The sequence below is a fragment of the Gopherus evgoodei genome, chromosome 11 (genome assembly GCF_007399415.2).
Source record: "Gopherus evgoodei ecotype Sinaloan lineage chromosome 11, rGopEvg1_v1.p, whole genome shotgun sequence".
Taxonomy (NCBI): domain Eukaryota; kingdom Metazoa; phylum Chordata; order Testudines; family Testudinidae; genus Gopherus; species Gopherus evgoodei.
In genome coordinates this window covers 10,364,041-10,435,277 of record NC_044332.1, presented here as the reverse complement: position 1 = coordinate 10,435,277, position 71,237 = coordinate 10,364,041, and the positions used below count along the sequence as shown (strand labels likewise).

At 51.0% G+C, this 71,237-nt stretch overlaps 1 protein-coding gene, 1 long non-coding RNA gene and 1 pseudogene across 6 annotated transcripts in view; all 3 read right to left on the bottom strand.

The window, feature by feature from the left end:
- LOC115659458 (zinc finger protein 300-like) overlaps positions 1-8,540 on the bottom strand; it is a 24,924-nt gene extending 16,384 nt beyond the window's left edge. For 3 of the 5 annotated variants that reach the window (XM_030579626.1, XM_030579624.1, XM_030579625.1), the window contains exons 1-2: positions 8,493-8,540; positions 6,056-6,149 (exon numbers count right to left, since the gene is read on the bottom strand). In XM_030579626.1, coding sequence (XP_030435486.1) covers positions 6,056-6,079 — 24 coding nt within the window. In that variant the 5' untranslated portion in view covers positions 6,080-6,149; positions 8,493-8,540. Of the gene's footprint in view, positions 1-2,008; positions 2,259-6,055; positions 6,150-6,260; positions 6,317-8,492 lie in introns of those variants that run through there. The other 2 variants (XM_030579622.1, XM_030579623.1) reach the window with 2 other exon arrangements.
- Positions 8,541-26,485: 17,945 nt separating this feature from the next.
- On the bottom strand, positions 26,486-35,842 carry LOC115659469. Its single transcript, XR_004002557.1, has 3 exons — positions 35,286-35,842; positions 34,396-34,602; positions 26,486-26,928 (listed from the first exon to the last, which is right to left on the bottom strand). It is a non-coding gene; the product is annotated as an uncharacterized LOC115659469 (long non-coding RNA).
- Positions 35,843-46,821: 10,979 nt separating this feature from the next.
- LOC115659465 lies at positions 46,822-52,514 on the bottom strand (annotated as a pseudogene).
- Between the last annotated feature and the right edge of the window lie 18,723 nt (positions 52,515-71,237).

Below are 71,237 nucleotides of genomic sequence, written 5' to 3'. Positions count from 1 at the left end.
TTAATCTGTCCTCCCCAAGGTATAAATTCCCAGGGTTGTTAAGGAAAACACTAAAGGACACAATATAACCTGCACATAAAGGAACTGACGGGCAGTATTCTTTCCTAAACAACAAACGTCCTCTTATTAAAGTAACAATCCCTCTTACAACTAATCTAGAGACAGGAATCAAACAAATCCCCTACTGCAAATTACAAAGCATTGAAACTGCCACAGCGTACAGTTTACACGATTCTAAGGGAAGCACTTTGCTACAGATGACCAGTTTGGAACAAATTGCTGACAGCATTTCTTGCTTTCAAATTTACATAGTTAGCTTGCAATGGGTAACACAATCGTATGCATTCTTATAAACTCACACACACACTAATCCTATATACTATCCTACAATGTGCCTATTCTCTGCTATAATTAAAAGAATAGCAGGCTTACTTTATAAATCTGTTGGTATCCCTTTAAATCACTGTTATAAATACTTCGGTATTTTTCTTTAATCGCTATTGCTTTTCAGTTCCTGGTCAGTCAGTTCTGCTCCGCTCCGGTTTTTTCTCTCTCTCTGCAGCACCTTTTCTAATATGTTTCCAGTAGCTCTTCTCTGGCTTCCCTGGCTGGCTTCTAATTTGTCCCACTTTCCTGATAGACTCTCTCTTTCTTTCTAATGCAAACCCTCCTGCATGCTGGCTCTCTTCTAGTATACCTTTCTAGTCTTGGAAGCAATTACTTCATTTGCAGATGCTCAGTATTCACCACTACTTCAGAGCTGTGACTGAAGGCTCTGATTTTAGGACAAGCTGTAAAACTGATATAAGTTGGCTGTAGCCAGTCAGCTGACCAGCTAACAGCTCTCTTCCTCACCCCATACTAGACATGCTCAGTAGCTATCGATCTGCACATGCGCGCTGCAACACTTTATCAGTCAGAGGTGTGATTCTTTCTCTTCGTACACACGCACACTCATATCTGTCTCTTTGCCGGGACCCCATCTTAAATATCCTGGACTTTCTGCCAATTAGCTGAACATTTCACCCTTCCTCAGTACTGAGCATGCTTAAAATCGGCAGCATAGAGTGGAGCCGCTCGTCTGCTCTGACTAGGGGTGAGGCAGACAAAATGGAGGCTGGAGAATTTCTCTAGTACCAGACTGAGGAGAATGTTGGGACACAGGAGGTATAGGTTGAGAGGCTGTGACAGGGTCCCGGGGTACAAGCAGGGCTGTGGGACCGCTAAGTCCTCTGTTCCACCAACCTGGGCTGCCTCTCACGCTGTGATGCTGATGTCTGGCTACAAGCCTCTGCCAGGCACTGCATTTACACAGCCACCCACAGGCAGGGACACACCCAGCTGTGTTGCATGAATGATCTCCCAGCCACTCACGAACCATCAACAGACTCCAGCCAATTCCCCCCCAACTCCACAGTCCTGCACCCCCGAACTGAACCAGCAGCCTGCAAACTCATCACCTAGTTTGCCCCTTCTCCACAGGAAAGTAGAAATGCAGCAGCCTTTGGAATCTGAGATTTCCCAAGCACTTTAGACAAACTCACTGTTAAGGACAGAACATTAAAGTAAGTTTGTTAACTACTGAGAGATTGTAAGTGATTATAAGTGGCAGGCGTAAATGTCAGAGAGAGTTACCTTAAGGAAATCAAAAGTAAATATACACTCTAAATCCTAAACTTTACGACTACGTCTACACTACACAGCTTTTACCAACATGGCTGAGTCGCCACAGCCGTGCCACTAAAAGTCGTGCAGTGCAGCCGCTGTTTGTCGGCTCTCCTGTCGACAAAGAACTTCCACTCTTAACGAGCTGTGTTTGCATTGTTGGCAGGAGAGTGCTCCTGCCAACAACGTGCCATTCACACAGACACTTGTCACGGCAAACCTTGTCTTTCGGGGTGAGGGGTGGGGGGTTAACACTGCTGAAAGACAAAAGTTTTGTCATTCAGTTGCCAGTATAGACATAGCCTTAGTCTAAGCAAGAGTTGAATCAAACAGATTTTCTCACCCTGACAGCTGGTCAAAGTAAGTTACAGCTCCCCAATACACAGCCTGGGACCATCTTCCAGCCTGGGGCCTTTGTCTTTCAGATGTGCTTCCAGATGTTGAGATGGGGGGAAGGGGTCAAGTGATAATGTCTTTTATACTTTCTTCCAGCTTGCTGGAAAGATATTTGCTGTAATGTGGATTAGTCTGCTCCTATAGTGTATGTGCCTCATCTGGGCTACTGACCCAGGCGTTGATGAGTCATTAATGTTCTTGGGGTATTGATGGCTACTCCTTTGTTGTAACCGAAAAGCTGGCTGTGGGTGTTCCCAACTTCACAACATATGTCAGTGACGCATACAGCAATACTTCATAACTTCATATGTAACAGTAGCACAACCAATCCAACAGGATATTAATGTTCAACAGATTAAGGCTTTTAAAATGAAGGCAGACTTTGTACAAAAGAGTGATCCTACTCTTATCACAGGGATGAATATGGAGGTTCCAGGGTGTTACCTTGAGGTACAGAATGCCACAGAGGCACGCTGGGGAGAGGACAGGCAGCAGACTGAGGAGGGTGCTGGAAATGTGAGGGAGTGATGACAAGCACAGTGGGGAAGGGACAGGCGGCAACCTGAGGAGGGTGCTGGGGATGCGTGTGCGGGGGTGGATGACAAGCACAGTGGGGAAGGGACAGGCAGCAGGCTGAGGAGGGTGCTGGCGATGTGGGGGGGTGGATGACAGGCACAGTGGGGAGGGGACAGTCGGAAGACAGGAGGGTGCTGGTGATGTGGGGGGGTGGATGACAGGCACAGTGGGGAGGGAACAGGCGGCAGACTGAGGAGAGTGCTGGTGATGTGGGGGGGTGGATGACAAGCATAGTGGGGAGGGGACAGGCGGCAGACTGAGGAGGGTGCTGGCGATGTGAGGGGGTGATGACAAGCACAGTGGGGAAAGGACAGGCGGCAGACTGAGGAAGGTGCTGGGGATGTGTGTGCGGGGGTGGATGACAAGCACAGTGGGGAGGGGACAGGCAGCAGACTGAGGAGGGTGCTGGGAATGTGTGTGCAGGGGTGATAACAGGCGGAGTGGGAAGGGGACAGGCGGCAGACTGAGGAGGGTGCTCAGGATGTGGGGGGGTGGATGACAGGTACAGTGGGGAGGGTACAGGCGGCAGACTGAGGAGGGTGCTGGGGATGTGTGTGCAGGGGTGATGACAGCCACAGTGGGGAGGGGACAGTCGGCAGACTGAAGAGGGTGCTGGCGATGTGGGGGGCTGGATGACAGGTACAGTGGGGAGGGGACAGACAGCAGACTGAGGAGGGTGCTGGCAATGTGAGGGGGTGATGACAAGCACAGTGGGGAGGGGACAGGTGGCAGACTGAGGAGGGTACTGGCAATGTGAGGGGGTGATGACAGGCACAGTGGGAAGGGGACAGGCGGCAGACTGAGGATGGTGCTCGGGATGTCGGGGGGTGGATGACAGGCACAGTGAGGAGGGGAGAGATGTCAGTCTGAGGAGGGTGCTGGGGATGTGTGTGCAGGGGTGATGACAGGCGGAGTGGGAAGGGGACAGGTGGCAGACTGAGGAGGGTGCTCGGGATGTGGGGGGGTGGATGACAGGTACAGTGGGGAGGGGACAGGCGGCAGACTGAGGAGGGTGCTGGGGATGTGTGGGGGGGGATATGACAGGCACAGTGGGGATGGGACAGGCGGCAGACTGAGGAGGGTGCTGGGGATGTGTGTGCAGGGGTGGATGACAGGCACAGTGGGGAGGGGACAGTCGGCAGACTAAGGAGGGTGCTGGCGATGTGGGGGAGTGGATGACAAGCACAGTAGGGAGGGTACAGGCGGCAGACTGAGGAGGGTGCTGGGGATGTGTGTGCAGGGGTGATGACAGGCAGAGTGGGAAGGGGACAGGTGGCAGACTGAGGAGGGTGCTCGGGATGTGGGGGGGTGGATGACAGGTACAGTGGGGAGGGGACAGTCGGCAGACTGAGGAGGGTGCTGGCGATGTGTGTGCAGGGGTGATGACAGGCGGAGTGGGAAGGGGACAGGCGGCAGACTGAGGAGGGTGCTCGGGATGTGGGAGGGTGGATGACAGGCACAGTGGGGAGGGGACAGGCGGCAGACTGAGGAGGGTGCTCAGGATGTGGGGGGGTGGATGACAGGTACAGTGGGGAAGGGACAGGCGAAAGATTGAGGAGGGTGCTGGGGATGTGTGTGCAGGGGTGATGACAGGCACAGTGGGGAGGGGACAGTCGGCAGACTGAGGAGGGTGCTGGCGATGTGGGGGGGTGATGACAGGCACGTTGGGGAGGGGACAGGCGGCAGACTGAGGAGGGTGCTGGCGATGTGAGGGGGTGATGACGAGCACAGTGGGGAGGGGACAGGTGGCAGACTGAGGAGGGTGCTGGAAATGTGAGGGGGTGATGACAAGCACAGTGGGAAGGGAACAGGCGGCAGACTGAGGAGGGTGCTCGGGATGTGTGTGGGGTGGATGACAGGCACAGTGGGGAGGGGACAGGCGGCAGACTGAGGAGGGTGCTGGGGATGTGTGTGCAGGGGTGATGACAAGCGGAGTGGGAAGGGGACAGGCAGCAGACTGAGGAGGGTGCTCGGGATGTGGGGGGGTGGATGACAGGCACAGTGGGGATGGGACAAGCGGCAGACTGAGGAGGGTGCTGGCGTTGTGGAGGGGGTGGATGACAGACGGCAGACTGAGGAGGGTGCTGGCGATGTGGGGGGGTGATGACAGGCACGTTGGGGAGGGGACAGGCGGCAGACTGAGGAGGGTGCTGGCGATGTGAGGGGGTGATGACGAGCACAGTGGGGAGGGGACAGGTGGCAGACTGAGGAGGGTGCTGGAAATGTGAGGGGGTGATGACAGGCGGAGTAGGAAGGGAACAGGCGGCAGACTGAGGAGGGTGCTCGGGATGTGTGTGGGGTGGATGACAGGCACAGTGGGGAGGGGACAGGCGGCAGACTGAGGAGGGTGCTGGGGATGTGTGTGCAGGGGTGATGACAAGCGGAGTGGGAAGGGGACAGGCAGCAGACTGAAGAGGGTGCTCGGGATGTGGGGGGGTGGATGACAGGCACAGTGGGGAGGGGACAGGCGGCAGACTGAGGAGAATGCTGGGGATGTCTGTGCAGGGGTGATGACAGGCGGAGTGGGAAGGGGACAGGCGGCAGACTGAGGAGGGTGCTCGGGATGTTGGGGGGTGGATGACAGGTGCAGTGGGGAGGGGACAGGCGGCAGACTGAGGAGGGTGCTGGGGATGTGTGTGCAGGGGTGATGACAGGAGGAGTGGGAAGGGGACAGACGGCAGACTGAGGAGGGTGCTGGCGATGTGTGTGCAGGAGTGATGACAGGCGGAGTAAGAAGGGGACAGGCTGCAGACTGAGGAGGGTGCTGGCGATGTGGGGGAGTGGATGACAAGCACAGTGGGGAGGGGACAGGCGGCAGACTGAGGAGGGTGCTGGCGATGTGGGGGATTGGATGACAAGCACAGTGGGGAGGGAACAGGCAGCAGACTGAGGAAGGTGCTGGGGATGTGTGTGCAGGGGTGATGACAGGCGGAGTGGGAAGGGGACAGGCTGCAGACTGAGGAGGGTGCTCGGGATGTTGGGGGGTGGATGACAGGCACAGTGAGGAGGGGACAGATGGCAGACTGAGGAGGGTGCTGGCGATGTGGGGTGTGGATGACAGGCACAGTGAGGAGGGGACAGATGGCAGACTGAGGAGGCTGCTGGCGATGTGGGGGGGTGGATGACAGGCACAGTGTGGAGGGGACAGATGGCAGACTGAGGAGGGTGCTCGGGATGTTGGGGGGTGGATGACAGGCACAGTGAGGAGGGGACAGATGGCAGACTGAGGAGGGTGCTCGGGATGTTGGGGGGTGGATGACAGGCACAGTGAGGAGGGGACAGATGGCAGACTGAGGAGCTGCTGGTGATGTGCGGGGATGGACGACAGGCAGCAGACTGAGGAAAGTGCTGGGGATGTAGGGCAGGGGAGTGAGAGGCACAAAGGCTCCGCCTCTACCACCCTTTGACAATCCCCTACCTGAGCTGGCTTCAGGGAATCCATTTCCCTTCCCCTGGGACAAGGTGACAATCTGGAGTGAATCTGGAGCGAAACCTGATTGTTACTCTGCAGCCTGTCAAGGTGAGAAGGGCATTGATGAGGTTTCAGACGGGGCTTCAGTTCAACCCCTGATTCTCTCGCCCAGGCCCTGCACACTTGGGGCTTGTCTACACTGGCAAGTTACTGCGCTGAAAAACCACCCCCGTGAGCGCAGCGAGTCTCAGCGCAGTAACTTGCCAGTGTAGACAGGATCCGAGCGCTGGGAGCTACGCCTCTCGCGGAAGTGGTTTTCCTACAGCACCGCGACCACACTGTCATGTTAAAACACTGCCGCTGTCAGTGCAGACGGAGCCAGACACTTTGGACTCTCCAGGCTGGGAAAATCCTCACTCATTTCAATTGCACTCTTGATCGGGATCATCCTGGGAACTTGCTCCGACCACCATTTTCCAGGCATCCTCTCCTGTCTGTCCCCAGGAGAACGGGCAGATGGCGTCTGCGGCACAAATGCAGCTCTGTGCACACGAAAACCTCCCAGGGGGTTACCACATTTCGGGAGGCCACGTGTGTCTATTCTGCCTCTGATTTTCTGATGGTGTCTGTTTTCTATGTGAAGTCTCTGCCCCGTGCAGGGGCAGGCAGTGGGGTGGGGTCTGGGGGTGAGAGAGGGGGTGGGGCAGAGTTGGGGGCTGGGCAGGGTCAGTGTGAGGGAGTCACTGATCGTGGGAGGGGCAGGGAGTGGGGTCTGGGGGGGCTGGGCAGGGTCAGTGTGAGGGGGTCACTGATCGTGGGAGGGGCAGGGAGTGGGGTCTGGGGGGGTGGGGCAGGGTCTGTGGTGGCGGAGGGTCCTTGTGAAGGCATCTCTCCCAATGGGGGGCAGAGGACGGGGTGTGTGGGGGAGAGGGGGTGGGGCAGAGTTGGGGGCTGGGCGGGGTCTGAGTGAGGAAGTCTCTCCCCACGGGAGGGGCAGGGGCGGGGTCTGAGTGAGGGAGTCTCGCCCCGCGGGAGGGGCAGGGGCGGGGTCTGTGGGGACAGGGGCGGGGCGGGGTCTGAGTGAGGGAGTCTCGCCCCGCGGGAGGGGCGGGGCGGGGTCTGTGTGAGGGAGTCTCGCCCCGCGGGAGGGGCGGGGCGGGGTCTGAGTGAGGGAGTCTCGCCCCGCGGGAGGGGAGGGGCGGGGCGGGGTCTGAGTGAGGGAGTCTCGCCCCGCGGGAGGGGCAGGGGCGGGGCGGGGTCTGAGTGAGGGAGTCTCGCCCCGCGGGAGGGGTAGGGGGGGGGTCTGTGGGGAGAGGGGCGGGGCGGGGTCTGAGTGAGGGAGTCTCGCCCCGCGGGAGGGGCGGGGCGGGGTCTGAGTGAGGGAGTCTCGCCCCGCGGGAGGGGTGGGGCGGGGTCTGAGTGAGGGAGTCTCGCCCCGCGGGAGGGGCAGGGGCGGGGTCTGTGGGGGAGAGGGGCGGGGCGGGGTCTGAGTGAGGGAGTCTCGCCCCGCGGGAGGGGCAGGGGCGGGGCGGGGTCTGAGTGAGGGAGTCTCGCCCCGCGGGAGGGGCAGGGGCGGGGTCTGTGGGGAGAGGGGCGGGGCGGGGTCTGAGTGAGGGAGTCTCGCCCCGCGGGAGGGGCGGGGCGGGGTCTGAGTGAGGGAGTCTCGCCCCGCGGGAGGGGCAGGGGCGGGGCGGGGTCTGAGTGAGGGAGTCCCCCCCCGCGGGAGGGGCAGGGGCGGGGTCTGTGGGGAGAGGGGCGGGGCGGGGTCTGAGTGAGGGAGTCTCGCCCCGCGGGAGGGGCAGGGGCGGGGTCTGTGGGGAGAGGGGCGGGGCGGGGTCTGAGTGAGGGAGTCTCGCCCCGCGGGAGGGGCGGGGCGGGGTCTGAGTGAGGGAGTCTCGCCCCGCGGGAGGGGTAGGGGGGGGGGTCTGTGGGGAGAGGGGCGGGGCGGGGTCTGAGTGAGGGAGTCTCGCCCCGCGGGAGGGGCGGGGCGGGGTCTGAGTGAGGGAGTCTCGCCCCGCGGGAGGGGTGGGGCGGGGTCTGAGTGAGGGAGTCTCGCCCCGCGGGAGGGGCAGGGGCGGGGTCTGAGTGAGGGAGTCTCGCCCCGCGGGAGGGGCAGGGGCGGGGCGGGGTCTGAGTGAGGGAGTCTCGCCCCGCGGGAGGGGCAGGGGCGGGGTCTGTGGGGAGAGGGGCGGGGCGGGGTCTGAGTGAGGGAGTCTCGCCCCGCGGGAGGGGCAGGGGCGGGGTCTGTGGGGAGAGGGGCGGGGCGGGGTCTGAGTGAGGGAGTCTCGCCCCGCGGGAGGGGCGGGGCGGGGTCTGAGTGAGGGAGTCTCGCCCCGCGGGAGGGGCAGGGGCGGGGTCCGTGAGGAGTCTCCTCGGACGAGGGGCGGGGCAGGGTCTCTGAGCCAGGCTCTCCAGGTAGGGGAGGGGGAAGGGCCGCACTCACCGCTCCGGAACGACTCCGCGCCGCGCCCCGCGAGGCCGCGCCCCGCCCTCCGGCCTGGCCCAGGCCTGACAAGCGGAGCGCCGAGCTGCTCGGCCCACCGGCCGACGTCTCTGGCTGCTGCTTGCAGCCCTGAGCGCTCTGGCTCAGCCGGCGCCGCGCCCCCTCGTGGCGAAGGCGGCCGCTGCAGGAGCGGACACGGAGCCCCGGGTGCCCCCGCGCTCAGCTCGCTCCTGCCTCGGGGGGGCTCGTGGTCCAGGTGGAGGAAATGCAGCCAGAGGGCCTGGAGGGGCAGGATCGGGCCCCGGGGGGGGGAATAAGGAAACGAGGGGTGCAGCTAGTGGGCAAGGCCGGGGCGCCCCTCGAGATGGGGGAGCAACTTTACCCCCCCCCCCGTGCACCATGTCGCTGTGCAAAACAAGGGGAATTTTTATAGCAGAGGCGCGTACCCCCCCCCAGGTCAGCCCTGCTCCGCACTCCTGGGGCGCCAGGCCGCCCTCCCGGAATCAAGGGCGGGGCCGTGCGATGGAGCCCCAGGGATTCATCCAGCCCGAGCAGGGGCAGAGCTGGCGGAGGGGCGGCGGGCAGAGGTGTAGGGACTCATTGCCGGCGGCGCCTGTCCCAGGGTGGACTTTGAAAGGGGCTGGGGTCACGGGTCGGGTCCAGTTTTCAGGGGAACACCTGGTCAGAAAGGGACCCTGAGAGCTCCGGCCTGTAGTCTGGTCGGTGGCACAGCGGGGCGAAGGCAGGTTGGGGTGACCAGAGGGGATGAAGGAAATATCAGGACACATGGGGCTGGGGAGTCCCGCTGGCAGAGGGAAGGGAAAAAAACAAAACCGGAGTCCTGGAGTCCTGCCAGCAGAGGGTGGGGGGAAGCGGAGTCCTGCCATCACAGGAAAAAACAAAAAAAGCGCGGCATTCCGGAGTCCCACTGGCAGAGAGAGGAGAAAAAAATGGAGTCCCACCAGCAGAATAAAACAAAACAAAAAAACAGGAATGTGAAATATCTGGACAAATTGCGTCCTGACCAACATTGATCGAGATGCAGGACAAATGCCTAAAAATCGGGACACTCCCACTTTTACTGGGACATCTGGTCACCGTAGGCAGGATCCCTGCCTGCCTTGGCTCCGTGTGGCTCCAGGGAGCTGTGACATGTTACCCTCCAGCTCCTACGTGCAGGGACAGCCAGGGGGCTCAGCATGCTGCCCCCGTCCCAAGTGCCAGCTCTGTAGCTCCCATTGGCTGAGAACAGTGGCCAATGGGAGCTACAGGAGTGATGCCTGTTCACTGGGCACCATGCAGAGCCACCTGTCTGCCCATCCGCCTTGGCCCTGGAGAGGTGACATGCGGCTGCTTCTGAAAGCTGCTTGAGGTAAGCCCTGCTGGGAGCCTGCACCCCTGACCCCCCACCCCCTCCAACTCTCCATCCCCCTGCCCTGGCCCTGTTCACCCTCCCACCCTCTGAACCCCTCAGTCCCAGCCCAGAGCACCCTGCTGCACCCCAAACCTCTCATCCCTAGCCTCACCCCAGAACCTGCACCCCCAGCTGGAGCCCTCATCCTCCACACCCCAACCCCTCATCCCCAGCTCAGAGCCCCCTCCTGTACCCCAAATCCCTCATCCCCAGCCCCACACCACAGTCCTCACTCCCAGACTTAGCCCTCCCGTCCTCCGACAACAACCCCCTCGCCCTGCCCAGCACAGTGAAAATGAGCGAGTGAGTGAGGGTGGGGAGAGTGAGTGACAGAGGGAAGGGGGATGGAGTGAGTGGGGGTTGGGGCCTTGGAGAAGAGGCGGGGCATGGGTGTTTGGTTTTGTGCTAAATGAAAGTTAGCAACCCTAAAAGGTGCACGTGCGCACAGCCCCCATCCCTCCTCCCCCAAACTGGAATCTAAGAGAATGGAAACACCTTTCCATAAATAAAAGTAAAACCAGCTGCCTAACAAAGTAGAAGATTTGAATGTCTTCTGCTTCGTGGCCTTGGGATCTTCGCCTCATGCTTTGCAGGGCAGTGACTGCAGGAGCTGGAAGCAGCCAATGGAGGACCTGGTTACGCTTGACTTCCATAGCGGGACCTTGGATAATACTAGGCTGGTCAGATTGGCAGAGCCAAAGACCACCTAGGAGGCCTGCCGAGGGAAATCAGAGGGGTATGTAGCTGATGTAGCTGGTGGACCAGAAAAGCACACAGGCCTCCTGCCTTGCCACACAGATCTAGGCAGTGACTCACTCCACTTTATGACATCGTGTTCATAGCCTTGGGGCCAATCAGGTCCAAACACCCCTACACACAGTCACCATGGTCCAATCCTCATCCAGGTGGGCACCTGAGGTCACTCTGGAAAGTCCTGCTCAGGGGTGACTGATCCCTGGAAAGATCTGCCATTGCAACCACATGCTATGTTCTCGCAAAAGCTCAAAACAGGAGAAGACAGGGACTACTAGCCTCCATCAGCATCTATTATAGACCTATGTAGTTTCTTAAACACAGCTGGCAGCCTACTCAGCATCTGCTCTCACCCATATACATACCGTCTCACACGCCGGAAATGTAATTATCCCATGACAGGTGGTCGCATCCTTGCCTCTAGTAACAAAATTAGGGAGGCCGCCAATGTGTTAAGGGTCATGGCTCATTGCTTTTCACCTATGGACATAGGACTGGAAAGGACCTCCTGGTGACAGGGTTCGATATGTGCTATCACAGAGAACCCCTATATAATCTTGTTCACAAACTTTTCACAATCTCTCCTTGAATAGCTTGTTTCCCCTCCCCCCTTTCCCCCCGGATTCTAGTTGGGAGGCTGTTCCAGAACCTCACTCCTTATTTCCAGCCTCAGTGTATTTATTGCCAGTTTATACCCTATACCCCATTGCCATCTGATCTATATCAATTCCCTCTGGAACAAAACAAGGAATGTTCATGCTCAGCCAGACTTCTCATGTCTCCACGGTACAGGGAAGGATTGGACCAGCTTAGCTAGCTCCAGGGGGACCAGGTGTTTTCCTTTTCAATTGGAGGTACAGTAGGATAGGAAGGATGAAGAAGGGTCATTGTCACAGCAAATCACCTGCCTGCCCTGATCACCAGCCTGAGTTCTGAAGGCATCGTGGCAGAAACGTCAATAAGGGGAAGGAGGAGGTAGCGGCTGCTTGGTTTTATTAGGGAGCATTTCCCATCCATGCACAAAGGCAGCGTGGCAGGCAGAACAGAGGGGTTTATGGGAGATGCTTCCTCATAGGCTAAAATTCAGACCTGTTACGGTTACAGTCTAAGGGAAGCCCCTACAGACCAGACCCAGAAGAACGGGTAGATCTTCCCCTGGAAGGAGGAGGTGAAGGTGTGGATGAGGGCCATGGTGTCTGCATCATAGAAGCACACGACACCTCCATCATAGTCCAAATACACTCTGATCTTGCTGGGGCTCTGGGGCAGGTCCAGCGGGCTCCAATCTGCGGTGACTTCTCGATACTGGCCCATGGAGAGCTGGATGGCCAAGGTGCCTTGCTCGGGACTGAAATTGAACCATCCCTTCCTGCTGGCGGACTCCCTGGTGACACCCAGAGCCCAGCCCCCTGTGCCGGCCACCTCCACGTCCCAGTAATGCGTCCCTGATATGTAGCCAGCAGAGCCCAGCACGCAGGAGTAAATGTCGAATCTCCCTGGGTCATTGGCCAGAGCCAGCCTTGTGTTTGTGGCTGTCACACTTCTCCTGTCCTTGGAAAGGGTCAGACTGGGGTGAGCTGTGTCTGGGTCCAGAGTGACATCCTCTGCGGAGAGAGAGAACCCAGCAGGTGAGATCCTAGGTTTACAAGTAGATGCAGCAAAGCCTATTGCTGTTGCTCAAACAAGAGCTGCTCCATCCCCCTTTCTCAGGCTTTGTGGGGGGACCCTGGGCAGAGATTCCCATAGAACAGAAAAACGTTTACAACTAGGGCTGTTGATTACACGCAGTTAACTCACGCGATTAACTCAAAAAATGTTCTTTATAAATTAATTGTGATGAATCACAGTTTTAATCACATTGTTAAACAATAGAATACCAATTGAAATTTATTAACTATTTTGGATGTTCTTCTACATTTTAAAATATTAGGAATTATTAAAAGGGGATAGAGAATAAGACTGAGAATATATTATTGCCCTTATATAAATCCTTGGTGCTCCCACATCTCAAATACTGTGTACAGATGTGGTCTCCTCACCTCAAAAAAGATATTCTGGCACCAGAAAAGGTTCAGAAAAGGGCAACTAAAATGATTAGGGGTTTGGAGAGGTTCCCATATGAGGCAAGATTAAAGAGGCTAGGACTCTTCAGCTTGGAAAAGAGGAGACTAAGGGGGGATATGATAGAGGCATATAAAATCCTGAGTGATGTGGAGAAAGTGGAGAAAGAAAAGTTATTTACTTATTCCCATAATACAAGAACTAGGAGTCACCAAATGACATTAATAGGCAGCAGGTTTAAAACAAATAAAAGGAAGTTCTTCACACAGCGCAGTCAACTTGTGGAACTCCTTGCCTGAGGAGGTTGTGAAGGCTGGGACTATAACAGCGTTTAAAAGAGAACTGGATAAATTCATGGAGGTTAAATCCATAAATGGCTATTAGCCAGGATGGGTAAGGAATGGTGTCCCTAGCCTCTGTTCGTCAGAGGATGGAGATGGATGGCAGGAGAGAGATCACTTGATCATTGCCTGTCACTCCCTCTGGGACACCTGGCATTGGCCACTGTCGGTAGACAGACACTGGGCTAGATGGACCTTTGGTCTGACCCGGTACAGCCATTCTACGTAATATATTGATTACAATCATAAACAAAAGAAATAGTATATTCCAATTTACCTCATAAAAGTACTGTAGTGCAATCCCTTTATCATGAAAATGCAACTTGTGAATGTTGGGGTTTTTTGTTACACAATTGCACTGCAAAACAAAACAATGTACAACTTTAGAGTTTACAAGTCCACGCAGTTGTACTGCTTGTTCAGCTAATTGCCAAGACAAACAAGTTATTTACATTTTAGGGAGATAATGCTGCCCACTTCTTATTTACAATGTCACCTGCAAGTGAGACCAGGAGGTGGCATGGGACTGCTGTAGCTGGCATCACAAGGTATTTACATGTTAGATGTGCTAAATGTGCCCCTTCATGTTTCGACCACCATTCCAGGACATGCATCCATACTGATGACACTCGTTAAAAAAAATGCATTGATTAAATTTGTGCCTGAACTCCTTAGGGAAGAATTGTATGTCTTCTGCTCTGTGTTTTACTTGCATGCTGCCATAGATTTCATTTTACAGCAGTATCAGATGATGACTCGGATGTGCTCAGAGGTGAAAGTAAGCCAGTACAATACTGTATAATGGTCACCGCGGCTGGGATTGAAAGGGCTCAGAGCTCCCCATGGCTGTGGGCAGCCCAGAGCCCTCTAAATCCCGGCTGCGGCTCTGGGGCAGGGTTGGGGCCAGGATTTAAAGGGCTCAGAGCTCCCCGCGCTGCGGGCATCCCAGAACCCTTTAAATCCTGGCCACAGCTGGGATTGAAAAGGTTCAGAGCTCCCCGTGGCTGTGGGCAGCCCAGAGCCCTCTAAATCCCGGCTGCGGCTCTGGGGCAGGGTTGGGGCCAGGATTTAAAGGGCTCAGAGCTCCCCGCGCTGCGGGCATCCCAGAACCCTTTAAATCCTGGCCACAGCTGGGATTGAAAAGGTTCAGAGCTCCCCGCAGCTGCAGGCAGCCCAGAGCTCTTTGAATCCTGGCCACGGCTCCGGCGGCCAGGCTAAGGCCAGGATTTAAAGGGCTCAGGGCTCCCCTCAGCAGCAGGAGCTCTGGGCCCTTTAAATCTCTGTCCCAGCCCCGCAAAGCTCGGGGTTCCCCCTGGCAGCCGGAGCCCCGGGTCCCGGGGGGATCCCAGCCACCTCTTCAGCTGGGAGCCCCTGGTTGATTTAAAGGTCCTGGGTCTCCCAGCCACAGCTGGTTCCCCAGGGCCTTTAAATCTTGAGAGGCCACACCTCTTCTGGATGAGGCCACATCCCCCCTCAGGACTCTGGCAGTACCGGGAAGTCCTGTAAGTTACTTTCACCCCGGATGTGCTGGACATGTTCGTTTTAAGAACACTTTCACTGCAGATTTGACAAAACATGAAGAATGTACCAATGTGAGGTTTCTAAAGATAGCTACATCGCTCAATCCAGGGTTTGAGAATCTGAAGTGCCTTCCAAAATCTGAGAGGGCTGAGGTGTGAAACATTCTTTCAGAAGTTTTAAAAGAGCAACACTCTGATGTGGAAACTACAGAACCCAAACCACCCAAAAAGAAAATCAACTTTTTGCTGGTGGCATCTGACTCAGCTGATGAAAATGAACATGTGTTGGTCTGCCCTGCTTTGGATTGTTATCAGGCACAACCTGTCATCAGTGTGGACGCATGTCCCGTGGAATGGTGATTGAAGTGTGAAGGGACGTATGAATCTGTAGCACGTCTGGCATGTAAATACCTTGCATCGTCGGCTACAACAGTCTCATGTGAATGACTGTTCTCACTTTCAGGTGACATTATAAACAAGAAGCTGGCAGCATTATCATCTCCAGAATAGGTAAACAAACTTGTTTATCTCAGCGATTGGCTGAACAGGAGGGACTGAGCAGACTTTAGGCTCTAGTCTCCATTATTTTGGTTTGAGTGCAGTTTTTTTGTACATCGTTCTACATTTCTAAGTTCAACTTTCATGATAAAGAGATTGCTTTACAGTACCTCTATTAGATGAATTGAAAAATATTATTTCTTTTGTTTTTTACAGTATAAATCTATGTAATCCAAATATATAGTGAGCAATGTACATTTGTATTCTGTCTTGTAATTGATATTAACATATTCCAATATGTAGAAAACATAAAAATATTAAAATAAATGGTATTATATTATTGTTTAAGAGCATGCTTAATTGCACAATTAATGACAACTTTTTATATTCCTTGACAGCACTATTTATTATCAGAGACTTGTGAGAGAGTAGGTATCCTCAAGACCCAGATTGTGAGAGGTCAGAAGGGGCGGCTGTACTGTATAATGGGCACTAGGGGGCAGCAGATGAGTGGGGGAAGGGCGGCTATATTGTATACTGGGCACTAAGGGCAGCAGAGGGTGTGGGAGGGGAAAGGCGGCGATACTGAGTAATGGACACTAGGGGGCAGCACAGGGTGGGGTGGGGAAGGGTGGCTATACTGTACAATGGGCACTAAGGGCAGCAGAGGGTGGGGGTGGGGAGGGGCAGCTGTACTGTATAATGGGCACTAGGGGGCAGCAGGGGGTGGAAAGAGGCGGCTATACTGTATAATGGGCACTAGGGGCAGCAGAATGTGGGGCAGGGAAGGGGCGGCTGTACTGTGTAATGGGCACTATGGGCAGCAGAGGGTGGGGAAGGGGCGGCTATACTGTATAATGGGCACTAGGGGGCAGCAGGGGGTGGGGAAGCGCGGCTATACTGTATACGGGGCACTAAAGGCAGCAGAGGGTGGGGGCGGGGAAGGGGCGGCTATACTGTGTAATGGGCACTAGGGGCAGCAGAGGATGGGGGCGGGGAAAGGGCGGCTATACTGTGTAATGGGCACTAGGGGCAGCAGGGGGTGGGGAAGGGCGGCTATACTGTGTAATGGGCACTATGGGCAGCAGAGGGTGGGGGCGGGGAAAGGGTGGCTATACTGTGTAATGGGCACTAGGGGCAGCAGAGGGTGGGGGCGGGGAAAGGGCGGCTATACTGTGTAATGGGCACTAGGGGCAGCAGAGGGTGGGGGCGGGGAAGGAGCGGCTATACTGTGTAATGGGCACTATGGGCAGCAGAGGGTGGGGGTGGGGAAGGGCGGCTATACTGTATAATGGGCACTAGGGGGCAGCAGGGGTGGGGAAGGGGCGGCTATACTGTGTAATGGGCACTAGGGGCAGCAGAGGGTGGGGGCGGGGAAGGGGCGGCTATACTGTGTAATGGGCACTAGGGGGCAGCAGAGGGTGGGGGTGGGGAGAGGCAGCTATACTGTGTAATGGGCACTATGGGCAGCAGAGGATGCCATGGGGTGGGGTGGGGTGGGGAAGGGGAAGGGGAAGGGGAGGGCTAGTTCTGGCCATGAAGTAACCTGGGCACAGGGCAGCAGAGGGTGGGGTAGGGGAGGGTGGCTATACTGTGTAATGGGCACTATGGGCAGCAGAGGGTGCCATGGGGTGGAGTGGGGAAGGGGAAGGGGAGGGCTAGTTCTGGCCATGCAGTAACCTGGGCACAGGGCAGCAGAGGGTGGGGTAGGGGAGGGTGGCTATACTGTGTAATGGGCACTATGGGCAGCAGAGGATGCCATGGGGTGGAGTGGGGAAGGGGAAGGGGAGGGCTAGTTCTGGCCATGCAGTAATCTGGGCACAGGGCAGCAGAGGGTGGGGTAGGGGAGGGTGGCTATACTGTGTAATGGGCACTATGGGCAGCAGAGGATGGGGTAGAGGAGGGTGGCTATACTGTGTAATGGGCACTACGGGGCAGCAGAGGGTGGGGTAGGGGAGGGTGGCTATACTGTGTAATGGGCACTATGGGCAGCAGAGGATGCCATGGGGTGGAGTGGGGAAGGGGAAGGGGAGGGCTAGTTCTGGCCATGCAGTAACGTGGGCACAGGGCAGCAGAGGGCAGTGTTAACTGTCCGTCTCCCTGCGGTTGGTGGGAGAATGGGTTATCTCCACGGTGCAGCTAGCTGGTGCGTAGGGCCCATGAAGTTGCCCTGGGGCCCGCAGGGTCTGTTTCTTTGGTACCCTGGGTACCGTTCAGGAGTTACCTTTTTCTGCGGAGACCTTCATCTTGGTGTAACCCAGCTGGGAGTCAGAGCCCATGAGGATGGATGTGGGCAGCCGAAGGGGGATATGGGATCTGCAGTGACCAACCAGCCTCTGGCTCTGGCGCTAAAGCTGCTCTCCGGAGTGGATTCTTGGAGGGGAATCTTCGCTGCTGGGGAACGAACCTGCCAGACAGAACTTCCAGTCTCTGTGCCACCATCCCAAGTGGGATTGTCCTTTCTGTCGTACTTGTAGGTATGTCTTTGAGTCACCCCAACACCACTGCCAGACTATCCGACCCCCCTTAGCCAAGATTAAATTATCCACACAACCCCTCTGTTAGGGCCTGGGCCACTACACCCATTTTATGGAGGAAAAACTGAGGCATAGACATACTAACTGTGATCACACAGGAGACCTGACCCCAACTCCCCTGCTCGACCCTATTCCCTTCCCTAAACGAGGGATGGACCCCAGGAGTCGTGGCTTCCAGCTCCCCTGCTGTGACCTACTTCCCTTCCAGGGATAGAACCCAGAAGACCTGGATCCCAGGCCCCCACTAGAGTACAGTATTCCCCTCTCCAAAGCAGGGATGGACCCCAGGAGTCCTGCTTCCCAGCCTAGTGCCCTATCTGCTGACCCACCCAGACAAATTGCTGATTATGAGGGACTCTCCTCAGTCCTTCCTACCTGCTCAGGCCCAGCTGCTGCCTGTCCCCTCCTGGTCTGTACAGATCCTTTGGGGGCTGCTTCTCCAATCCCCACGTGTTCCCAGCCCCTGAAGTGCCTGCTGAAATGGGGCTGGGTGCCTGGCCTTGCCCTCAGCAGCGCTGGGCAGTTGGAATAAGGTTCGGGGCTGGGGGCCAGGCAACCTCCCACCTTGCTGCGTTCAGTCCTCTTCCCTCCGAGGGGGCTGCCAGCTGCCTGGAAAACAACTCAAAGTACAATGCGACAAGAAGGGTGGACTTTCGTCCCAGTCACAGGTCACCTCTAATCGCACTCGGGACAAGGCAGCCCTGGGTGCAGGAGACAGCTAATCCTCTGTGCTGAGATAGTGGCGGCTTGTGCCTGTGGGCGTGGAGGCAGCAGTAACAGTCAAGACTCCTGAGTTCTCTCCCTGGCTCTGGGAGGGGAGTGGGGTCTAGTGCTTAGAGCAGGGGGGCGGGGCTGGGAGCCAGGACTCCTGGGTTCTTTCCTAGACTCTGGGAGGGGATTGGAGTCTAGTGGGTTAGAGTGGTGGGGGCTGGAAGCCAGGACTCCTGGGTTCTCTCCATGGTTAGGCATGTATCTGAGGCAAAAGAAGGTGTTGCCTTCCCACACAGGTGCTGCCGCTGTGATGTGTGTGTGTGTGTGTGTGTGTGTATGTGTGTGTGAGGTCACACAGGGTCATGTGTCATGGCCCCTCTCCCCTAATCTCTGCAAAGGCAAATCTGTCCACCTGTCTGGGGCTCCACTGACTGAAGCTGAACGCAGACCTCTGGGTCCTAGAAGCTCCTCTTCTGGTTGCTGGGAGCCATCCTGTTTTCTGTGGGGCTGGGTAGAGGGGTGGGAGAAATGAGGGAAGGGTCGTAGGGGTTGAGGCAGTGGGGAAGGAAGTGAGTGGAATAGGGCAGGGGGCGGAGAAGGTGAGAGTGAGCAAAGGGGGATGAAGAAGAAAAGGGAATAGGGGAATCACGGGGGGAAGTAGGAGCCCAGCATGCTCTGTCCCCTCAGCAGCAGCTGGGGCTCTCCCATTAAGCAGGCCCATCAAACCCTCACCCTGATGAACCCCACCCACTACACCTGGATCCCTCCGACAACCCCCCCTCCCCCAGATAGCCACCCCTTTGAACTCCAACAACCTGCACCTGGACCTCCACCACATCAAGCCCCACTTCCCCAGCACCCAGACCCCCCTGGCAAAGTCTCATCTCTCACACTGAGACCCCATCTCCGCCCCGCCCCCGCTGAGCCCAACCACCATCACCCGGATCCCCACAGAATCCCATGGCCCCTGCACCCAGAACCCCCCAATGAGCTTCCCACTGACCCTCCCGCACTCAGATTGCCCCACACAGAAACCTCTCACCTGACACTTGGATCCTGCTGGGTTGAGCCTGCCCCCCTCACTCCCACACACCTAGTGTGCCTCGCATGGAGGCAGGGCCCCAGGCTGTTTCTGGGGCAGGCCCGGCCCTTGCACTGTGTCAGCTTCACTGCTGAGTCGCTGTCCTGGGGGAGGTGGGGGCTTCAAGGTGATCACCCACCTCAGTGCAGCCAGTGGCTTGTGCTCCCCACTGCTAGAAATGTGAAGAGCTGGGGTTCTATTAATGCCCCACTCTCCCCCCCATCACAGACCCCTAGTCTGACGTTGGACTCATTGTTTAAGGCTTGATCTAAGGGGAGTCTTTCCGTTGATTTTAAAAGGCAGCAGACAGGGGACTTAATTAGCCTGTGCCTCAGTTTCTCCATCTGAAAGACAAGGATAATCATAACACATACCTGCTTCACGGGAGTTTGTGTAAATTCCCTGGTTTTGGGTAGATGCTTTGCGATCCTCAGATGGAAAGTGCTTAGAAGTGCAGTTCTGCAAAGTGTTTTTTACAAGTCCCAAACCTTTATGTCTCGTTTATGCAGTAGGCTCTCCTCCTGGGTCACTGGAGAATTTCAGTTCGGGACTTTATGGGACGACGCCTCCTCCCACTGTGTGATGCTGGAACAACTTGCCAGAAGGGGGGAAGCAGCAGGGTCCCACCGGGCCTGCTCCCATCTTCACTTTCCAAATAGAAGGCGGGAGGACTAGGCAAAGATGCAGGCAGGCCAGCCAGCCCAGTCAGTGTGCTGCAGGGAGGGCTGGATCACTCTGGGCACCAGGCACCCTGTGCTGTCCTGTCCTGTCCTCTGGGCCAGTGCCAGCTAAGTGGGACTAGACGCCTCAGGCTGAGCAATAACTGGCCAGGAGCATGGATCCCCCTGGGCCAGAGCCCTTCAGAACATTCCCACGGTAAGCGGTGGGCTGGGGGCAATTCGGGGGGAGAGCTTGAGTGGGAGGACCCCGGGGGGAGAAGGGTGTGGAGGGAAGGAAGGGGGGCAGAGGGAGGAGGTGTTGGTAGAATCGGACTCAGCTCTTTTCAGTGGATGGGAGATTACATGTGCCTGGTGACCAGCTTCTCATGGGACTAGGGCGGGGGATGTGGTTCCTTTACCCCTGGAGATATAGAGTCTGCCGGTCTGGTGCATAAATGTAACCCTTCTGCCCCTCTGAGTCGGCAGCAACAAGGGCCAGGTCAGTATCCAGGCGTTCTGTTTTAATAACACAATGCATAAATGGCTCGAGCCCTCACCCAGTGACCTGGGACACTTACAGAGCCCTCTCCCTCCCCCCCCCCCGGGCGCCTCTAGGAGGCAGTACTTCCCCTCTCGCAAGCACGAAGTCTGAGTGTAGCAAAATCCTTTTAATAAAGGAGGGAAACAATGTTGCATCATATTGGATAAACACCACAAATAGGATTATAACACAAACCATAAGCAAAAAAAAACCCCACCTCTAAGTACATTTGGCAATGCCCTTTCCCCCTTAGGGTCTTAAGTCCAATCACCCCACAGTCCAACAACCTGGAAGTCTCCGGTCAGTGCCACCCCAGAGTTCAAAAGTTTATCTGCAGAGTTTTACCCCCCTAACCTGGGTGGAAATGCTGGGGAGGAACCCACACAAGGTGTTAAGGGGCACTTTACGTGGGCCAAGGCCAACTGCTCCACCTCTCCGTGGAGTTCTGCTGCAGCCTTCACCACACCAGCTGTGCCACTCCAGCCATCCCTGCAAACCGCTCCACTCTGCTCACTGTTCCATGAGCTGGTCTAACATGCTGCAAACTGCTCTGCTTTGCCAGCCACTTAGCAATAGGTCCTCAGGCTCCCCCACTAGTTAACACAGCACTCAGTGATTTCAGCTTTTAGTAGGGGAGCCCTAGTGCTGGTGCACCATTGGCCTAACATGAATTCAACTCAGCAGTCTCTAGATGGACTCCTAATGGAATCAAAATTAGCTCTACTCTTTAACAGCGGAGAGAGGAGGATGTGCAATTGGTGTTCCAGGCCCTGAAAAGGGGGCCCATACCATCAGGTACACACACCAATCCCCAACCTCTCTCAATACACTGGGTTTTGGAACCCATGTCCCTTGTCTAGCAAGTGTCACTTAATTTATATTGAGACATCTCTGTCATAAAGCAGTCTCGTAGTTCCTCATTCACATAATCGGGTGGCAACAGTTTATTTATCCTTCCCCAATAACAAAGAAATTGGGGATCCCAGAGCTGTCAAAATAACCATCCCAGGCTGCCTTGGGCTATGCTGGGTGTGCCCATGCAAATATCTGAGACTCCACACTTCTTGAAATTCTTTCCACACTTCCCATAATTCACCACCAAATGTCAGGATAGAGCTCATCCTGACTTTGCTTATATCCTCCCCCCAGCCGAGAATTTGTCGTCCCGACAAATCACTTCCCTACTATACTAACTTACTGGTCCCCTCCAAAGGGCCTCAGATAGCCCACTTCAGCTTTCACAAACCTGTGTGCTAAATGTATTGGCTCCTCACTAGTCATCCCAGGTGCATCGTAAGTTAACTGTTTCACTGGTCTTATTACCCTGTCTCACCTATTGAGAATCTCTGTTGCTGTGGTAGGGGGGACATCCTCTTGAGTGATGGATGGGGAGGTTTCCTGTGAGTTCCCCTCGGATACTGGCATAGGCCCCTGCATTTCTAGTTCTAACAATGGAGGGTCGAAGGTGCTCAGGACATCTTCCATCTGTATGTCTCCACTGTCCAGTAACCTGTGCATGTCATCACATGGGGGTTCCACCAGTGGCTCAGGAGTGTCAGGAATGGGCCTAAATACTTTTTAGGGCAGAAGAGGAAGTATTCTCTTTTGATTCAGCTGATCGAGACTGGAATCTCGTCTTCATCCCAGGATACACCATGGTTGTGTCTTCCTCCTCAGACTCACTGTCAGATGTGCTGAGTAGGGGTAAGTTAGCTGCAGGGGGCTGTCTGTTCATGTTGGAGGGCGGCTTTGGTACAGCACCTTCGTTCTGCCCAGTTGCCCTGAGGGTAAAGCTCATCCTGACTTTGCTTACATAAAGCTGGCACCACCGTGCTGCCCCAGTGAGACTTTTGCCTCCTTAGGCCTGTCAGCTGAGCAGGTGCTGTTATTAAAGCAGCAGTCAACCTTCACGTTCCTGCCAGGGGCCATGTCCCTTGGCAGTTCTTCATTGCCTAAGTGCTTGCTGCTGGTGAAACAATAAACAAAGAAAGCTCAAGCTTAGTTTGTGGGAAGAACTGAAAGTGAGGTGGCAGCTTTTGCTATCTGACTTCAGGTATTTCTTCCTGTCAGGGGCAAATGTCAGCCAGGGCTGGCTTTAGCCAGTGCGGGGCCCGATTCGTGGGGCATGTACTCTCCCGGCAGCACTTTGGATTTCCACGCTCCAGCAGTGGGAGTGGGGTTGCGGGGCTCCGGCCATGGGAGTGGGACAGCTGAACTTGCCAATCTCGGGCAGGGTCCAGAGCCGCGGGGTTGCGGGGCTCCGGCCGAAGGAGAGGGGATGCAGGGTTGTTCAGCTCCAGCCGGGGTAGCGAAGCTGTGGGATTGCCATGCTGCAGCAGGGGGAGTGGGACCTCAGAGTTGCGGGGCTCTGGCCCACGAGAGCGGGGCCGTGGGGCTGCGGGTTGTCGAGTTGCGGGGCTCCGGCTGGGGGAGCGAGACTGTGGGATTGCAGGGCTTCGGCCAGGGGAGTAGAGCCAAAAGGCAAAAGCTGACATTAACATTGTTTCAGTCTCTGTTACTTGACATCATGCATTCAGCGTCACCATAGAAGGGAAGGGCTCTGCATAGACGGAAATTTGCCTGGGCATCGGTAGAAAATGTTAAGTAAAATTTGCTTTAAAAATTAAACCTGTCGCTTTGTCATCTTGTGTCATAATTTTTATTTCTTAGCTTTCAGCTATTTAAGTGAACTCTAAAACTTTCAGACTGACTGTTTCCTATCTGACATTGTATCTCTCTAATCTCCTTCATAACCATCATTGACTTTTTTCCATTTTAATACTATCCCATAGTATCAGAGACAGTGAGAAAAATAGCAAATAAAAGTACATGACTGTCTTTCTATCTCTATAGAGAATGATAGATATACATGCATCAGTCTCACATAGAGAGATGTGATGTATTCCCTGCAGGCCAGCAGAGGCTGATGCCCGGCACCTTGTTTTATTGTGGGAAGAAAGGACAGAGCTTTCTCAATTAGCTTTCACTGCTGCTTGCCATTATATGTTCCCCAGGACCAATGCGAGGGAGTTGGGGCACTTGCAGGCTGCCTGCATGTCAGCTATCAGCATATAAAAAAACCTGTGACTGACATTTCTTATTCCCAAGATTAGTGCTTTTAATTAGGTACCTGCTGCATGTCCAGTCTTCACACACACCATCTGCACAGACTGGAGAGAAATTGCAGAAAAGTGGAGGCTTTTTTCAAATATCATTTGCTTGGGTTCAGGGATGTGGCTGGAAAGGGACAAGCACGAGGTGGCAGGGAGGTGGAGGGAACAGTGGGGAGGAGGTGGAGCCTCAGTGGAGAAAGGGGCAGAGCCTGGGGCAGAGCAGGGGTGGCGTATGGGCAGGGCCAAAGGCAGAAGAGGGAGACTGGGAATTACAGCCTCCTTACTAAGTGGAAGCTTCACCCACCACCCATGCCTGGCTCTGGGAGGGGAGTGGGGTCTGGTGGGGTAGAGCGAGGGGGGCTGGGAGCCAGGACTCCTGGGTTCTCTCCCTGGCTCTGGGAGAGGAGTGGCGTCTCATTCGTTAGAGCAATGGAGGCTGAGTTTTGGTGATGGATGGAGCTCTCAGTGCTTATCTGGCTCCCATTACTGTTGTGACTGAACATCTCACACTTTGAGCAGGGAGCAATGGTTACCCGCAAGGTACAGATAGCATGGAGGCTTCAGGTGACATGGGTAGTTTTGGGCAGAGAGTCACTCTGCTGGAAAATAGCCTCGCGGGGCCAGTGGAAGCTATGTTGTGTAACCAGCCCTAGTGACTCCAGTGAGGTTACTCCTGATTTCCACCGGGCTGAGGGAGTGGAGAATCAGGTCGGTGTGTGTATTACCTTGAACCACTCAGTCACTTTGGCCATGGCAACAAATACTATATTTTTACAGAGCAGAAATGACTGGGCCAGACAATCAATTGGTGTAAACTGGCATTTATTCCAGTGAAGCAACACTGATTTACACCAGCTCAGATCAAGGCCCTATTGACTCCAATGAAGCTACCGCCCATTGACCCCAGTTGGGATCTGCCCCATTGACTTCATTGGCACTACAGCCCATTGACCCCAGTTGGGATCTGCCCCATTGACTTCATTGGCACTACAGCCCATTGACCCCAGTTGGGATCTGCCCCACTGACTTCATTGGCACTACAGCCCATTGACCCCAGCTGGGATCTGGTCCCATTGACTCCATTGGAGCTACGGCCCATTGACCCCAGCTGGGATCTGGCCCATTGACTACAGTGGAACTAGGGCCCAATGACCTCAGCTGAGGGCATAGGTGCTGACTCCATGGGCACCCACAGAAAAAAATTAGCAGCTACTTAGCACTCTCTGGCAGCCAGCTCTCCCCTCCCCTCCCCCACCAGCACCTCCTGCCTGCCTGCAGCACCTCCAATCAACTCCTCTCCCTGCCCCCCCCCCCCGCACCTCCCACCTGCCATGATCAACTGTTTTCACGGCATGGAGGAGGGTTTGGGAGTAAGGGATGAGGTGTGCTGGTGGGAAGGGAGAGGTGCAGAAGAGGCAAGGTGGGTGGGGACTTGGAGGAAGTGGTGGAGGGGGGGGTCCTGGGGAGAAGCAGGTGTGATGCAGTAGGGACTGTCTGTGTGGGGAGTGGGAGAGCAGGGGAGGACTTTAGGGGATGGACGATGCCAGGGCCTGTAACCTAAGCTAGGTAAGGGAGGGGAAAGGTCAACACCTTTGCCCGGGAAGGGGACAAAAGGAAGGGAGCAGCAGGAGGAAAGAAGTTTGAGTTTGGGCTTGGGGCTGTGTGGGCGGAATTCAGGGTATCCTAGCTAGGATCCAAGCACCCTGAAAGCCCAGAAGGACTCGGTGGAGGGGTCCTGACTGTGCCTGCAAGCTCTGCTGTAACCTGTGTTCCTGTTGTCCAATAAACCTTCTGTTTTACTGGCTGGCTAAGAGTCACTGTGGGTCCCAGGAAGAGGGGTGCAGGGCCGGACTCCCCCACACTCCGTGACAGCAGGGGCAGGAAGAGGTGGGACAGGTGCGGGGGCTTTGGGGAAGTGGGGGCAGGAAGAGGCAGGAGAAGGATGGGGTTTGGGGGGAAGTGGTGGGATAGGGTGAGGGGGTCCTGGGGAGAAGCAGGGGCAGGAAGAGGCAGGAGAAGGACAGGGATTTGGGGGAAGTGGTGATGGGGATCCCGGAGGAGAACCAGGGGCAGGAAGAGGCAAGAGAAGGACGGGTGTTTGGGGGAAGGGGTGGGGTGGGGTGGGGTGGGTCCTGGGGAGAAGCAGAGGCAGGAAAAGGCAGGACAAGGGTAGGGGCATTGGGGGAAGTGGTGGGGTGGGGTGGGTCCTGGGGAGAAGCAGGGGCAGGAAGAGGCAGGAGAAGGGCGGGGTTTGAGGGAAGTGGAGTGGGGGGTCCTGAGGAGAAGCAGGGGCAGGAAGAGGCAGAAGAAGGATGGTTGGTTGGGGGAAGTGGTGGGGTGGGGTCAGGGTTTTGAGCTAATGCTGATTCCCACTAGCTAGGCATCTGGCCCAATGTCTGTAATTGCTGGCTCCAGGGGAGGAAGATGGGAAATATCGATCTGGGGCTGTTGGAAATGGCTCCAGGAAAGAGGAGACAGAGAACGTATGTAGCACAGGGCCCCAGTCAGGGGCAGTGACGTCCGGCCCTGCTGCCATCAGGGTCTAACAGAGCCTTGGTGCCAGATTCAGGGATCAACTGGAGTGAGGAGATCACTGGTCTGGACACTGCACAGACACACGGTGACCAAGATCATGGCCCCATCGCAGCGCTGTATTCTGAGATGTATTAGCAGGAGTGTCATAAGCAAAACAGAAGAATTCTTCTGCTCTGCTCAGAACTGATATAGCCTCAGCTGCAGTATTGTGTCCAGTTCTGGACAACACAGTTCAGGAAAGATGTGGACAAATTGGAAAGAGTCCAGAGAAGTGATCAAAGGTCTAGAAAACACGATCCATGAGAAAACGTTAAAAACACTGGGCATGTTTAGTCCTGAGAAAAGGAGAACTGGGGGGACCTGATATGTAAAGGGCTGTTCTAAAGCAGATGGTTATCGATGGTTCTCTGTGTTCCAAGAAGTAATGGGCTTAATCGTCAGCAAGGGGGATTGAGATTCGATCTCAGGAAAACCATTCTAATTGTCAGAGTGGTTAAGCACTGGAATGAGGTTCCCATGGAGAATCCCCCTCGTTGGAGGTTTGTAAGAACAGGTTGGACAAACACCCTGGCCGGTCTTGGTTTGTTGGTTCTGCTTCAGCACAAGGGAGCTGGACCATATGAGCCCACAAGGTCCCTTCCAGCCCTGCATTTCTCTGCTTCTCGGCGTTCTCTGAAAGACAAGGAGATAGCAGGTAAGGGCCCTCTTTGGAGCCTAGCAGCAAGGGAAATTAACCAATGGGACAATGTTCCATGGGCTGCGTTAAATCCATCTTCACTTCCCCTCTCTCCTCCACTCCTCCTTCTATTGTCTACAGTGTTGGTCCCCAGGGTTATGGAGTGCACCCACCCACCTGGTCACATCCTCTTTCTGCGCCTGGAGAATCTTCCACACAGTGGCCAGTTTCAATTTCTAGCCCCTCTGTACATCACTGAATACCACAGAGGTTCACAGAGAATGTTAAGACTAGTGCAGGGTTTGTAGCAAGAGATGCTCTTGGGGAACACAACTGAGAGAACCAGTTTAGGACAAATTGCTTAGAGCAGGGCAGTCACAGCCTGAGGCTGGGGTCCTTCACTACCAAACCAGCCAGACAGAGAGGACTTGGGTCTCACCCCACTACCCACCAGAAGTTACACAAGCAATTCCATCAGATACCCCAATGCCCTTGTATCACCACCAGCGCTGCTCCTTATAGGAACAAAGGAACAAACGCTGTACATCTAAAGGGAATTAGTCCAGGGACGTTCTCTGGCATGTTACACAGGAGGTGAGACTAGATCAGCACAATGGTACCTTAGAATCTATGAATCATAAGTCATTGTTTTCTGGCCTAGATTTGCAGTCTGAGATGCAGTTTAGACTCCAGGCTCTGGGAAAACAGATGTGTCTGGAAAGTGGCTGTTATATCCTTGGGAGCAGTCGGTTTAGGAAGAAATCACTTGAGGCCAGACAGCAAACAGCTAACAAAACTACCATTGATTTACAGACACAGAGCTCGCCTGACCGGCCAAAGCTGGCTGGGCTATCCCCTAATAATCTAACTCAGTTGCCATAGGAACAAAAAACATGACAACCAAATACACAACATATTCCTCCCCCCCCAATAAGAACATCCCCTAAATAAAACACACACTAGACTAGAGAAGGAGGGTAGACTGCCTCCATTCCCGGCTAAATCCTGGGGATTATTTTGCCGCATAACCGTGGGTTCGCCCTAGCTAAAGCTCCAGCCGATGAGGAGGCCTTCTGTCTCTAGGTGGATTATGGCGAACTCCTGGTGTTGTTGCACCCGAAAGTACCATGGGCTCAGAGTCCGCAGCATGAACAGGTGAGGAGGTGGTATGAGTTCGTGCTGGGCAAAGGGGTATCTCAGCCGCTGGCAGTAATGGAGGAGAACAGTCAGGAGCAGGTGATTCATAATTCTGTGTCTCACCAGAAGAGGTGAAGTCAGACCACTCAACTGCAGATGTGTCCTGAGGACTGGCATGACCTGGCAACAGCTGATCTACATATCGCCGCTAGGCAAGATTCTCTGCAGTCCGGACTGTGTACGAAACAGGTCCTGTTTGAGTGATGATCGTGGCAGAGACCCATTTAGCTCTGGAAGTATAATTCCGAGCCAAAACTGGCTGTCCCAGGCTAAAGGTTCGGTCTTTTGCTCTGGGTGCCCATCTGATGACTTGATATTGCTGCTGATGTTGCACAATTTGTCGGGGTTCAGAAGGTTTCAGCAGATCAAAGCAAGTACACAGCTGTTGTCCCATCATTAGAAAGGCCGGGGATGCCTTGGTCGTAGCATGAGGTGTTTTTCTGTAGGAAAGTAAGAAGGTATCCAGACGCTTTTGAATGGAGCGTTGTCCCCTTGCTGATTTCAAAGTGTGTTTCATTGTATGCACAAATCTTTCAGCTAATCTGTTGGTGGATGGATGATATGGTGCTGACATGATGTGGTGTATACCATTTGCCTTTATAAAATTTTGAAACTCTTGAGAGACGAACTGCGGTCCGTTGTCGCTCACAAGTTGTTCTGACAGACCGAAAAGACTAAAGAGTCCCCGTAGTTTTTGGATAGTACTCTCTGCAGTAGTGGACTGCATTATAGAGACTTCTGGCCATTTAGAATGGGCTTCTACTGCCACCAAGAACATGCTTCCATCAAGGGGGCCAGCGAAGTCAATGTGAATATGTTGCCACGGGTTTTCAGGCCAGTCCCCTGGGTGTAGGGGTGCCCACTGGGGTGCATTCCTCACACCCTAACATGACATACAAGCTTTTGCCTTCTCTTCAATAGCACTGTCCTATCCAGGCCACCAAAAATAGCTTCGTGCAATTTCCTTCATGCGCACTATTCCACAGTGACCGGAATGTAGCTGTTCTAACATCTGTGATCTCAGTGGTGGTGGAATAATGACATGTCTCCCCCACAACAAACAACCAAATTGGACCGATAACTCCGTCCTCCTGGACATGTAGGTAACAAGGTTGGGTGAGACCGGAGAGGTTTGTCGACATTTTCCATGCATCACCAGGTCCATAACTTGGGACAATACTGAGTCAACGCGAGTTGCCTTCTTTATCTGAGTAGCAGTGATGGGTGTATTCTCTACCTGTTCAAAGTAGAAGATTTCCTTTTGGGCACTATCTTGATGTTTGACCAGAAAAGGCAACTTTGAGAGGCCATCTGCATTGCCGTGCAGAGTGGATTTCCGATATTTGATTTCATATGTGTGTGCTGAAAGTAACAATGCCCAACGTTGCATACGACTAGCAGCTAATGGGGAAATGCCTGTGTAGGGTCCAAAAATTGACATCAGAGGTCGATGGTCTGTGAGAAGAGTAAACTTTTGCTCAAACAGGTACTGATGAAACTTCCAAATTCCAAAAACAATTCCTAAAGCCTTACATTCGATTTGGGCGTAGTTAGTTTCTGCTTTGCTTAGAGTGCGTGAAGCAAAAGCAATAGGTCTCTCTTCTCCCAAAGGCATAATGTCTGACACGACTGCTCCCACTCCATAAGGGGAGGCATCGCAGGCCAATTGTAGGGGTGAGGATGGATCAAAGTGCGTTAGAATTTCAGAATTTAGCAATGCATCCTTAGCTTTGTTAAATGCAACATCACAGGCTTCAGTCCACTTCCAGGCCTTGTTCTGCCCCAGGAGCTCATGAAGTGGTTTTAGCAGTGTGGCTAACTGTGAGATGAACTTTCCATAATAGTTCAGTGGTCCTAGAAACGAGCACAGCTGGCTTACATTTTGAGGTGGGGGAGCCTCCACAATAGCTTTAACTTTTGCAGGGGCCTTATGAAGGCCTGCAGAATCAATGATGTGTCCCAAATATTCAACAGAGGGCTTGAAGAATTCACACTTGTCTTTGCAAACTCGTAGGCCATACTCTTCCAGTCTTTGTAGGGTAGCCTCTAAATTCTTTAAGTGATCCTCTTCATTTCTTCCAGTGACCAGGATATCATCCAGGTAGCACTGAACTCCTGACAAGCCACACAAGATCTGGTCCATAGCCCTCTGGAACAGGGCGGGAGCAGACATTATTCCGAAGGGTAGGCGACAGTATCGATAAAGCCCCTTATGAGTCACAATAGATAACAGCTCTTGAGACTTTTTATCAACGTGCATCTGAAAATATGCTTGACTCAGATCAATCTTACTGAACTTTTGTCCCTCAGCCAGGCCTGCAAAGAGGTCATCAATGCGGGGAAGCGGGTGTTGCTCTGCACACAACACTGGGTTGACAGTGACTTTAAAATCACTGCAAATCTGGAGAGAGCCATCTTTCTTCACTATTGGAACGATAGGAGTGGCCCATGAGCTATGGGTAACTGGTATTAGGACTCCATTGGTGACCAGGCGCTCCACGTCTGCTTCAACTTTTGGCCTGATGGCATATGGCACAGTTTGGGTTTTCAGATATTTTGGTGGACTGTCAGGTTTAATGTTCAATGTCACAGTGACTCCCTTCATACTTCCCAAATCATCTCCAAAAACAGCAGCATGTTTCCTTAGTATAGGAGTTAGACTGGTTTCTTCTTTAGTCATCCAGTGCACTTCTGCCCAGTTCAGCTGAATCTTCCCAAGCCAAGACCTACCCATTAAGGCTGGGTAGTTACCTCTCACCACAAACAGTGGCAATTTAGCAGCCTGTCCATTGAGCTCCACCTTAACATCAACAGTGCCCAACATGGGCACAGCTTCTCCCGTATATGTCTTCAGAACAGTTTTTGTTGCCTTAAGTGGAAGATGCTGTAGCTTTTTTTTATACACAGTCTCAGAGACCAGCGAGACGGTTGCACCGGTGTCCAGTTCCATGCTTATAGGTTTGCCGTCCAGTATTCATGTGAGCCACTGCCAAAGACTGGTTAACCCCGTATTCATGTGAGCCACTGCCAAAGACAAAACATGCAGTGGCACTTCCTCTTGCGATGAGATGTCACCTAGATCATCCTGGGTCTGCTCTAGGGTATGCAGGATTCTTCTTTTTGTCGGCGAGACCACAGGCCTCTTTTTCTTTTGTTTACAGGCACACTCCAGTGTCGACACACCAGGTCCTTACACCAGCATTCTGATGCCTGGTGACCCGGCTTACCACAGCGGTAACATTCTTGACTCTGCACAGTTTTGTGGGTAGGTTCTTGTGACACTTTTTGCACCCTAGGGGATGCACTGACACATTGCACCTCCCTTGTAGCCAGTTCCATGGAGACAGCAATATCAACAGCCTTCTGTAAGATAAGCTGAGCCTCTGTCAGTAGGCGCTTCCGTACAGCTTCACCGTAGAGGCCACACACTAACCTGTCACGCAGGGCATCATTTAACATCTCTTTAAATTCACAGTGTTCTGCTAGCTTTTTTAAAATTGCTACAAATTGTACAACTGTTTCATCTTCTTTTTGGTCTCTTTTGTGGAACCGATATCTTTCAGCAATTACCAGTGGTTTGGGGGAAAAATGGGATCCCAGGATTTCCACAACATCACTGTAAGATTTAGTCTCAGGCTTAACAGGGTGTAGTAAGCTGCGTAGCAGGGAGTAGGTTTTAGCCCCTACAACACTTAAGAATATTGGCACCTTCTTCGCTTCTGTAATGTCATCTGCAATAACAAAAAGCCCCAAACACTCAGTACACACAGGCCATTGCTCTATATTCTCCTCAAAAGGTTCCAGTGGCCCGGTCAGAGTAGCCATGATTTTTAGTTTCACTTTCACAGTCGGTACAAACAAGCAGTTTTTTTGTTTGTTTGTTCTTTACCTTGACTTCTGTTTCCTTCTGTTACTGGAGAAGCACCGGAATCCCACCCTCGTCGCCACTTGTTGTATCCTTGGGGGCAGCCGGTTTAGGAAGAAATCATTTGAGGCCAGACAGCAAACAGCTAACAAAACTACTATTGATTTACAGACACAGAGCTCGCTATCCCCATATAATCTAACTCAGTTGCCATAGGAACAATAACCATGACAACCAAATACACAAGAGTGGCTCTCTGTGGATCTCACCCATTCTGCCTATCACGGAGTCACTGCTGTCGGGGGGCACAGGCAGAGCTCTCAGCTAACTGTGAAAGCTCCATGTGATCCCAGCAGGGCCGTCCTTACCCACACGCAAAGTGCGCAGCTGCGTCGGGCACCAGGAGATCTGAGTCACCTGCGCCGCTGGTGCTGCTCCAGCCCTTCCCCATGACACCCCCCTGCTCTGCCCTGCCCCACCTCTTCCTACACCTGCCCAGCCCCATGACCCCCACTCCCCTGAGCTCTGCAGCAGCCAGCATGGCCAGGCCTGCACTCCTGGCTGCGAGAAGTGCAGATCCAGCCCCAGCCGCACCGCTAGTGAGGGTTGGGGGGTGGTTCTCCCCTCTTCCCCAAACCAGCCTCTCCCCTCCACAGAGGCCTGGGACCCACTCCTCCCCCCCTACCCCCGCGGAGGCCTACGCCCCGTTCACAGCTGCGTAGGTCCCCAGAATAGCTAGGGACGGCCCTGAACACAGCATAGTTGCCAGCTCCAGGATCCGGGCCAGGCACTGAAGCAATCTGATGCGGGGAGCGATGTTTTGCAACCTGGCAGTGTTAACGCGTTATTAGCAGTGCTGTTATTTAATGTATTAACTGTTCAGCTACATTAAGATGGAGGAAAGGTGATAAACTCCTCCAGCCCCTGGGCTGGTGTGGGTACAGATGTGGTGGAGATGAGCACAGAGGGCAGTTGGGGAAGATACAGTGAGCACCATAAGGTCTATAGAGCTGCAGAGACCTACAAACTGATGACTGGTGTAGAGAAAATGAACAGAGAAGAGTTATATACCCGTCCACATAACACAAGACTCAGAGGTCACCTGAGGAAATTAATAGGCAGCAGGTTTAAAACAAACAAAAGGAAGTATTTCTTCACACAACACACAGGCAACCTGTGGAACTCATTGCCAGAGGATGTTGTGAAGACCATAAGTATAACTTGGTTCAAAAAGGAATTAGAAAATTAAAGGGATGATAGGTCCATCAATGGTTGTTATCTAAGATGGCCAGGGATACAACCTCATGTTCTGGGTGTTCCTGAGCCTCTGACTGCTAGAAGCTGGGAGTGGACAACAGGGGTGGATCACTTGATAGTTGCCCTGTTCTGCTTATCCCCTCTGAAGAACCTGGCACTGGCCACTATTGGAAGACACGATACTGGCTAGGTGGGCCATTGGCCTGATCCACTGTGGCTGTTCCTATGTACTTATAATTGGGGAGGGTTCTCTTTATACCAGCAAATGCTGTGATAATGGAGGAAAAACTTCCTACCATGGAAGGTGAGGCTGTGTTCAAAACACCCTAGGGAACCCACCAGGTCGCTGCCCACGGATGGAGCACCACAAAGACAGAAATATTTTCAGTCTCTGTGATCAGCAGGGTGCCAGGGTCCAACCCGGATCCAGGCATCAGGTAAAGAAGCAGATGCTTGGTGCAGCCAATACCAAGGAGCGGCCCTCCCACTGCTATAGGGGTGGCACATCGGGGTCTTTGGTGGCAATTAGGCAGTGGGTCTATCAGTCCCTCTCAGAGCAAAGGACGCACTGCTGAATTGCTGCTGAAGAGTGGTGCGGCGCAATTGTGCTGTCACAGCTTTTTTTTTTTCCGTTTGGGGTAGCAGAAAACCTGCATAGGGCGCCAGGATTAAGGTGGTATTACAGAGTTCAGTTTAACATGAGCTAAAAACCTTCTTGTGAAAACCTGCTGAAATGGCAGGATCCTGTGGCATAGCCTCTGACTTTCTGAGCTGCAGTGGTCACTGCTAGCACCTTTCTGGCGAAGGAGTCAGCACACGTTTTCCCAGCGTGTTCCTCAGCATTAACATGTCAGCTGTAGCCTGCGATGACCAAGTCCCTGGGAGAGGAGTGCAAGTCCTAGGGGTGAGAGGCAGGAGAACCCAACCCGGCTCAGTCCCTCTGAAGGGCCATGTGGCACAATGGATAACATGTGGGTTTGACGTGTTAGAAACCTGGGCTGTGGGCCTGCAGTGACCCTGCAGAACCTTCCAGCTCACCAATTTAAAATAATAACAATACTAGGGGAGAGGGTGCTCGGCAGCTGGAACAGAACGTGGGTGTGGAAGTCATAAAAGATCATAAAACGTCACAGTGACCAATTACAGGAAAGGCTGATGGGAAACGGTGCCGAACAGGAGACAGACAGATGGAATTCACACAGAACTGGGCTTCTACATCTGTTTGTTTTTTCAAAGTTTTCAGTTGCGAAGTGCAGAGTTCAGAGCCTGGTGGGAATTCTTGATCGATATGTGCCTGGCTAGAAGCGAAATGACGCTGCAAGTCTGAAGGTTTGAACTGAGACATGCACCTCTGGCAAAGAAGACACATGGCCTCACCATTATGTTCAAGGGGAAAGGACTTATTCTCCACCTCCTGTTGGAAGCCTCGATTTCACTGGTGTATTTTCTTTCCCATTTTCACTCAGTGTTAGATGGTGTCAGACACATTTTTATTAAAAATTTCCATACCAGCTAGTCGTCATCTCCTTTATTCAAGAAGACACCGGTGCCAGTTAGGGGGTGCTGGACCCCTGGCTCTGTCCCAGGCTTCCCCCCCAATTCCACCCCTTTCCCTAAGTCACCACTGCCTCTTCTTGCCCCCTCCCCTGAGTGAGCCATGTCCTCGCTCCCCCTCTTTGAACCTCCTGCACATCGCAAAACAAAACAGCTGATTGCAGCAGGGAGGAGGCAGTGGGAGAAGGGAGGGCTACATCCGAGCCCGTGGTATCCAGGAGTGACCTATCACTCTCTCTAGTGGCTGGGAGAGGCATAGGTGCTATTGGTGTTTACAGCTCCTCTCTCAGCCAGCACAGTCCCAAATTCAGTCCCCGCAGCCGGACCCAATCCAGGGGTAAGTTACAGATGCAAAACTCCACTCTGAACAAAAGTTCACTCTGGAACTGTGACTGGCACCCACTGCTCACAGCTGCAAGTTATTCTCCCCTCCCTGTTAAAATGGGAACCAGTTTCAGTAGAAATCCATGGTATAAATACTGTTTAAAAAGCAGGAGGCTGCAGAGAAAAGTCCCAGTCCTTGATGTAATTCGCTGCATGGCACCGGGGCACCTCAGTGTTCTTGGAAGAGAAAAATGGAATAAGCCACAGTTAAGGGGTTTGATGAAGGTTTATGAGTCTCACTCACTAGCAAATAGGACTGTCAGGTGATTTCAAAATTAATCGCAGTTTTAATCATACTGTTAAACAATATCAGAATATATGATTTATTGAAATATTTGGTGGGGAATCTCTATTTTCAAACATAGGCTCAGGGATGGGGGCTTTGGGCTTCAGCCCATCTCAGGATGCTGGGCTCAGGGCTTCAGCGACCCTCAGGGCATAGGGCTCCAGCCCCTTTGGGTTGTGAGGCTTGTGGATTCAGCCGTTCTCGGGGTATGGGGCTCCAGCACCCCCAAAGCCCACAGAGCTGTGGGCTGGGGCTTCAGTCCCCCTGCCAGCGATGCCTCCCTCCCTACCCACATGTGTGCAACTAATGCATTAAAAAATAATGTTAATTTTTGTTTTCAATTCATGGCAGGTGTTTACTGTGATTAATTGACAGCCCTACAAGTTAATAATTAATTATTAGTGACTGAGATCAGGGCCCCGTGGCACTGGGCGCTGCACAGACGCACAGAGACTTAGATCAGGGCCCCGTCAGGCCAGGTGCTGCACAGACATGTGACGACCAAGATGAGAGCCCCGTGGTGCCAGGCGCTGCACAGACATGCGGCAACCTAGATCAGGGCCCCATCGGGCCTACCTGTCTACCAGGCTTGAGGCTTCAGTGGGCTATTACAGCCCTGCTGGTGCCATGGGTCACTCTTTTCCCCAGTGGGTCTGGCCACGGGACTGCCCAAATGTGAGCTCAGGGGGTGATGCAGATGCCATGTCCAGCTGCGACAAGCCGCTACCTACTGATGGCTGGTCTGTGTCAATCTACTGCTGGGCCAATGAGAGGCTGCAAGGGCTGGTTTCACGTCTGCCATTGGAGAGAGGCTGTGAAGGGTCCCTTGAAGAGAGGCTTTGCTGGGTCCCCTCAGAGGGAGGCTGTGGTCTCCTCAGGCACTGCAAGACCCAGCTGCGCTCCTTCGAAATCTCCATATTGGGTTCATTTCTCTGGGCAATCGATTCATGGCAGATGCAGCGGGTCAGGTTTTCTTTCAGAAATACTCTGTACGTGCAACTCCAGCTTGTGCCAGTTCTCCTGGCTGTAAACCACCCCACTTCGGGGAAGTCCGGCCCCTACAAAGCAAAGTGCACTGTGGATTGTTCAAATAAATACAAAAATCGAACAACACAAGGGTTGATTTTCTGGCCAGCAATGTCTGTGTTCTCTGGGGCAGTGGACTATTTCTGCAGCTGCAATAAAACCAGTTCTTCTTTTGGGTGGGCAGCTATTCTACCCCAGATTCCTGGCTGCCATAGATATAAGGGAAACTGAGGCACACATAGGCTTATGCTTTTAGCTTTGCTGGAGGCAATGGAGCTAAATCCAAGTTACATCACTGGTGGGTTTGGGCCCTGGATGAAACTGATTGATCATCCTTTGCTGTTGTGGGATGCTGGAAGCTAAGCCAGTGTGGTATCACCTCCTGCTGGGTGTATCTACACTGCACATCAAGCCTGGGCTCTGACTCCGGTTTGATGCTAAGCCCCCTTCTATCCACACACATACACACACAGACATCGTTCTGACTCAGGTCAGCAAGCACTTGGGATCGGGGTGTTAGGACCCTGCGGGGGGGGGGGTGTCAGAGCCTGTAATCTGCTGTGACTTGGGTCCAAGCCCTGTCATTTTGCAGTGTGGACACAGCTCTTGCCACAGACCCAAGCCAGAAGCTTTCACTGGTTAATATGCTAATATATGGAGATGTACCTCTCTCTCCTAGAATTGGAAGGGACCCTGAAAGATAACTGAGTCCAGCCCCCTGCCTTCACTAGCAGGACCAGTACTGATTTTATCCCAGATCTCTAAGTGGCTCCCTCAAGGATTGAGCTCACAACCCTGGGTTTAGCAGGCCAACGCTCAAACCACTGAGCTATCCCTCCCCCCAAACAGTATGGACATGTTCACAAGGCTTTGATCTGGCACTAGCAATTTAAATCCAGGCTTGCAGTGTGGACTCTGATGTCCAGCTTGGAAAAACCGACTCCACAAGCCTGGGTCCCAGAAATCCAGCTTCACAATGCAGTGTAGACATACCCAGAGGGGGCCCCTCTGCAGCCATTTGCACTGGCTCTGCAGATCAGGCAGTGGCTGGAGGGCTGATGGCCCCACTGACACTGGTGGGTTTCTGAGTGCCTGGCCACCTGGGTGTCAGTGCAGTGCTGAGCCTGCAGCTCCTAGGACGGCCCAGGGGTGGTCTGCATCTGGGCTGGTGAGTGGGAAGGACAAAGGCAGCTCTGCTCCTCAGGTAGAGAGAGGTGGGGGTGGGGGCATGGGCAGCAGTGTGCTGCTTTCCAGCTTGGTCAGGCAGCCAAGAACAGCAGGTGATTTGGGATCAATTTCCCCGCAGTGAGCACAGACCGGGCTCCCTTGCATGATAAGCAGGAAGCTGCAATTCACCTTTACCCCTGAAAGTGTTGTCCATCCGAGGCTCCACTCAATGGCATTTCTCTGGCTGTCAGTAACAGAACAGCTTTGAACATCGCAGCCAATCAGTTCTCGGTGTCAATGGGCAGGACCTGGCCGAAGCTGAGGAAAATCAAAAAACATGAAGAGCCATTTGAAGGAATGTCAAAGCCCCAACCCGGCCCATCTCCCCTCACGGGAGCATCTCCTCTGCCCCCCCACTCCAGGCCTCCTTCGGGATTGTACATGACCCCTGCACACGTCTGCCCCAGCACAGGTCAGAAGCAGCCCAGCCCCACAAAGGAATCACCAGAAAAGCCTTTTGCAATGAAAATGTTGGGGACCCAACAGAGCTCGGCCCTCTAGCTATGGCGCTTAGCAGTGTTTGCACTGATTCCTGGGTAAGGCTAAGATTTAGTCACAGGTATTTTTAGTAAAAGTCATGAACAGGTCATGGGCAATAAACAAAAATTCAAGGCCTGTGTTGCCTTATTAACAGCCAGGACAATTCCTGATGAATTTCCTCCTGTTGAGCAGTAACTGCATTGCATCCCTGTCCTGCTGATGTGTCCACACAATAGGATCACAGTCAGAGCAGGGTGCTTCCCCTCCCCAGACAAATAGCTTATTCACTGAAAAAGTGCAGCTTTGGTCAACCAGAAACAATCTGTAAATTTCACAGGAATGATTTTGACCAGTGACAAAACTGAGAGAGGAGGAGCAGATGGAGTTGGAGGTGGGGCTGGTGGCATTTCACACTGTCTATGTGACCTTTAGCCTAAGGGTGAATGCTCTCGCCTTAGGGTATGTCTACACTATGAGATTATTCCGATTTTACAGAAACCGATTTTATAAAACAGATTGTATAAACTCGAGTGCATATGGCCACACTAAGCACATCAATTCGGCGGTGTGCGTCCATGTACCAAGGCTAATGTCGACTTTCAGAGCATTGCACTGTGGGTAGCTATCCTGTAGCTATCCCATAGTTCCCGCAGTCTTCCCCGCCCATTGGAATTCTGGGTTGAGATCCCAATGCAAAAACAGTGTGGCGGGTGATTCTGGGTAAATGTCATCACTCAATCCTTTCTCCGTGAAAGCAGCGGCAGACAATCATTTCGCGCCCTTTTTCCCTGGATTGCCCTGGCAGACGCCATAGCATGGCAACCATAGAGCTCATTTATCCTTTTGTCACTGGGGTAAATTGACGACATACACCCTGAAACACCCGGGAAAATGTTTTTGACCCTTCCAGCACTGAGAGCTCAGCCAAGAATGCAAATGCTTTTCACAGACTGCGGAGATTGTGGGATAGCTGGAGTCCTCCGTCCCCCTTCCCTCCCTCCATGAGCGTCCATTTGATTCTTTGGCTTTCTGTTACGCTTGTCACGCAGCACTGTGCTGAGTCCCTGCTGTGGACTCTGTCTATCATAGCCTGGAGATTTTTTCAAATGCTTTGGCATTTCGTCTTCTGTAACGGAGCTCTGATAGAACAGATTTGTCTCCCCATACAGCAATCAGATCCAGTATCTTCCGTACGGTCCATGCTGGAGCTCTTTTTGGATTTGGGACTGCATCACCACCTGTGCTGATCAGAGCTCTACGCTGGGCAAACAGGAAATGAAATTCAAAAGTTCATGGGGCTTTTCCTGTCTACGTGGCCAGTGCATCCGAGTTCAGATTGCTTTCCAGAGCGGTCACAATGGTGCACTGTGGGATACCGCCCAGAGGCCAATACTGTCAAATTGCGGCCACACTAACCCTAATCCAACATGGCAATACCGATTTCAGTGCTACTCCCCTCGTCAGGGAGGAGTACAGAACTCGGTTATAAGAGCCCTTTATATCGATATAAAGTGTTTCGTTGTGTGGATGGTTGCAGGGTTAATTCAGTTTAACGCTGTTAAATTCAGTTTAAACGCGTAGTGTAGACCAGGCCGAAGATACGGGAGCCTGAGGGCTTGTCTACACTGGCAAGCTGAAAGTATTTTGTTGGCAAAAGTGCTGAGAAAGTGCTCACACAGAGCGTTCACACACATTGACTTTTAGCGACAAGCTGCGTGGTGTAGAGAAGCCAAGATTCGAATCTCTGCTTTGGAGCACTCTGAAGAAACTTCTTTGGTTCACCAAAAAGTCTGAAAAAATGTGGATATTTTTTTACCTGGACTAATTTTTTTTCTTTTTTTTTTTTTTGGAACAGCCACTGAACCCCAAAAGCAATTACTCACCCAATTCTAATCAATATAATACGTAATGCTGTTGGTTTTTAAGCACTATGCTTTCAAATCATCACTATTTAAAAGCCATTAGAAAGAAAAAGAGCATGACAAAATTACTGCAGGAGCCCTCATTAAAATGGTAAGATTTAAATCAACTTCAGGGCTTTTAACTTGTGTTTTGGTTGGAGCAGACTTTGTATTTTATTCATAGTCACTGGGCCGGTTGCTGTGCTATCCCCTCTCTAGTCTCTCTGAGTGCACCTCCTCCAGCGTCAGGCCTTGTCCCCTTCCCCACCTTGGCATGGGCCGAGTAGGAAGAGGGAGGTTATTTTATCTCTGTATTTGGCATTGGTGTGACTGCTGCTGGAATCCTGGATCCTGGGCTGGTGCTCACGGTTCGAGAAGGAGATTGATAAACTGGGGAGGGTTGAGAGAAGAGCCATGAGAGAATGACCGAAGGGTTAGAAAACCTGCCTTATAGCGACAGGCTCGAGGAGCTCCTTCCAAGAGAAGGTTCAGGGGTGACTTGATTATGGTCTATAAGTGTCTACAGCAGGAACAAATGTTTAATAATGGACTCTTCAATTTAGCAGAGAAAGGTGAAACACGATCCAAAGGCTGACAGTTGATGCTAGACAAACTCAGACTGTAAATAAGGCATAACATTTTAACAGTGAGAATAATTATATATTTGAACAACTTAAACAACAAGGGTCATGGTGGATTCTCCATCACTGACAGTTTTTAAGTCACAAGGGGATGTTTTTCTAAAAGATCTGCCCTAGGATTTCTTTTGGGGCAGGTCTCTGGCATGTGTTGTGCACAAGGTCAGACTGGATACTCACAGCTGTCCCTTTTGGCCTTGAAATCTATAAATCTATGTCAACGACATATTGACACATCAGTCACTCCAGTGTCTCTGGAGATGCTGAAACTAGAGGTGCTGGGGTGTGTTATCTACCAGCTCTGTGTTCTTGGGGAACCAGGGCATTGTATCCAGCCTGTCTGACTCAGGAAGGACCCGCCCTCCCCAGCCTCTACTTGATCAGAAGAAAGACTTACAAAAAGCAATGAAAAGGTGGTGGGAGACACACCTAAGCCCCTCCGACAAGGGTGATAGGATTGAGAAGACTCCCCTAGCTTCATTTGCATCAAAGCTGGGACAGGGAGGCATCCCCATTGGCATACAGAATGGAAAACAGAAACTCCAAGACAAGAACCACACTGAACTCTGGGACCTGAAAAGCAGGGAAACATTGCATGATGGGAAATCTCTGCTCCAGAAGTTCATGAACCCACACCTGCATGCACCCAGCCCAGTAATTATCAGGCCTATGCTAGTAATAAATCCTCTGTTGGTATCCAAAATACTGAAGCTGCCTAGATTGCATTATGAGCTCCCTGGAAGCAACACTGCCCATTGCCAGGAACGATCAGTTCCTATCATCTAGCCTGAACAAAATAACTCTGGGATACTCCTTTGAGTCGTCAGGTTACCTATAAACAAATCTAGTCTTCTCCCTTGAACCATTGTTTTTTTCCTATGAATATCCCTATTCACGCTCAAGTAGGTGTTCTCACGTCTGGATACAAACTCTGCATCAGTTCCATGGGGAATTCATCTTTTCCTGAATAACTGTGCTGGGAGCTGTGCCTGTCTCCAGCCCTCTGGACTCTCAGCTGCTCACACCACCTGGGAACCCTGATCGGTTCAAACTTCACGGAGTGGTGAGATCCAGCTCTCTCTAGCTCTCTGGGTGTAGCCTCCTGACCCTGCTTACGTGATCGGTTATGGTTTGCTAGCCCTGACTTTTGTAATCAAATTTAAGTTAGATTTAATATTGTAACTGTTTTGTTTGTTTGGCTCCCCTGGTACGGTTACTACCTGGAGATAAATAACTTCCATGGTTAAGCTGGTTGCCTCTCTCTTCCCTCCTCCACCCCGTCTCTCTTCCCTCCCCCACCCTCCGTCCCGTGGGTGTGTTTGGCTTCCCCATTCATTCTGCAGCAACACACTTTGTACCTAAGCTAAAGATCCCTGCAGCACCCAAAAATCCTGTGGGGTTTGATCATCAAGTGGCATGAAAGTGGGAATAAGAATGTGCTGAGCCTAGTATATGAGGGTGGCAGGTTAAAAAGTGCTGTTTAGCCCAGCCTGTTGAGTCCCTCCAAAGCCATATGAGAGTAACAGTCTGAAATTGCTGTTCAACCCAGGAACATACAAGGGGTCAGCTTGTGAGCGCTGATTACCCAGCACCCCCACATACCCCTGCACATCTCTTCCCAGCAGGAGTCAGTGAGCAGACAGTGTTAAGCAGCCTGCTTCAAACAAGCAGGTTTATTAGCAAATGGACGAAAGCTTTTGCCAAATCAGTTTGAACACAACAAACAATGACGTCCATATTTAGTCTCATCTAATCTCACACCTCACTTAGGGCTCCTTTAGCCAACTTTCCTCTCCATTTACTGGAACAGAACAGATGTGTTTCCAAGGACTCCACCTCACTCATCATGTGAGTGTTTCGCAGACACCATCACGTGGTTAAATGTAGAGCCCACACGTGTATTTATAACCATTTCCCAACTGGGCTATTCACCCCCAACTACCCAGCAGGGTTTAATAGGCAGCTGGTTTCACACAAACAACATTAAGTATTTCTTCACACAATGCACGGTCAACCTGTGGAACTCCTTGCCAGAGGATGTTGTGAAGGCCAAGACTATAACTATATAAGGGAGAAAATTCATAGGCAGGAGTTGTAGACCAAGCTGGATGAGCAAGCATCTCAGAGAGGTGATTAAGAAAAAGCAGTAAGCCTACAAGGAGTGGAAGATGGGAGAGGTTAGCAAGGAAAACTACCTTATTGAGGTCAGAACATGTAGGGATAAAGTGAGAAAGGCCAAAAGCCATGTAGAGTTGGACCTTGCAAAGAGAATTAAAACCAATAGTAAAAGGTTCCATGGCCATATAAATAAGAAGAAAACAAAGAAAGAAGAAGTGGGACCGCTACACACTGAGGATGGAATGGAGGTTAAGGATAATCTAGGCATGGCCCAATATCTAAATAAATACTTTGTCTCAGTCTTTAATGAGGCTAATGAGGAGCTTAGGGATAAAGGTAGGATGACAAATGGGAATGAGGATATGGAGGTATTACTGTATCCGAGGTAGAAGCCAAACTCAAACAGCCTAATGAGGCTAAACTGGAGGGCCCAGATAATCTTCATCCAAGAATATTAAAGGAACTGGCACATGAAATTGCAAGCCCATTAGTGAGCATTTTTAATGAATCTGTAAACTCAGGGGTTGTACCGTACAACTGGAGAATTGCTAACATAGTTCCTATCTTTAAGAAAGGGAAAAACCATGATCTGGGCAACTACGGTCCTGTTAGTTTGACATCTGTAGTATGCAAGGTTTTGGGTAAAAAAAATGAAAGAGAAAGTAGTTAAGGACATTAAAGTCAACGGTAATTGAGACAAATTAGAATATGGTTTTTCAAAAGGTAGATCGTGCCAAACCAACCTGATCTCCTTTTTTGAGAAGGTAACAGATTTTTTAGACAAGGAAATGCAGTGGATCTAATTTACCTCAATTTCAGTAAGGCATTTGATATGGTTCCACATGGGGAATTATTAGTTCAATTGGAAAAGATGGGGATCAATATGAAAATTGAAAGATGGATAAGGAATTGGTTAAAGAGAAGACTACAACGGATCATACTGAAAGGTGAACTGTCAGGCTGGAGGGAGGTCACTAGTGAAGTTCCTCAGGGATCGATTTTGGGACTAATCTTATTTAATCTTTTTATCACTGACCTTGGCACAAAAAGTGGGAATGTGCTAATAAAGTTTGCGGATGACACAAAGCTGGGAGGTATTGCTAACACGGAGAAGGACCGGGATATCATACAGGAAGATCTGTGTGACCTTGTAAACTGGAGTAATGGTAATAGCAGGAAATTTAATAGTGAAAAGTGCAAGGTCATGCATTTAGGGAGTAATAACAAGAATTATTGTTATAAGCTGGGGAGGCATCAGCTGGAAGTAACAGAGGAGGAGAAGGACCTCGGAGTATTGTTTGATCACAGGATGACTATGAGCTGCCAATATGATCACAGTGGGCTGGAGGTGCTGGAGGGGAGGGAGAGGAGTTGAGCAGTGGGTTCACCCGTGGGAGGGAGGCGCTGGGAGGAGGGAGGCGCTGGCTGCCGATGGGTGGTCAGCACTCACCATGTTTTCCCCATGGATCACCCACATTGCTGGCCCCTTTGCCAGAGCCCCAGAGACACGACTGGATTAAGACAATTCTTGCAGGGGGACAAACCTACACTGACCCTCCCAAATACTCATAAGGTCAATCCCTCCCCCAACCAAGGGGAAAGACCCCCCCAGGCTTCAGGCAAGCCGACTGACACATGGAGGAAGGTGGGTTCATGGCCCTTCACATTCCTTGGCAGATAAGGGGAAGAGGTAGTGACAGGACCCCAGCCCAGTTTCAAACCCAAGGTTTTGGGGGGTTGTCACGCTGTCTGAAGTGGCTCACAGCCGTGAGTGCCAACTTCAAGGCACTGTCAGAAAACAAGGCAGACACCCCAAACTGTTGGGGAGTTCTATAGATTTCACCAAGCCAGTGACAAACATGAACTCCTGGGTCACAGTACCAGTCTGACCTGGGAGTCATAGACAGTCCCCTTAGACTCTCCCGTATATCTTGCCACCCAGACAAAAAGGTCACTTATATCAAATATTACATCCAGTTGGCCCTGTCCCAGGAGACCGGTCACTTACCCCCAGATCAACGGGTACCCAAATCTGACACCAAAGACAACATTGGCAGCCAACTCTATAGCAAGCTAACTAAAGGTTTTTTAGCTAAGAAAAGGAAATGAAAGTTCTTGAGAGGTTAAAGCAGGTAAAATATATGTACAAGTGAGTCACGGGTTGTAATTCCAGACAATGGCAGTGATGGAATAAACTGTCACTTTCCCAATAGTTTTTTCAAGGTCCCCAGACTGCCCCTGGTGATCTCCACTTTGCATCTGATACCCTTCCCTGTGAGAGTCCAAACAGTCTGGAGAGCGAGGATCCTGCCTTGAATCCGCACTTCTAGTTTCTTCTAAAAGCGAACAAACCGACAATGTCACTCCACACGGGGACTTTTCCTTGAGGGAGAGTGAGGAATGGATTTTGAGTCTTTGACCTCCAGGCGTCACACACAGTGGCCACTTGCTTTGAAATTAACACTTTTCTGTTCATGTTCTTCATTTGCATCTTTGGTGGGTCATTTAGTTACCAGGGTAACACAATGTAAATATTTGCTACTGGGTTATAATGGGTGTAGATCAGTGAAAACAATGCACGCAGCACCTCACTGGTTTTCTTGAAGTTTAAACACCAAATACACTTTTATACAGTTAACAGTCACTTTGATCTGTGGAGGGGGTGGGGGACAGTACAGCTTGTGAGCCACATGCGGCTCTTTTATAGTTAAAGTCCTCCCCACTCTCTGCCTACCAGACTGTTTGGGGGGAAGCTCAGGGCTTCTGGCCTGCGGCAGGGGTGGGGGTAGGCATTTCTGCTCAGCGGAGATTGGGGTATTGAGGCTTCAGCCTCATGAGAGGCAACTGTTGGGGCTCGGGGCTTCAGTGGGAGAGGAGCTTCAGCCCCAAGCCCTGGCGGGCACGCCCCATGTGGTGACCCCACAGAGCAGAAGCCCCTACCCCACCACCCCATCATGGGGCTGAAGCCCTGAGTCCCGGCAGGAGCGCGCCCCAGCTCCTGAACTTCTGAAGATTGACCTGGGGCTCTCGCATGAGCTGGCACCTGGTCTGCCAGTGTCACAGGGTGGCCAAAGAGCCACATGAAAACTCCCTATGTGCATCCTACAAGTGTCATCTGACAGCCCAGACCTAGAACTGCTCTGAACCATGGACTGGAAACCGGGCTGTAAGCATCCTGAAAGGGCCTGGTAAGAGAGACACCCCTGGGATGGGAAATTGTTGTTGGCATCTCTGGATAGCGCTTGTGGGTTCAACCTGCCTGTGGTTGCTGGTTAAAGAGGCTTTGCTCAGTTTGGCCTGGAGGGGGGAAGAGGAGTGACAAATGTGAGAATACTGCTCATATTTTTCGGGTTCCTGTGCGTATCTGTGGGCTTTGCACAGCTACGCACTGAGTGTGAAGGGAAGGGAGAAGGGGTGTGACACACAGCCACCTGGTTGGAGAGCAGAGCTGTTAACACGCAGACAGCATGCACACATGTCAATGGAGGAGCTGGAGAGACAAAGGAATTCCACTGGCCGGGACATTCACACCTAGCAGCCAAGGACCAGGAGGGAGGAGACCCCCCCCACCTCTGTGCAGGGAAGCCCAGCAAAGACCCCTAGCAGGAGGATGAAGGGGAAAAGTTCCAGGCTGAGGGGCTAAGTGCTGAGCTCACAGATACACAGAGCTTGCACCTGGGACTGACAAACAAAGACGCCGGGACAGACAGTGAGAGCTGAGATAGTTCCAGGGAGGCCTGGTGTTGGCCAGGATGTGCTCTGGCTTAACCCTAACCACGGCTTCTCTCTGCTAATCTTAGGGCTTCCCTGTGCTGGGTCCCAGGTGAGCAATAAACCCTGCTGTGTTGGGAAAGGGCTATCAGGTGTCACTGCATATGCTGGCTGAGGTGCACTGGGCCCTGTTGGGCTGGCAGGTCTCTGCCGAGGAGCTCAGTCGGGCTCAGATGGACTTTTTTTTTTAACTTTTCCTCATATTTATTGCAAGATACAAGGGTAAAGAACAATTTTAATGGTAAAACTTCTGGTAGCATGCACGAGCACCAGTTCCACCAAACTTCTTGGACTTGCAATGACGAGGATCTGCAACCAGTAGATGTCCTTGATTTCCTTCTTGAAAGCTTTGTCAACATACTTCTGATAATAAGCCACCAATGCTTTGGAAATAGCTTGACGAATTGCGTAGATTTGTGGTACGTGGCCACCACCCTTAACATGGACTCAGATGTCAACACCAGCAAAGCATTTCTTGCCCAGGGGGAGAACAGGTTCAAGCACTTTATACTGCAGGGTTCTAGGCTCAATCATTTCCAGGGGTTTTCCATTCACTTCAGTGAGACCATTTCCTCTTTTGCAGTGAGCAACAGCAGTGGCTGTTTTCTTCCGCCTGAAGACTTGGATGCTCTGCGGGGGCCCCTTGTCTGGCATGGCTCCTCCTTCCAGTGGACTTGCCAGGCAGATCTCACAGTGTGAAGATGGAGGGCTGAAGCCCAAAGGCTCAGGCCAGGAGGCAGTGAGACCACATCACCCATCCTGAAGGACAAGTGGGACTCCTTGGGGTCTGGCCCATTGACATGGGGATTCTCCAAGGGACTGTTTAAAAGCTGGAGGTAGCCCCGATCCTGTGGATCCGTGACATCTCGTGTCTAAGGAACTCTTCTTTGGCCACTGCACCACTCTGCTCCTCTCGCAGACATCTCCTGTTGCTTAAAAGTCTTTAATTTGTCTCCCCACAATGAGCAAGACTTGTCCCATGATCCATTTCTACCCTTCTTGCACAAGTCTCACCAGCAATAGCCTGGGCAGGAGGACAGAGACCAACATCCCCTGGGTGCATGTTAATGTTGGCTCCAAAAATTGTCATGATTGAGATTTCACCTTGATCTGTGAACAGATGACGCAGGCCTGGGCGGGTGCTGACTGTGTTTACTTGTACAGTCCCTAGCAGGAGGTCTGCAATGAACTAGAATCAGGTGCAGCTCCCACGATCCTATAAATAGGAGGGGACCTAGCTGGGATCTGACAGATTACAGGTGCCCAGCACTCAGCACTGATGTCTCACCGAACCATGGACTGGCTGATGCCCCTGGGCTGCCTCTCGCTGTGGGTGGGACTGGCGCTGGCTGAAGTGGGGTCGTTCAGTGGCTGCTACGACTATTTCTACCAAGATGCTGAGCCAGGCGGCTTTGCCACGGCCAACACGGCTGAGATCTGCCAGAGATACAGCAATCTGTACCACTTTGCGACCCTCTATGACAGGCCCCAGCGGATCCCACGCTGGTCGGCATACACCCTGGGCGATCCTAACTGCCCAGAGCAGGCCAGGAAGATGAGCCAGTGGTTCGTGGAGCCCCAGGTCAGTCCCAGCGCTCTGCGCGATGCACTCAGGGGTCGGAATTGCTCAGGAGCCTGTGAATAAGGGGGTGTAAAGGGAAAGAGGTGGAGAAGGAAAAGGGGGAGGAGTCACTCCTCAAGCGAGAAATTGAAAGTGACACCAAGCTGCAGTGCACAGAGGAGTAGAAGGGGACAGTGAGATCCCGGAAGAGGGAGGCATGGGAGGATGATGTCCCAGGGGGAGGGGGTGAGATCCATAGGGAGGGAGGGAGATTTTGGAGGAGTGAGGACAGAGGGTGAGATCTGGGGGAAGGATAATGTGTTAGCTGGATGATATCCAGGTGTGCCGGATCCCACACTTCTCCCACAAGCACTGGAGCAGGGCTGACATGTAACAAGCCCCCTAGGTACGTCGTGAGAACCCCAGGCTGCTGATAATGGTCAGCAGCGTGTCTGCCACAGTGTATCAGCCTTGCTAGATGACAGAGCCGCCGCCTCGGGGTACTGGGTGACGAAATCTGCCACCCCCAGAATGCATTTCTTTCCTGCCCGGGTTGCCTTGCTGAGGGGCCCCACAATTTCCATAGCCACCTTCTGAAAATGTGCCTCTCTGTTGGGCAGGGGTGAGGGCTCGCAGGGCTGCATTCCCCTTGTCCCGGGCCATCTCTACCCTCTGGCAGGGGTCGCAGGACCTACAGAGCTGCTGGACAGTCAAAGTCTCCAGGCCAGTGGAAGTTTGGCAGCAGCCTTTGCTTGGATCCCCTGAAGAGAGAGAGGTCATGGGCCAGGTACAGTGGCCCGCGGCGGTACCTCTGGGAGACCTCCAGCTGCTTCCTGACCCCCCAAGAGTTGATTGCCTCGGGTGGGACCCCACTCCTGGTACAGGAATCCTTCCCTGCCATCCTCCTTAACTGGGGGCGGGGAGGGGGTGCACATGCCATGCTGCAACCAGAAAAGGCCCTCAGTGTCTCTGAGGAGGGATCCTTCTGCAGCTCCATCTGAAATTCCACTGCTGGGGCAGGGAGTGTGAACCATCCCTCCCCTCCTTGCTGATGGGGACTGGAGTCACAGCACTGCTTGCCTGTGCCTCAGTTTCCACACATCATAGTCTCAGTCTCAGCCCCATCCAGTTCTGCCCCAGGAAGCACAATTCCCCCAAGCTGGAGCTGATAGCTCGCTAGCCCCAAGCATGACAGTCTGTGGCCTGGTCAGCGCTGGGTGGCGTTCTGTGGCTCTGGCCCCTGGTAAGGCCCAGGGTGCTCTGGGCACCATCCGGCCAGTCATCCAGATAATTTCCCATCAGCACATCTGCTGGTAACTGGTCATAGAATCACAGGACTGGAAGGGACCTCGAGAGGTTGTCTGGTCCAGTCCCCTGCACTCACGGCAGGACCAGCACCATCTAGACCATCCCTGACAAATGTTTGTCTAAACTGGTCTTAAAAATCTCCAATGAGGGAGATTCGACAACCTCCCTAGGCAATTTATTCCAGTGCTTAACCACTCTGACAGGAAGTTTTTCCTAATGTCCAACCTAAACCTCCTTTGCTGCAATTTAAGCCCATTGCTTCTTGTCCTATCCTCAGAGGTTAACAACGACTTTTCTCCCTCCTCCTTGTAACAACCTTTTACGTACTTGAAAACTGTTATCATGTCCCCTCTCAGTCCTCTCTTCTCCAGACTAAACAAATCCAGTTTTTCAATCTCCCCTCACAGGTCATGTTTTCTAGTCCTTTCATCATTTTGGTTGCCCTTCTCTGGACTTTCTCCAATTTGTCCACATCCATCCTGAAATGGGGCACCCAGAACTGGACACAATACTCCAGTTGAGGCCTAATCAGCGTGGAGTAGAGCGGAAGAATGACTTCTCATGTCTTGCTTAAAACACTCCTGCTAACACATCCCAGAATGATGCTGGCTTTTTTTGCAACTACACCGTTGACTCATATGCAGCTTGTTGTCCACTATGAACCCTCCCTTTTTTTTTTTGCAGTGCTCCCTCCTGGGCAGTTATTTCCCATTCTGTATGTGTGGGACTGTTTGTTCCTTCCTACGTGGAGCACTTTGCATTTGTTCTTATTGAATTTCATCCTATTTACTTCAGACCATTTCTCCAATTTGTCCAGATCATTCTGAATTTTCATCCTATCCTCCAAAGCACTTGCAACTCTGCTGGCTTGGTCTCATCCGCAAACTTTATAAGTGTACTCCGTATGCCATTATGTAAATCATCAATGAATATATTAAACAGAAACACTATTGCAAAAAAAGCAAACATCATTCTGGGCTGTATTAGTTGGAGTGTTGTAAACACTGGAATGGGTTCGCTAGGGAGGTGGGGGAATCTCCTTCCTTAGAGGTTTTTAAGGCCCAGCTTGACAAAGCCCTGGCTGGGATGATTTAGTTGGGGATTGGTTCTGCTTTGAGCTGGGGGGTTGGACTAGATGACCTCCTGAAGTCCCTTCCAACCCTGAGATTCTATGAATCTATGATTCTATATTTCAGCTGGCTTAACAAACAGTTCTTGTCTTTGTCATTTAAGTAAATATACATCCCTGTAGCAGGATGGTTACCCTGCTCCTGCCCTGAGGGGCTTGAAGCAGCCCTGGGGGAAGGTTGTGGCTGGGAGCAATCAAGCTGGGCAGACTGGGATGTAGCTACAGCTGGGCCATGCCCCAGTCAGACCACAGCTGGCCCTATATAAGAGGCTGGGAACGAGGCACTCAGGAGTCTCTCTCTAGCTGTAGAGGGAGAAGGGTCTGGCTGCAGGGAGCTGGACACAGAGTACCTGAGTGAAGCAGGGCTGGGGAAAGGCAGAGGAGCTGGGGAGCTCCTGCCTGGAAAGCCCCAGGCTGTGGCCTAGCACAGGGCTAACAGGAACTGGGGGTTACAGGGGGCAGCCCAGGGGTAGGCTAAGGCAGTAGGTCCAAGCCCTCCTTGCCAGTGATGTGTGGCTGATACTGCAGTCTGCCCCAGGGCATGGGGCTAGATGATGACTGGCAGTAGCCATACAATGAGGTGAGGTGGGGTTAGAGGGTGGGGGTTTCCCAGGGAGGGGAGACCCTGAGAGAAAGGGGGTTACTACCAGGGAGCAGCATCCCAGGTAAAAAGGCACCAGTGTCCAGGGAGGGAAACGGGAGCCAGAGAACAGGCGGATCAACACCTGCAGAGGGCGCTCCGGAGCTGGAATGAGCTAATTCCTGGAACAGACCAGCAGGAGGCGCCGCCGGAGTGAGTCGGCTCATCTACAGTGCCCTAATTAGTCAACTTCTGGACTGAAGTCTTTGCTTCTTCCAGTACTTTCTCAATGGCTAGCTCTGATTGATCCAAATGTAGCTTCTATTGCTGGACAAAGATCTACTACTGTTGGAGCAGATGCCTGGATGACATTGTTTAATGGCCAAGGGGTTTCAACAACAGACTTACAAGAAAGAATGGCAATTGTGTTCTCTGAACTTAGTAGCAAAAGTAACCCACCAGCCTCACTTAGATCCATCCCATCTGGATAGATACTTTCCAAAGTCAATAATAATGGTTGCAGTAATTGTTAGGGGGCCTATTCCTTCACCCTCTCACTTCCCTGGTCCTTCTCGCATGAACACAGAGCAACAATACCCGAAGTCCAAAGGCGCAAACAATTCGATGTTTATTGGGGTGAACTTCCAGCAAGCATGATTCCAGTTTCCTTCCTCAGTGTCCCCCTTCCCAGCTCTGACACCACAGAGCCTTGCCTGTGTCCCTGTTTTTGTTCCCATCCCCTGTTTCCATTTCCCCCTTTAGCAAAACATGATCCCAATTCCCCTACCCCCATCCCCGGTCCCTGTTTGATTTTTTTCCCCACTTTCTGATTGATTGCAGACTATATAGTAAAACCTGAGTTCTGTTTAGCTATACCTTAACCAATCATTTTACTGACATTTAACTAACCAATCCTAACATACTGTACCATGGTTATTTAACTAATTATATCCCACCACCTTAATTGGTTTACACCCAACAAAATTAATTATACAGCAGACAGAAGCAATCACAGAACCAGACAGAGACCATGCAAATAAACATACAAAACAATACAGAAGTGAGAATTTCACAACTACATCTATATAAACATAAGGGTTTTCCAGCTGTGTCTATTGATAAGCAAATTCTTGCCAGACAGGATGCTATCAAAATAAGTTTCCTTTTACATCTTCTAGGCTCTTCCCTTTCTCTGGAGGTGATAGATCGGATCATCTTCCTAACAGCCCCAGATTGCCTGATTTCAATATGACTAAACAGGGCCTCAGACTGTCACAGTAAGAGAAGGCCATTACACAGACAGACAGTGATTTTTGATTCTTTCTTTTATATCTCTATAACTAGCTAAGTGATAAGAATACACCTAAATTCTTAAAGTATAGGCCTTTGCAAACAGCCCTGAACATCTATATCCTAACAGTAATTTTAAGACAACAGCCAAGGATCGCTCATGAGAAAGCCAGTGGATTTTCCCAGGTTGGACTAATTTGAACTTCAGTCCCAGTGTATCTTCTATATTTTCTAAGATATTCAGTCTTTTTGGACTCTTGCTGAAAAAGAATATAATGAAGACATTAGATTTGTAGCGTTTTGAATCCCTTTTGAAGATTCTGCAGCTCATACTAGCACTCGTTGGAGTAGATGGCCTCTGCAGTCTATAGGAGAGATTTGTGTTACACTTTTCTCTGAGCAAAGCTTGCACTCCACCATGTCTTCCAGAGAAGTTTGCAGCTCCATCAAATGCACAAGCAGCCATCTGTTTGGGGTTCACCTGACAAACATTTAACTCTTCTAAGATGTGGGTTGTCACAGATGAAGCCGATGTGTCTTCTATAACTTGAACATCTGGAAATTCATCTACTAACCTACCACTGATATCAAAATAACATACACAATGACTTAAAACTTGACACCTATTTGCATCAGTGCATTTATCAGCCACGTATGGAAATTTTTTAAATGCGGCGAGAGAGTTCTTCACTTTTTCAACTGCTGAGTCTTTCACTGTTGCACCACATGCTTCTAGCCAGTCAGTTGAGTTTCTTGCAGAAAGCTAGTGAGCACTTGCCAGTCTTGTTCGGAACCAGTCTTCAGCTTCAGGATTAACAAGTGACAATGCACTTAATGTTGACCTCAAGTTTGTAGTGTGTAGTATCTCTTGTTTAAATAGAAATTTTGATGTGACATCTCTGTTTGTTTGTATAAACTGTGTTGTGTCTCCAGGATTCTTAACAGCCTCATTAAGTCTTCTAAAATTGGGTTTGACAATGACTGGCTTATAAGGCTTTCGGCATGTTGGTGCAGTCCAGAGGCTGGGTGTTTTGCAGCCTTTTCACATAGTTTGTCAGCATTGGCTTTGCTGATCAGTCTGGCAAACCAAAGTTCTTCCGTTTTACTATATAAATCCATGGTACACTTACATCTTGAATACTGCATGTAGTCCTGGATGCCCCATCTCAAAAAAGATATGTTGGAGTTGGAAAGGATACAGAGCAGGGCAACTAAAATGATTAGGTGTATGGAACAGCTTCCATATGAGGAGAGATTAGACAGACCTGGGGGACTTTCCAGCTTGGAAAAGAGACGACTAATGGGGGATGTGATAGACATCTATAAAATCTTGATTGGTGTGAAAAAAGTGAAAAGCTCCCTCATATAACTCAAGAACTAGGAGTCATCCAAACCCAATGACATTAATAGGCAGTAGGTTTAAAACAAACAAAAGGAAGTATTTCCTCACACAATGCACAGTCACTCTGTGGAACTCTTTGCCAGGGGATGTTGTGAAGGCCAAAACTAGAACTAGATAAGTCCCTGGAGGATATGTCCATCAATGGCTATTAGCCAGGAACTCCCAACACCAGCCAAAATTGATCACTGGGACAACACAGCTCTGTCTGATGGATACTTGAGCAGGGTAGGTGAGTTCATGTAAATACAGTCTGGTCCTGAAGACTTTTCCCTACCCCAGCTCATCATTAGCTGTCAGCGGAGAATTCATTCAGACCTTGCTTATGTAAGCAGAGTCAGGATGAGCTCTACCCTGACATCTGGTGGTGAATTATGGCAAGTGTGGAAAAGAACTTAGGGGGCTGATCTTGTTTGCATAGGCACACCCACCCCACCTAGCATGAGTCGACGGCAGCCCAAAATGATCACTTTGACAGCTATGCAATCCCCAATTTCTCTGTTATTGGGGTAGGAGGAATAAAGTGGTGTTACCCTGATCATGTGAATGAAGGACTATGAAACTGTTTTATGACAGAGGGTCTCACCATCACCTAAGTAACACTCGCTAGACAAGGGACATGGGTTCTAACCTCCCTCCCCCTGAATAGAGGGTGGTTGGGGGTCAGGGGTATGTACCTGATGATATGGGAGCCTTTTGAGGGCTAGGAATAACGATTGCACCTCCTCAACTGTTGAATAGCAGAGCTAATTTTGATTCCATTAGGAATCTACTTAGAAGGTACTGAGCAGACTTTTCTTTGGGCCAACGGTGCACCAGCACTGGGGCTCCCCTACTACAAGCTGAAATCATGAAAAGAGCTAAACTTATTGACCTGAGATCACTGAGTGCTGTGTTAACTAGAGGGGGAGCCTGAAGACCTATAGCTAAGTGGTGAGCAGAGCAGTTGCAGGGTGGTTGGAGTGGAACAGCTTGCAGGGATAGCTGGAGTAGTTCACGGGATGGCTGGTGGGGTGAAACAGCTTGTGGGACACTTGAAGCAGCCCATGGAACAGCAAGTGGAGCAGCTGGTGGAGCAGAGGTGAAGGCTGCAGCAGAACTCCACGGAGAGGCGGGGCAGTCAGCCTTGGACCATGTAAGGTACCCCTTAACACCCTTTGTGCCCCCCCGCATTTCCACTCAGGCTGGTGGAGTAAAACTCTGCAGATGAACTTTTGAACCCTGGGGTTGCACTGACCAGGGACAGAGACTTTTGGGTTGTGGTGATTTGGACTTAAGACCCTGAGGAGAAAAGGACACTGCCAAAATTACTTGGAGATGTGTCTTTTGCTCATGGTTTGTGTTATGAATCCTGTCTGTGGTATTTCCCCAACGTAATACCACATTGTTTCCCTCCTTTATTAAAAGGGTTTTGCTACACTCAGACTCTGTGCTTGTGAGAGGGGAAGTATTGCCTCCTAGAGGTGTCCGGGGGGGGTGGTATGTAATTGTCTCAGGTCACTGGGTGGGGGCTCGAGCCGGTTTTGCATTGTGTAATTGAAACGGCACCTCTGTATACTGAACTCAGCCCTTGTTGCTGCCGACTCAGAGGGGCAGAAGGGTTACACTTACAAATCATAATTTTAAATGATATTGGCCAACGTTGCCAAAACGAATGTGCCAACATTGTCAGAAAAAACAACAGCTATGTGAGGAAGCTAGGCTTTGTTCACACTTTTCAAACCTATTATACTTTTTCAGATATAAGTATTTTATCATAAACTGTATATGTTTTTATAGTGTGTATTAATGTTTCAATTTCAATTCAAATTTCCAACCAATGACTATATTGGCAAGGCTGCATGTAACTGATTGACCATGAGGGGAGGGGCCTTGGGTAAATGTGAGGGGGTGTACAGCCCCTTGTGGTGCATCCTAGAATACTCAAGGAGTTAAATAGAGGAGGTACCTGAGCCACTAGCTATTATCTTTGGGAAATCATGGGAGACGGGGGAGATTCCAGAAGACTGGAAGGGGGCAAATATAGTGCCCATCTATAAAAAGGGAAATAAAAACAACCCAGGAAACTACAGACCAGTTAGTTTAACTTCTGTGCCAGGGAAGATAATGGAGCACGTAATTAAAGAAATCATCTGCAAACACTTGGAAGGTGGTAAGGTGATAGGGAATAGCCAGCACGGATTTGTAAAGAACAAATCGTGTCAAACTAAACTGATAGCATTCTTTGATAGGATAACGAGCCTTGTGGATAAGGGAGAAGCGGTGGATGTGATATACCTAGACTTTAGTAAGGCATTTGATACGGTCTCGCATGATATTCTTATAGATAAACTAGGAAAGTACAATTTAGATGGGGCTACTATAAGGTGGATGCATAACTGGCTGGATAACCATACTCAGAGAGTAGTTATTAATGGCTCCCAATCCTGCTGGAAAGGTATAACAAGTGGGGTTCCGCAGGGGTCTGTTTTGGGATCGGCTCTGTTCAATATCTTCATCAACGATTTAGATGTTGGCATAGAAAGTATGCTTATTAAGTTTGCAGACGATACCAAACTGGGAGGGATTGCAACTGCTTTGGAGGACAAGGTCAAAATTCAAAATGATCTGGACAAATTGGAGAAATGTTCTGAGGTAAACAGGATGAAGTTCAATAAAGATAAATGCAAAGTGCTCCACTTAGGAAGGAACAATCAGTTTCACACATACAGAATGGGAAGAGACTGTCTAGGAAGGAGTATGGCAGAAAGAGATCTAGGGGTCATAGTGGACCACAAGCTAAATATGAGTCAACAGTGTGATACTGTTGCAAAAAAAGCAAACGTGATTCTGGGATGCATTAACAGGTGTGTTGTAAACAAGACACGAGAAGTCATTCTTCCCCTTTACTCTGCGCTGGTTAGGCCTCAACTGGAGTATTGTGTCCAGTTCTGGGCACCGCATTTCAAGAAAGATGTGGAAAAATTGGAGAGAGTCCAGAGAAGAGCAACAAGAATGATTAAAGGTCTTGAGAACATGACCTATGAAGGAAGGCTGAAGGAACTGGGTTTGTTTAGTTTGGAAAAGAGAAGACTGAGAGGGGACATGATAGCAGTTTTCAGGTATCTAAAAGGGTGTCATCAGGAGGAGGGAGAAAACTTGTTCACCTTAGCCTCCAATGATAGAACAAGAAGCAACGGGCTTAAACTGCAGCAAGGGAGATTTAGGTTGGACATTAGGAAAAAGTTCCTAACTGTCAGGGTAGTTAAACACTGGAATAGATTGCCTAGGGAAGTTGTGGAATCTCCACCTCTGGAGATATTTAAGAGTAGGTTAGATAAATGTCTATTAGGGATGGTCTAGACAGTATTTGGTCCTGCCATGAGGGCAGGGGACTGGACTCGATGACCTCTCGAGGTCCCTTCCAGTCCTAGAGTCTATGAGTCGGCCCGGTTTCACTGAATTAAGTCTCCTACCTCACCTCAGTAGGTGAGATCAGCCAGAGCACAGCAGCAGTCGTGAGGCATTCGGGTGCTGGTGCCTCTAAGAACCCAGCCCTGGGAAGCCCAGGCTGAGATGCACCGTACTGTGGGAAGGGAATAAAACCGCCCCTCTGGTCCACTTGCACTATTTTTGCAAACATGGGTGTCTTGGTCCACTGGGGTAACTGCTGCCCCCTGTGCCCCGCATGTGCCGAGTTTTGCCCTTGGTCACCCTCAGGTAGTGCCTCATCCCTGAGCATAACCAAGCTCCTTTGCCGTCATACCTAATTTTGCCTTCAGCCCCTCCCTGACCCTGCTTCCAGCTGTTTGACTCCCCCTTCCTGGGCCAGTCAATTTCCACCTCCTGCTCAGACCCTGGCCATTCTCTCCTCTGATTTCCTCCTTTGCCCCTTTTTAACCAGTGTAAAAAGCCATCAGCAGAAACTTATGCCATTTAAGGGCAGCGAGAAGGACAGTGGTTTCAGCAGATATTACTGAGCATGCTCAGTTTGTGTGAGCATGCTCAGTGCATGCTAAGTAGCACATTCCTACAGAGAGCAGGTTCCTACACGACACCCTGGCATAGGCTGCCCTGCTGCATGGGGAATGGGGGCAGTGGGGTGAGATCCTGGTAGTGTGAGGGGCAGGAGGTGATGTTCCGGGAGGAAATGGGGGAAAGAGGGATGAGGCATCCGAAGGGGAAGTCCTGGGGCATGGAGGGAAGGAAGGAAGACCCCAGGGAGGGAGGGACAGGAGTGAGATCCTGTGGGAGAGGAGGGTCCAGGGTGTGTGTGAGATCCCACAAGAGGCAGGGGAAGCCCAAACAAAGCCAAGATGTTTTGACCTTGTGTGTCCCCAGCTGGCTCATCCAGATGAGTCCCCAGAAATGATGACGGAGGTTGAGTCAACACTGAGCCTGGACGAGCGCAGATCCAGCCAGGCCATCAGTAAGGACTATGAAGACACGTCATACGACCGGGGCCAACTGAACCCAAATGCCTTCCAGTGTAATGTCGGACACACGGCCACCTTCACCCTCACCAACACCGCCCCCATGAACTCCTTCTTCAACCAGGTCCACTGGGCCAAGCTGGAGAAAACCCTCAAGACACAGCTAACTGGGAGCTGCAGAAATGTGGGAGGCAAACCCTACCTGGTGACAGGGGCTGTTCCCAGCGACAGTGAGAAAATCCCCATAGAGGGGGAGGACAAGGAAGGGGACCGGAACCGGCCATACAATGGGGTCTCGGTGCCCAGCCACATCTGGACAGCTGTTTGCTGTGACCATGGGGACAAAACCCACAAATTCTCCTTTGCCTTCATAGGAGAGAACAAGGAGGCATCCAGTCTTCAAATCATCCCTGTGGAGCAGCTAAACACAGAGCTATCGCATCTGTACAAGACTCCTGGGCCAGTCAAGATCTTTGCAGATGACTGTGGCTCCAAGAGCCAGAAGGGAGAAGGGGTGTTATCAGCAATAAAGAAAGCCTTGTACAATACCTTCCAGAACTTTATAACAGACTCTTACTCCCAGCTTCTTCCACCAGTGAAGAGAAGTAAACTGGACAGGGAGACCAGCCAAGTGATGACAAGCCAGACCCTGGATCAGAAGAAGATGCAGCTGACGGGCCTTGGGTTCCGGGTGGGTATTTCCAGGCTGGCAGATGGGCACAGCCAGTTTGAGAAGGAGTACGAACAGGACAACCTGGCCCCTGCTGTAGCTAGACTGGCAAGAGCTGCTGAGGCTTCGGACATAGTCTGCCCCTTCGAGGATCTGAACTCTGGAGAAACAGCCAATGGGTGGAGCTGTGTTAAGGAGACCCGCTGTGAGTGTCAAGGATATGCCTACAGCTGGTGTTACACGTCTGACAAGAATGACTGGGATTACTGCTGTACAGAGGAGTGCACAGTGAATCCAGTGTCTAAAGTATACGAGTGCCCACGAGGAGATGGCTCCATCATACAATGCTCACCCTACGGTTACTCTATGCAGACCATCTCCGGGAAGGCCTGTCAGTCTGACCATCCATGTGGCCTTTATGGAAAAAGATACTTCTGGTGCTACACAGATGATGAAAAAAAATGGGACTATTGCTGCTCCCCTCAGCACCGATGTGGGAAACACGGCTATAATTACCTGTGGTGTTACATCGAGGATCCAGAGAAGTCCTGGCAGTACTGCATCCTGTGACATGCCCACTGGGGAGGAAAGGGGCAAGTGGATGCTTGCCTGTCTTGTTCATACCAAAGCAGAGAAGAAATGAAACAACTGCCTTCATCTATTAGTGCTATAGGCCCCACCCCTCGGATGCAGCTACTCTGCCCATTTCCTCCATCTGTCTCTTTAGATTTTAAAATGCCATAAAAAAAATAATCTCCCTCCACCCAGAATTTTAGACAGCACTTTCATAGGAGAGTCTCTTCCACCAGTTGCTCTGAGTTCAAAGGTCTCCATGTAACAGGACTGGGCTCCATTTTTAAAACCAGCTACAGACTTTGGATGCCTGACTTCAGATGCTATAAAGAAGGCTGGTTTGCACAAAATGCAGAGCACCTGGCCTCTCTGACACAATCCACCATAGGGGGACAGTTTTAAAGGTGCGTCAGGAGTTTAGGAGCACAAGTCTCATTAGAAGTCACTGGAAGTGGTGCTCCTAAATCTCCCAGATGGTTTGAAATTTATCCCCTTACAGCTTCTCATGTTGTGCACCCAAAACACAGGCATCTAAGCTTTGTTATTAGAAATGGTTGGGGGAAAAGACAGTGAAGTCAATGATGGCATCATTCAGATGGTTTTTTTAAAGTCCTTTTGTGCAGGAGTTTTCCACAGATTTTTTTTTTAATCAAAATTGGCTCAAATTTTAAGCAGAGAGAGGATTAGCCATTGGAGCAACGTAGTGGGAATGTGATGGATTTTCTGTCACTTCAGGTCTTTAAATCAGGCTAGGATATCGTTGTAAAAGATCTGTTCTCATTCAACAACCCGGTACTGGCCTCAGTGCAGGACTCACTAGGTGAGGTTCTCTGGCTTGTGTGGCACAGGAGTTCAGATATGATGGTTAGAAAGGTCCCTTCTGGCTCATTTCTTTATCAGTCAGATTCACTTTTACCAAGATACTCTTGAGTAACTGAGGCCTGCAGATCATGTGCTGGGACGTGGTGTGGGTGGAAGTTCAGAAAACACTGCAATAACCTGTAACAGTGATGACTGATAGGAGGGTTATGAGAAGAGCTCAGAAAGACAGGATTCGTCCAAAGAAAAATGCAGCCTCAGCACTGTATTAGGATCATGACTGATAAACCAAGGGAAAACAGATTCAGAGGTTAATTGACCAAACATGGTATGTCAGAAATCAGGATAATTATCGAATGAACTAATGAGGGGATTCTCCATTCTGCCTCCTCCACACATCCTTTTTAGAGCTTCAAAAGGAAACTTTGGGGACCAGGAAGTGTGGAATGAACTCCTGGGGGAAAGGTCAGCAGGCCCCTGGTTTGCTCGAGAGACCCTCTCCTTCATGGGTGAGCCTGGATCACCAGGACATCCAGGCCAGCACTCTGGTGAGAACATTTGGTCATCACTACTAGACCAGCAAACACCCTGCCTGAGACAGGTGAGCTCCTGCTCTGTTTGCCCTTCCCTCACATATCTTTCCCTTCTCCACTCTCTTCCTCTCTCCTATCTCTCTCCTCACTGGTCCCCTGACCCTGCAGCCGGCTGCATGACAAGCACCAGCACAACCAGAGGCTCTGCCCAGTCTGAGAAGGGCCAGTGAAGGAGGGAGCCAGGCCATACCAGTCAGATGAGGTCCCTGAGCCAGGGGCAAGAGCAACGAGTAAGATGGCCAATCTGCCAGCCCAGCGCCAAAGCCTATGTCTGTGACTGACCAGGCACCTAGTGCTGAAAGTATCAACCAAAACTGTATTTCCCCCACTCATAGGGTGCTGGCTCTTCTCCCCCATTGTGTCTGTTTGTTTGTCTTGTCAAGAGCAGGACAGGGAACCGCCATTGACAGGAATGAGCTCAGAGCCCCACCACAGAACTAGTCCTTTAGTCCCCAGTACAAAGGGTCACTCACCAGGACGAGACACTCTAACCCAGATCCTCACGCTGAAAAAGGGGCTTGCTTAGGCTTCTCGTTCTTAATGCTCCATTTCACTCCCAGAATGATTTGTGCTTTGTTTCCAGTCCTTTTTCTCAATCAATTATATTACACTGTGGCATGGATTTTCTAGCATGTTTGTCGTGGATCTGAGCAGCAGGGCCAGCTCTTGGTTTTTTGCTGCCCCAAACAAAAAAAGAAACAAACAAACAAACACGGAGAGCTGCCACTGCCGAAGCAAAAAAAAAAAAAAGAAAAGCCGGAGTGCCACCGCCAAAGGTGCTGCCCCCAAAGGACTGGAATGCTGCCCCTTGAGAAGTGTCATCTGCAGCACATGCTTGGGATGCTGGTGCCGGCCCTGGGCCCAGTTACCACAACATAATCCAGTGTCACTCCAGCAAAACTCCCCCAGCAGAACAAACATCTGGTGGGACAAGCGCGGGGTCTGACTGGTCATCCTCTCTGGGGATGGCTAGGAATTCCCCTCCACCCGAAGTGAGACTGGCAGTGACCTTAGGGGCCATTTCCCTTCCTTGGCTGCAAGGGTTGAGGGTCACTTGCCAGGATTATCTGGGCATCTCTCACTTAACCAGTTCCCTGCTGTTGCAGTGAACTCAGGCACTGATGCATCCCAGTTCCCCCTAGCCACTCCCCATGGCATGTAAGTTGAGTCTTCTGTGAGCTGTGACACTGATTGTTGGGTGTAGTGTGTGGGTGCTGGGGGGAGGCCTATTGGGGGTGAGACTAAGTGAGCTGGTGGGTCCTTCTGGCGTTAAATTCTATGACTCTGACTATGTGGTTTTCTGAGCTAGGGGCCAATAATCATTGCAATTCAGCGACAGTTGGATGCCCAGCTTCCTTAGGCTGTGTTGACGATCCCAGCCCATGGTTAAAATGACCTTTTGCATCACGTTTGTCCTGCTTTGAACAATTCCAAAATCCAAGGTCAGCACGGCATCACCTTCCATTCTAGGGAGTTCTTCATCCATTATCACAGCAATCGCTGACGTAACGATGTCCCTCCCCAGTTATGGAACTTGCAGGCAAAATGACATCCCTCCCCGTATCGTCTCCAGCTCCACTCCATGCTTGTTACCAACCTATCTTTATAGAACATGTTTCTCATTTGCCCTCAATGGCACCTCTCCTCCTGGGATCAAACACTCACCTGTGATTAGAAACGGCCACTAACCCACTTCAGGATAATAACACCCTACCGGTTCCACCCACTGTCCTGATGGCGGTTCAGATGATGCCACCGTGACTGACTTTCCCTAGACAGAAAGAAAAGAAATAACATAACCAAGTACAATTTATACCAGCACGGCTAGTCACCTGTTCCCATGGCTCTTTCTATCAGGACATTTTCACATCACCAGCTCAACTCCATTTCACTCCCATCTCAACCTCCCTGGAACTTTCCTCTCCAGGCCCAATGGCCTTTCAGCCAGCTCCCAAGGAGTCTCTATTGCTGCCGAGGAGTCCGAGAGCTGGGACAGACTCGACCAGTTCCACTCCAATGGGAATTCGTCCCTGCCCCGACTCTTCTTGTCACCTCTTCTCCATCTTAATGTAGCTGAACAATTAATACATTAAATAACAGCACTGCTAATAATGCGTTAACGCTGCCAGGTTGCAAAACATCGCTCCCCGCCTCAGATTGCCTCAGTGCCTGGCCTAGATGCTGGAGCTGGCAGCTATGCTGTGATCAGGACCGTCCCTAGCTATTCTGGGGACCTACGCAGCCCCCCCATGGGCTAGGTGGTTGTGGGGCCCCAGGACTCTGCAAGTGGGGGGCTTGGTCCCAGGCCTCTGTGGGGTAGGGGGCTTGGGGAAGAGGGGGAACCACCCCCCAGCACTCACCAGCGGTGCGGCTGGGGCCCGGTCTGGACTTCCCGTCACCGGGAGTGCAGGCCCGGCCATGCTGGCTGCTGCAGAGCTCAGGGGTGTGGGGGCCATGGGGCAGGGACAGGGCTGGGCAGGGGCAGGAAGAGGTGGGGCAGGGCAGAGCAAGGGTGGGGATCATGGGGAAGAGCTGGAGCAGCACCAGCTGCACAGGTGTCTCAAATCTCCTGGTGCCTGTTGGGATAATGAAAAGTAAGAAATACAAAATGGATTCTGTGACATGTGACTTCAGGATTCAATCCTTGTTTACCTCAACTAGCGCCAACTGGTTAGAGCTGGATTTTTCCATCTTTGGGCTCCGGACAGTCCATCTGTTTTCCCACTCAAATCCAGGACGGGTCTGTGACTATGCGGTTCTGGCGGGACCCAACTGAGAGTGCCAATTCAGGACAAATCACTTAAAGAGGGCAGTTACGGCCCAAGGCTGGGGTTTTTCCACCTCGAAGGCAAACCAAACCAGCCAGACAAAGAAGACTTCAGTCTCACCCCACTGACTAACCAAAACTCACACAAGCAATTCCCTTAGACACTCCAGTTTCCCAGTATCACCACCAGTGCCAATCGTCCTGGGGATGAATGGTTATGAAAACCAACACCCCAATAAACAAAAAAAGGTTCTCTTGATCCCAAAGAAATCAAGCCCCAGACCCCAGGTCAATATACAAATCAGATCTTACCCACAAATCACGCTGTTGCCAATCCTTTAGAATCTAAAATCTAGAAGTTTATTCATAAAAGGAAAAAGATAGAGATGAGAGCTAGAATTGGTTAAATGGAATCAATAACACACAGTAATGGCAAAGTTCTTAGTTCAGGCTTGTAGCAATGACGGAGTAAACTGTAGGTTCAAATCAAGTCTCTGGAACATCCCCTGCTGGAGTGGGTCATTCAGTCCTTTGTTCGGAGCTTCAGTTTGTAGCAAAGTCCCTCCAGAGGTAAGAAGCAGGACTGAAGACAAGATGGAGATGAGGCATCAGCCTTTTATAGGCTTTTCCAGGTGTAAGAACACTTCTTTGTTCTTACTGTGGAAAATTACAGCAAAATGGAGTCTGGAGTCACATGGGCAAGTCCCTGCATACTTTGCTGAGTTACAAGGTGTATCTGCCTCCTCTCAATGGGTCAGTTGTGTAGCTGATGATTCTTAACGGCTAGGCAGAGCTAACACCAACTTGTTTCCCAGAAGCACAGCACAAGTTTGAAGCACAGACAGTATAGAGCCAATATTCATAACTTCAACTACAAAATGATACAAACACTGACAGCATAATCATAACCAGCAACCCATAACCTGGTCTTAGATACCTTATATGACCCCTTTTCATAAGATTTGGTGCTACTACAGGACCTTGATTGCAAACCATGTTCTATATGGTCCCAGATTATATCAATGACGTCACACCCCCAACGCAAAATTGATGCAGGAAGGGATGACAAAACATCACTGACTGCATCCCAAGAGCTCCCCATCCTTGTGTCTGTCTCACCACAGCTAGTGTTGGGCTAGAGGCCGTACTAGTGTCTAACAGAAATGGTTTATCCAAGTCATGTTCAGTAACATGATTGAATCTCTTTACAAACTCAAGGTATAACCTGGTTAGCTTTTGCAGCATGGTTCCTGCATGTTTCATGTGATCTTGCCAAGAGCTGCAGAAAACAGCTACTTTATCCATACACGCTCTGGTCAATCTTTGGAACCCAATTAACATCAAACCAATGTAGATATTAATGTTGTTCATAGTACAGGAACCTTGCCATTTAGCTATGAAAGCAATATGGTAGTGTGCCTCAGTTTCCCTTTCCATATAGCTCATCAGGTTTGGAATGTCTTTTCCCCTGTGAAAATTTCAATACTGTTTATAGGCATCAACTGTGAAACATCAGTATAACAAGGTCTTTTAACACAAAGTGTGTCTTTATGCATTGCTCTTAACGTGTTCAAAGGGTTTTCCAAAAGATTAGACATTTAGTACATTCCTACAGTTCTTGATAACAGCAACACATTAGTTACAAAAATCATCATTAGCAATAACAACAAATTCATTCCAAGTGTCCATTTGCAATCATGTTTGTCATGCCACAGCTTTGGCTCAATACCAAAGGATTGGGCATTTTAGGATTCCCCTGGGGCTTTCCTTTGCAAAATTCAGTTTTCTCTTTCCTCCTTGTCCTATTAGCAAGTCCTTTTTCTTCCTGCCAGCCAGGTAATTTGCATCAACACAAACACCAGCTTTTAACTTCTTAGCTGCTACTAATTCCAAGGCTAGACTCTTACAAAGATACCATGCAAATCCAAAGGGTCTGAGGGTGAGAGTTTGCTTGCTCTCCCCTGCATTTTCAAGCATTCAACCATAAAACTGTTTTGCTCTGAAATACAAGTAACCAAATCTGTCCTCAGACCCTGAAGCACAGACTGCTTACTCATAAATCAGCCTGGAGACATTCCTGTTCAACACCATTGTCTTCCCAACAAGCAGTTACTTGTTTATGGGGCTGCTCAACTTTCTTAACAGCTTCTAGTCCACCTGAGACCTTCTCCAAGTTATCCACATTGGATCTTTCAAAAGGAAAGTCAGTGGATCCATTCACAACAGAAATTTTCTGGCTGTTAGGAACTGAAACTTTCTTGATTAAATCATATTTACACCCTTCAGTTGCAGTAAACTGCTTGCACAAGTTACCATGAAGATTCCCTTCCCTCTGAGCTTTTTGAAGCAGCAATTCATCCCTCTCAGAAATTCTGTCCTTACCCTCTTCACCAAGGGCTTGCTCTAAAGGCACACTTTCCTGAATAACCACAGACTCTTTCTGGGGCTCACTTACATTCAGCATCGCCTCTGCCCCATCAGGCAAATTTCTACACAACCCCCTTTCAGGCAAACCTATAGACTTTCTAGATAAAAGGTCAGAAGCATTCTCCTTCCCTTTGCCACACACAAGTTCAGGAATCTTTTCCTTCTTGCTACAAGTTGTCAAACTGTCAGTAGGCAACACAATTAAATCACCTTCATGCTCTCCTTGTGCCCTGGCTAGGGTATCACCCTGATCAGACAGAGTTGCTACACCCTTTTCCAACCACACATTAGCAACTGGCAAACTACAAGCACCAGAATTGTCTGGTCTCTGGGATTTTGCTAAGACACTACTGGATGCAACCTAGTTACAGTCCATTCTCCCCAGCAGACACAAACTTTGGACCATTCCCTTTCTGGGCTTTAGCTGTATCCACAACCAACTTTGAGACCACTGCACTATTCTCAACTCTCACAAGCTGAAAGGCACCTTCTGTCTCCTCCACAGAAGAGCTGGAGACACATTCTCCTTCACCAGATATACAGCTTGAGATTTCATTTCCCTTGTCTCAGCACACAGGGCTGTTCACAGACAACTGCTTGGAGACTGGGGTAGCTTCCTCCATAGGCAAGTCAATACCCCTGACAGACACTGGCACATTCCCTTCACTGTCACAGTTCTCCACCCAGGTAACAGGTAAGGGATAGGGACACTCATCTTCCACTATCCTTGTTTTCCCACACTGCTGGCTAGACAAAGCCATCAGCTCACAAGGCTGCCTAGGCTCCTCCAAACTTTCCTTCCCAGGCACATTGCCACTCCCCACAGATAAGCTGCTGCTTTTTTCACTACACTGAGCTACTTCCAGCAAATCACAGTTACCCTTTTCAGGTTCACTTTTACAAGCTGTACTAGCCACCAATCCATCACCCATCACAAATCTACCCTTTGCTTCCTCAGTTAGGGCTTCCACCAGACCATTTTCTTTAATCTGCTCCTGAGAAACATTTTCCTGACCAATTAGTTCTTTCTGTGCTTGATCTAATTCCAGATTCACTTCTGAGACATTAGACAGACATTCAGAAACTCCATTTACAGACACACTGCTTTCTTGCACAGACAAACAGCTATTACCTACCAGGTTAGAATCTCCTCTCCATGGCCATAGCAAAACTGGTTAAATACAGAAAACTGCCCAGAGTAATATCACATATCAACATAGTTATAAACTGGATTGTCAACAGGATACACTTTCTGCTGTTCTTCCATTGATTTTTTGACTTGGAGCTGGAGTCTAGCCATCTCCTTCTCAGCAGCCAGAAGCTCCTTCTTCCTTTCAGCAGCCTCTTTCTCTCTCTCCTCAGCCTCCTTCTTTCTTTTATCAGCTTCTTTCTTTCTCTTAGCAGCCTCTTTCTCTCTCTCAGCAGCCTCTTTCTCCAGCTGCGCCAAGGCTTGCTTCTCTTTCATTCGAATTTCTGCCAGTTTTTGCTCATATTCAAACCACAGGCTGTCCATCAGGGTTTGCAGTTTCATTGCTTCTGCTGATGCTTTCTGGCTCATGGTCACTGATCTTTAATCAACCAAACTCTCAATCCCAAATTTCAAATTTGGATAGTGTGGGGTTCTGACCCAAAGCTTAATTGACCTGGTTCTGTGGATCCTAGCACAAATACGCCACTGTGATGATGTGCTTCTGGCAGGACCCAACTGAGTGCCAATTCAGGACAAATCGCTTAAAACAGGGCAGTCACAGCCCAAGGCTGGGGTTTTTCCACCTCGAAGGCAAACCAAACCAGCCAGATAAAGAACACCTCAGTCTCACCCCACTGGCTAACCAAAAGTCACACAAGCAATTCCCTTAGACACTCCAGTTTCCCAGTATCACCACCAGTGCCAATCGTCCTGGGGATGAATGGTTATGAAAACCAACACCCCAATAAACAAAAAAAGGTTCTCTTGATCCCAAAGAATCAAGCCCCAGACCCAGGTCAATATACACATTAGATCTTACCCACAAATCACGCTGTTGCCAGTCCTTTAGAATCTAAAATCTAGAGGTTTATTCATAAAAGGAAAAAGATCTAGATGAGAGCTAGAATTGGTTAAATGGAATCAATTACACACAGTAATGGCAAAGTTTTTAGTTCAGGCTTGTAGCAGTGAGGGAATAACTGCAGGGTCAAATCAAGTCTCTGGAACATCCCCTGCTGGGATGAGTCATTCACTACTGTGTGTAGAGCTTCAGTTTGTAGCAAAGTTGCTCCAGAGGTAAGAAGCAGGACTGAAGACAAGATGGAGATGAGGCATCAGCCTTTTATAGACTTTTCCAGGTGTAAGAACCTCTTTGTTCTTACCGGAAAAAAATACAGCAAAATGGAGCCTGGAGTCACATGGACAAGTTCCTGCACTTTGCTGAGTCACAAGGCGTATCTGCCTCCTCTCAATGGGTCAGTTGTGTAGCTGATGTTCTTTAAAGGGCCATCAAGCAGGCTAGGCAGACTAACACCAACTTGTCTGGGATGTCTCCCAGAAGCACAGCACAAGTTTGAAGTACAGACAGTATAGAGATAATACTCATAACTTCAACTACAAAATGACACATTCATACAGACAGCATAATCCTAATTGGCAACCCATAACCTGGTTTTAGACACCTTATATGACCCTCTTTACATAAGATTTGGTGCCACTACAGGACCTTGGTTGCAACCATGTTCTATATGGTCCCAGATTATATCAATAACATCATAGATTCTATCACCTCAGAGTTGCCTTAGGCGTGTTTGGCATGGCCATTCGGAACAGCTCACTTTTCCCTGACGTCAGTGATTGCTATGCGAATGAGGCTGCTGTCCGTCCAAGCACCAGCCTATGCGGCAGCGTGGTGCGGGTCTTATTGTGATTCTGACCAAATCAACGAGAATGACACCTACCCGAAAACACCAGAGGCGACCTTCAGCACCCACCTTATCCTGCTGTTCCATCTCCAGAAGGCTTCTCTTCCACGGAGATCACCATTCATCCACCTTTCCATGGAGCTCACCACCCATCCGCCCCTCCATGGAGATCACCACCCATCCGCCCCTCCATGGAGATCACCACCCATCCTCCCTTCCACGGAGATCACCATCCACCCGCCCTTCCACAGAGATCACCATCCATTCTCCCTTCCACTGAGATCACCATCCATCCGCCCCTTCATGGAGCTCACCACCCATCCATCCTTCCACGGAGATCATCATCCATCCACCACTCCATGGAGAGCACCATCCACCTGCCCTTCCACAGAGATCACCATCCATCCTCCCTTCCACTGAGATCACCACCCATCTGTCCTTCCATGGAGATCACCATCCATCCACCACTCCACAGAGATCACCATCCACCCGCCCTTCCACAGAGATCACCATCCATCCTCCCTTCCTCTGAGATCACCACCCATCTACCCTTCCATGGAGATCACCATCCATCCTCCCTTCCACGGAGATTACTATTTTGTTCAATCCCTTTTGAGAATGCTGGTCAGGGAGGTGTGTTTCCAATCCTCTCTCCAATTCCTTGTCCGGGCAATTTTCCTGTGGAACCTGCCCGCTGGCTCCCTAGAGGGACTTCCACCAGATTTGAGAAGCAGTGGGCGCAGTCCGGGGTTCCTTGCTCGGTGTCCCACTCCGGATCCCTTATTATGATTCTGTGACCCCCACACCAGTTCCCAGGCTGGGGGAGGGGCCTTCAGCTGTGGGCGGCCAGCACATCCCTCACCCCACACCTCTTCCCACAGCCCCTATTGGGCTGGAGCAGAGAGCTGCGGCCAGTGGGAGCTGTGATCGGCCAAACCAACCTGGCCACACGTCAATCCCTGCAGTAGACAATAGGAGGAGTGGAGGAGAGAGAAGTGAAGATGGATTTAACGCAGCCCATGGAACATTGTCCCATTGGTTAATTTCCCTTGCTGCCAGGCTCCGAAGAGGGCCCTTACTTGCCATCTCCTTGTCTTTCAGAGAACTCTGAGAAGCAGAGAAATGCAGGGCTGGAAGAGACCTTGTGGGCTCATATGGGCCAGCTCCCTTGTGCTGAAGCAGAACCAACAAACCAAGACCTGCCAGGGTGTTTGTCCAACCTGTTCTTACAAACCTCCAATGAGGGGGATTCCCCAGCCTCCGTGGGAACCTCATTCCAGTGCTTAACCACCCTGACAATTAGAAAGGTTTTCCTAAGAGCCAACCTCAATCCCCCTGGCTGACGATTAAGCCCATTACTTCTTGGAACACGGAGAACCATCGATCACCATTTGCTTTAGAACAGCCCTTCACATATCAGGTTCCCCCCAGTTCTCCTCTTCTCAGGACTAAACATGCCCAGTGTTTTTAACCTTTTCTCATGGATCGTGTTTTCTAGACCTTTGATCACTTTTGTTGCTCTTCTCTGGACTCTCTCCAATTTGTCTACATCTTTCCTGAACTGTGTTGTCCAGAACTGGACACAATACTGCAGCTGAGGCCGTATCAGTTCTGAGTAGAGCAGAAGAATTCTTCTGTTTTGCTTACGACACTCCTGCTAATACATCCCAGAATGACGTTTGCTTTTTTCTGCAACAGGATTACACTGATTGACTCATATTTAGCTTGTGAGTCACTATGATCTCCCACTAGATCTCCTTCCACAGTGTGTCTTTCCTAGGCAGTCACTTCCCTTTTTGTAGGTGTGCAACTAATTGTACATGTAAATAAATTACATCAACACTGTTACCTTTATCAATCACATTCGTTATCTCATCAAAAACAGATATCCAGTTAGTTTGACAGGATGTATTTTCTATAAACCCTTATTGATTTGCATAATTACACTACTCTCCTTTAATTTTTTATTAATTGAGTCCTGTGTCTCCCTCCTGAAATAGACTGGAGGAGTTTTGGTTGGGTCTTCCGGTACCAAAAGAATGGGGAAGCGGTGATGAGAAATCAAGACCCTAATGCCAACAGTCCCCAGGACAAAAGGGGAGAGGCCCACACTCCAGGAAAATCTGGTTGACAAGGCAGGCAGGTCAATGGGGCAGTGAGGCCCTCCATGTGAGCTGG